Below are 60,948 nucleotides of genomic sequence, written 5' to 3'. Positions count from 1 at the left end.
TCGTTGCTTACAAAAATTCTGAGAAGGTTATGGGATTTAAACTGAAGACTACTGTTGGCAAAATGCTTGCCAAAAATTAAATATTGCACAGTGAAAATTCAGGAATGATCCGGAAACTTGCAACCTACTCCTGCAGTAGGTATTATCACAAATATTAGTAAAAATGTAGACTGACAATGATCACACGTCTTGTACGGAATTTGACAAAAACAACTCTGGTGAACCTATTCGAAACCACCCTCACCTTCCACTTCGAAGTCCTAAATTCGTATTCATGATGAAGCCATGTATTGACTTGACAGCCTCTCCTTAGATTTAATGTACGCTACACCGTACAGCACACCGACAGTGCGACATAGCGATTAATTACGTTCACGTGATATTAATTAATAAAACATGAAATGAATAAAATAATTTTCAGTGGCTTAGGGAGATTACATTTCCAATACAAGGATGCCATTCGAACGGCAATATTCCAACATGATAATAGGCAACAGTTGGAGGGAAGGTTATAATGTACTTAACGTGAAAAACTGTTTTGTCTTTACAGATCCGCAAAATTTCTTTGACCGGTAATCTTTCCAATTTTAAGTCACATAACGCATCACACATCGTTAATTGCCGTTACAAAAAAACCCCTTCTCGTCCAACGCCACCTAGTGTTGTTTCCTCGTACACAGATGAGAAAATAGTGCAGCAGTGCAAAATAAATACTAGATATCAGATAAAAAATAAAATAATGAAGTAACCTGGGAAATTCTGTTCGATACATGAAATAATTGAAAAAAATAGTGCCAAGAGATTTATATATCTGAGAATCCATTACGTAGACAGGTGAATATTCTTCCGCTCATTCGAAAAGCGTTGCCGCCTATGCGCAATAAACACCTCGTCTGTTCTGCGCATCGTAAACGCCACGAAGCTGCATTCATTTCAGTGTTGAGATGCCCACTTTCGTTCACCACTTTTATTAAATTCTGTACCTAGGATCATGAACAAGCACAACAAAGATGCAACATACCTTGGTAAGTCTGTAGCAAACTTTTACAGACATTGTTCAGTGGATAAATATGTACGACTGAAAAAGTAGAAACGAATCTCGATCGTCTTGTGTTTATGACGCATTAAGAAAGGTTCTCTTTTGTTAACAAGTGAAAGAGAGGAATTATATCCATCGTAATGTAAATTATTCATTGTAATCATCATGAAGAAATAAATCGTCCTCCGTATTGTTGCAGGGAGAGCTATCGGTTGTCTCCCCACACGTTGATGTCTTTTACCTTGCTCTACCAAAATGGTGCATTGTATGCACAAAATGGCGTGTGTCTTTTGTTTCATAATATCATCTTTTCACCGAAAATTAAATCGTAAACAATAAAGCAGAGAAATAAGATCTTCATTTATCATATTAATGCATTTGAAACCTTAAGTTAATCATCGTAATTATGTATGCAGTCGTAAAATGTTGTACTCATATATGCTATCGCATTAATGGATACTAAATTTCAAATACAGCAAGACTCGGAATGGCTTAGATTGAGGCTAGAAGGCATACTGAATTGCTTTCTCCAGTTTCGATACATCTATTGTTAAGCACGTCCTAATGCATTTGAATTACATTATTCTCTTTTAAATGGCCGATTTAGTGATGTTAATTTTTCTTCGGGTGTTTTGGCCAATTTCCTTGTCATAGGCGTTCTGTAATGGTCGGATTAAGGGCAGTATTCTCGCGTAATGGTTTTAATGAAGTCATAGATACTGGTTAGTGTGTTTACTATTGAACAGTGGTAAAGCAGCCTAACAGCCTTATAATTTTTTAGCTACAAATTTAATAGAATTCCTGTAGCCTTGTACATTGGAAAATGATCCCGTTCTTTTCTTTACTGCCGCCGAACCTCCACATGGGTGTTTGGCATAATGACTTACTGAAGTTCTATTTAAAAACTCCGTGCAGGATGGATCTATAATATTAGTATCATGTGTTGCTGTTATAATCATATTTATATAATTTTTAATTACATTACTGCCTGTGCTTTGGAACATATCTCTCGTAACTATTAAACATAAAAGCAATAACTGGCCAGTTACACGCTGGTGAGCAATCCATAGGGATTAGAGAGGAAATGCAGCAGAGGAGTGACATAATTAGGAAGGGAATTTGATTGATAATGTGCCTTTTAATGAGAATAATTATCTAAGTTCTCTTGGAGAGCCAGTGTAATTTTTGGTGGGCACCTCCTACTGTATATCATCGTGCAAACCCAAATGCGAAATTAAATCGAAACTATATTTTTTTATAAATGTAGAAATATTCAGTGTTAACAAGAATGTGAGAGCTCAATTTAATACCTTTCCTCTTGTTAGACCCAAATTGCTGGGTAAAGCCATCATCAACAACCTTTCTACTTAATTTTGGTGCGATTAGGAATTATTATTATTAGGTAGTATACCAGGATAGGTTTCGGATAGACACACTGAACATCATCATAGTTATTATTCTTCCCCAACAAGGCAACCTGACACCTTGCATTGCAATAAACCCTTCTTTGATCCTGCATACATTCTACCTGCCTTTTATTCGAAATGAGTAATGCGAGGCTCAGAAAAAATGATGGGAATGAACTAGGAAAAATGAAGTTTTGTGCAGCTTATCTTAGGCTTCGGAACTGGCATTGGCCTATATGAGCAGGAAGCAATGTTGCACAAACAGTTAAATACGTGTGGCAGGATGGAAGCCTTGAATTGCTCAATAACGATTTTAAATAAATTGTTAATTCTTAAATGAAATAAAAATTAGCTTAAGGTTAAATTATTGTTTAAGGTGTAACTCATGATCATTCTAATAATTTCTAAGTCAAATTGTTACTAAACTATGTATATTTTCATGGCAAAGTTATTTAATATCCCCCCCCTTTCAAAACTCTGTCCCCCCAACCCCTTCTTCACCATGTCTCTTTCTACTTCCCTGTTATGTCCCTCACCCTCTCCTCCAAAAGTTGGTGTAAATATTTCCCAGCCATGTTCAAAGTTTTTATGCCGCATCATTTTGCCTATTCATCAAAAATGTTTGTATAGAAAGCAATTTACTGTGAAAATATACAGTTCACCGTATCCTTGATTCAATGGCCATAAATTTGTGAAAACTCAAAGTCTTTGAGCATTAAATTAATATATAAATAATAATCAATAAATAAAAACTAGGGTAACTTGTCCAGGAATGATAGCTTGGTAACAGATGTGAAACTGGCACAGGGTATCTCTCAAGACATGTTTGTCTTATTTCAATTTTTTAAGGATGTTCCAGTTCACTTGATATATTTTAAATTCTATCTCTATCCATTCATTCCCTTTTGGGTAAACTGTGGTTATTTTCCTTTTCTGGGAATTGTTTCGTCATTTTGAGGTATGGGTTTCATTATAGTGTTTGATTTTTGAGTTTGCTAACTTGAAAAAAATAAACATTAATTAACCTTTGGATGATCTGATTTTCAGTTGGTGCAAACATCCAAAGAGCCAATAATGAAGCAGATAGTGGGGGTGAATCAGATCCAGATGAAATGGAAGGTATTCGACGGGAAGTTGAATATCTTAATAAAGCACATGAAGTTCAAAGACTGAATACTGAATTGTTGAAACAGGCTGAAGACAAATTATCTGGTTACATGAACAAGTCTCAGCAACCCAGGAGAATAACAATGCAGACTGCTATGATAAGAAACGTTGGGTACGGATATTATTCCTCAAAGCAACATGCTGCACTAATGCATGCTACTCCTTTGAGTCCTCCCCTAAAGTTGGTTTTATGGTATTCATAAATTTATATCCAATGCTTATGCCTGTACAGGAATTAGTATTTAATCTCATAATAATTACGTTTATCACATTTATAGCATTTTGGATAGTCACCATTTTTAATCCGGTCCGGTCCGTGACCAATTCTTATGTATGTAAAACCAAATATGTATTTCAGTTCAATTGTGAAAATGGTTATTTAAATGGTCATAGTCAAGTATGTCAGCTAAAAATGTGTTATTTTGGTGTTAACAACACCCTTTACCTATTCAAATTGTGGAAGCATATGCTTTTTGCCAAAATTGAATACATTTTTCAAATAGTCCTATGAAGCATCCTACATCAAGCCCAATTTATGCTTGATGTCATGGGAAAACATTTTTAAAGTTACACTGCCTAAAAAAATGCAACACTTAATCTACCCAGCTCCAAAAGATGGTTGTGATTGTTGAAGGTGGAAGTAGATGTTTTGCTGGTTTTCCTAATTTGGTGGTGGTATGATTCTGAATACCCCTCAACTGACCTAAATTTATGCAATTTATACGAATGCTGGGTAGGATGAGCTTCATGTGGAACTTCATTCAAGTGATGGTTCTCTGTTGAAATACGTCCACTCTGCTCTTCATTTCGGTTTAAGCCCTAGCCACAGTATGTAGGATAAACATATTGATTGGCCCATACCCATGGCTCTGAGTCCCTAAAAGAAGCATTTTAGCTCTTCATAATGAAGGAAGTGATGGTATGCCATCAGAACAACACGTTTGGAAGACGAGGGTATCATGAACAATTCTATTCATCTGTGTATGTATGTGCAGAGATATGAACTGAAACCAAACCAGTAAGATTAAATTAGACCATAATGGCTTCAGTCCATGGAAATGAAGCTTATTTAACCAATATCCTGTGCTGAGTGCATATGTTTTGAGAAAATTTTCAGAGAAAGATGGAACAAACTAATTTTTACAAAGGCTTAACTATTTCGTTCTACTGCATCTATTTTGCAACAATGTAGTCCTCCTAACCTTTAATTTCTGCTTCCACCATATTAAACTTAATTTATTCTTTATACTAATTTTATAATTTATGTTCTATTTCATGGTGAAAAATTGAGTTCATAATATAAAATATGGCTTAACAAAACTGATATGAAAAAGGTTTTTAATTGACTCCTATCACAGCACTCATACTTAGGCCCTCCCCACTGTACAGTAACTTGTTTTGGCCTGTTAATATTATTAGTCCTGACATGTATGATACCGCCTCACTCTCCTCCTCCTTTCTGGTCATCTCTTCTAATCCCTCAAAAATATACCTCAGCTTCCATTCCCTCTTCACCCCATAGTTTCCCCTGCCTCAAATGCATTGGCATAGAACCACCCGGAATCATCATTTGGACCAAGCAACCAGAAAGACCATAATGTTTCCTTCCACTCCCCATTGTAGTCCCCTCATGCCATCTTTTGATGGCCTTGGCTGCCTTTGCTCATGATGAGAGCTCTGCCCCAAAGAACTCCTTACTTTTTGAAGGATACTCCATGGATCCTGTCCATTCCTAGCCCTCTGTCTCCCTCTATGGCAGCATTCTTCCTGGATTCTGGTAATTCTCTGGATGGTGTAGGGTACCATAATTGAGAGTGATTTTTGTATACCTTCAACTGCCCTCTCCTTTTTCTTTTTTGTTTGCCAAGTGCTCACAGCAAGGTGGCTTCGCCTCTTCCTCTTACATCTTCCCTGGACCTCCCCCCCCCCCCTCATTCCAAATAACCTCCTCTTCCCCCCTTTTTTCTGATGACATACAAGGGGAAATTATAAACATTTAATTATCACTGGTAGAGTTATAGAAACTTAATTTTTATGTGCTATTCGTAAGACTTCTCTGATTTACTCAAAATGAATTGTATTGCTGGAACTGGCAGTTTTTAAAGTAACATTGCATTGCATTTATGTGAAATATTAATCTCTATGTATTTATCTGTAGTGGTCAGACTGTGATTGTGAAAAAAGAACACTTATCAGATGAAGAAGAGATGCTCGAGGATGAAGGGGGAGCTGTAGTTCTTGAAGAAGAATTCATGGCGGATGCCACTCCAGAAAGTGAAGTTGTGCTGGAAAGTGTTGGTGGGGATGGAGCTGCAGGTTCCTCCTCTTCCCATATAATCTCTCAAACCATGGTTTCAGCACCGGAATTGGTGGAAGAGGTCATCCAAGTAAGCGTTGAAGACTGTTTTAATTTGATATTTTTATCATTTTATTAGGGGCACTCGGTAGTCTAGGGGCAGAAGGCCCGGGCAAGTCTCTCTGAGCACCCTCAGCTCCACACAAGATGTGTGATTTTTTGGGTACCAGATCTTCCAGGGAAACCATAACCTGCACAGAAAAAGGAACTGGCCTCCCTACCCTGCTAATGTGTGAATTTCACATGCTGTATAGGGCTTAGTACTGGGTGAACTCTACCATCACCTACCAAACCGACCTTGGGGTTGATTATAGTTTTTATGTTATCGTATTTTAAGCCTTGGGGTGACCTTTGTGTCAGGCCTAAACTGGCTTGAAGTGAAATTAAGCGTCTATTATCTCTAATATTTCGCATTCCCATAGAACCTACCTGTATCCCTAGACATGAGGTTAAATATTATAAAATATCGGCTATTTTTTGGCAACTGTCACTTGTCCTGGCTCTGAGTTTGTAGAATATTCTGCCAATTTTACTCAAGCATGATATGTTATATCCTCTGGGAGCCACCGCTAATTGTCCTCATTTGTTGGAATAAATTGTTGGAGATGCTCACATATATTTCAGGTAACCATCATCTCTAGAGTTCAAGGTAAAGGATAGGATAGGATAGTACGGATAGTAATATAATAGTAAGATAGTAAGGATAGTATAGGAGAAAGTACAGGATATTGTCTATAGAGTCCCGCTATCTGCATGTGGATTGGCCTGAAATGTTAGAGCTTAACTATGAGTTGTTATTTTTAAATTTTTATTATAAAGCAAGTGGAAGGAAAGGGTAAAATCACTCATTCATTTTATATATAAAATAAGATATTGCATTTATTTAAATATAAGTGTCATATCAATAAAAAATTGGAATCAGGGTGGATTATTTAGGTATGATGAAAACAATGCAAGACCACTTTTTAGATTACCAAAGTATTGATTGTAACATTTAAGAAATAGAAAACCTGGAGAATTAGAAAGCTTGCCACAAGTATGTGACCGTAATGTTTAATGTTCTAGTGTCTATGCTTGAGTCCTTATTGTAAAGTTAACCCCTGTTAATTCAGGGGATATACCAACTTTGGAAACTTGTGGCAATGATTTATTAATTAAATTGGCCTAATGTTTTCATTATTTTGGAAAATGTATTTAGCCAACCTGAGCATGAAAATATATAGTCACATACTTTAAACTTTTTTTAAAATTTGCATTGATTTAACATATAAATAAAACTGAAACCATATAAATAAAAGTGAAACTTTTTATGTTTCCATATTTGTTCTTAATAGACTCCTATACTACCCTGTCCAATAAATATGCAAACTGAGACCATAAATACTTTATTTTGCAAAATTTAGTCTACATCAATTTTGTCCCCCCTCCATTCGTTGCTATGCACTTCTTACATCTTCTTATCCACTCTTTAAAGCACCCTTGGAAGTCCTTGACAGTCATGCTTTTTAGTTGTCTTGTCATTCATTGTCATTTAGTTGTCGTGCTTCATTGTGTCCACTTCTTCCCATTGATGCCGCCTTATCACATTTCTGCATTTTGGGATTTGGAAAAAGTTGTATGGGGCGAGAGATCTGGTGAATGAGGAGAATGATCAAGGATCAAGGTGATTGAATTCTTCGCCAGAAATGGGCGAACAATCAACGCTGAATGTGCAGGTGCATTGTCATGGTGATGGATCCATCCGTCATGTTCGGTTACAATACCAGTGATGTGCATGGTTGATTTTCCTAAATTCAGTTCATCAGCTATCATTCGGACAGTTTTTCGACGATCTGTAAGGACCCGCGCAGGTGGTTGAAGGTCGTCCCGGCCTTGCATCATCCGTGCCATCTTTAAAATGCTTAATCAACTCACAGTTTACGGTGAGCAGGTCACCGTAAACTGCTTCAGTAATTTTTTGATGACTTTCCCGTACCTCACCAAAAAACTTGATGTTGATTCGTTGCTCCGTGATTTCGTCAATTTCCATTTTTGACAATCAGTAGAAACAGGACAAGAGAAACTAACATAACTGGCCCCATACGCACAGATTGATGGTCTGCCAAGCGCTGACGCCTCATTGGGTCTCAGGCAACCAGCATCACTAGTGGGTGGGACTATAGTCCTCGTCATGGCCACCAGATTGGACAATTGGCATATTTATTGTCCAGACTACGTATAGCTTAATTGATCTGGACCAAATTTGTTATACCTATCCTTCTCGATCGAACTCTTTTTCAGGCCACTTGAGTAATGACTTGAAATGCTAATGGGTTTGAAATAAAAATTTCTATCCCTTTCAGAGACGAGGTTCCATGTCATTGTTAACTTTCAAACTGTTTCAAATTGGTAGGCTTTTGAAGTTAAATTGTTCCTTTATCTAAAGATTTTTTATTTTTGCTCTTATGATGAACCCCTTTATCAAGTCCCTATCTCCTTGGTCCCGCTTAAAGCCCACCCCTTAGACAGCTCCGGTGCAAGTTTTCGAATATCAATTTTAGAAAGTGTGTGTTACTAAGCCCAAATTGTTACCATCAATACTGTTTATAACAAGTAATTAGCAACTGTCTGTATTTAAGAAAGAAGAGCTTGATAAGTTTTAATTAAAGTCGCTTGATGTCCATAAAACATGATGAGATATCGATGCGTCTAGAAGTCTTTAGAACCTAAATTTGTTTCCGTGTGATAGCCAATGGGAGAAATGAAAATTTTCACCGCGAGGTAAGCTGTAAGTGTGAATGCTGGTGAAAACATTGCAAGAGCAGGTTAAACACCTACCTTTTCTGTAGGATTTTGATATTGTCGTAAGTCTTGGGAAAAATGGAAATGGAGTAAAGTGGTATGGTATAGAAGGGAATGTTAGAATTGAGCAAATGTGACACAAATCAAAATTAAATCATAGATAAAAAGAGGCAGAAATGTGCAAAGTGGTTTGTATTAATGCATAGCAAATCCATGGGTTGAAGGAGAGATTTACTGGAAGATAGAAAAGAGATGAGAAAAGAGGATGAGAATTATCAGATAGCTAAGTAAGGCACTGAGGTAATAAACCATTTGGGCAATTAAATTTGCATTGGTAGAGAAATGTATTAAGGAAAGTGTGGACTTCCTGTTTAAAATTGAATAATGGTTCAAAGGATTAAATGGGAAAATGAATATTGTTTGTTTGAGATTGAACAAGAATTAAGTAATGGAAACAAGAATAAGGAACATGTAGAGCAAATGGGGAACCTGAAGCCATTGTGCTAACATATGAATTTACATAGGGTAGGAGGCAAACTAAAAGAATATTTTGTGGCCTTATTACTGAATATTTGAAGATGATCAAATGAAAGTTTTTCTCCACTACATGAACATAATATGTTTTAAAAAAAATTAGTTGCATTAATATTAAGTTCTAATTATGACCATCAGTCATTATTCATTACTATAATGCCAATACATGGAATTTCAATGAGATGTATGTTAGTTTATGCTTATCAATGAGTCACTATTTTGAAATAGTCATTTGATATTTAATATCGTCCTGTGTGTTTGAGCATCAATATAATGATGATGTCGTCTTGTTTAGGGAAATGAAGAAGATGAGGAAGAGGAAGAAATGATGGATGAATCAGGTGAGCCAATTGGGGGATTATCCAGATCTGGAAACCAAGCAAAAATTTTACGCACAGCCCCAGCATTATCTCAGCATCAGTATAAATTAGCTTCCGGAGGAGTGTTTCAGTCACCACGAGGCAGGAAGCCAAATATGAAATATAAGGTTTGTTTGGATAAATTACCATATGAAGTGTGTTATAATTTTCATGCATTCTGTTAACCATACTATTGAAACATTGTTTGTTGGTGATTAAGCATCGCTATCATGCTGTACCTTGATTTTTTTAGTTATCAGTATCTAAAGGTTGTTCCAATAAACGTGATAGATGCTTGAGAGTTTGATTCTATCACAAAGAGTGGGGAATTCCACCCGGCTATTTTAATCAGTCAGTTCTTGATTCTTTTCTTAATATGCAAAAGAGTTTGATTTTGAATGCCGTCATAAAAATTTGAAATGGAAACATATTTTCACAGATTTATTTTCTTGATCACACCTGTTTAAACATTAAAAACTGATAAAGAAACAATTTGAAATATTGAAAACCACTATCATTTGATGATAATTTTCATTACATCAAACTTAAACACCGATATTACTAAAATGCATTAATTGAGGAGTACAATCCATCGAGTTAATTGGTGTTGCTGGTGGAAAACTGTACCCAAGCATTCTAGTGTTAAATTAACTGGAAATTAAACAATGACATTAAGGGTTAAATTGTTTCATCATAATTCATTTGTATCTATTTATTTACTGGTGGTCTGTTGTACTTCGGCCACATATTAATTAACGAGAAAAGAGGCATTTGTTTTTGTTATATTCAGTGTCACTCTATTCTTCTTCACTTTCAGCAAGTTTTAGACATAGATGATTCTTTGCAGCAAAGAGCTAATGATCCAGCCCGTCAAAAGGTGGATAAAAATGACTTAAGAAGTCGTTTACATTTTGTGAAATATATGAAGAGAGATGGAAAAACTTTAAAAATATGGGAATGTGGGATATGTAAGTAATTGCAAGTAATTTGTATGTGAGAAATGATATAATCACTAATTTATTAGTATGGCCCTACCTTTGGACTAATATTAAAGATTCAAAGCTCCCATGTGTGCCCACAACGATAAATTAAAGCAGGAGAGTGTTGCCTCTTGAAAATTATTGGTGGTTGTCATGCATCACATTCTTTGAAAATGCAAGCTGGCATGTAAATATGTACTTGTATATATGAGTATAAATAGCTCAAAAGTACCATGCATGAAGTGAAAGTCAAATATATTTAGGTAGTGATCATTTGCTTGATTCCATGTAGGTTTTCATGCCATGTTAGTTTTAATCCCTTTTTGTAAATTGTTAATTATTGTCAGATTCTTTTAAATTTGGAATCAATGTGTTTGTCTGCATTGAAAATTTTTCACATTTTTGTTTATATTATTGCTCTTAATTCATTTTAGGTGCAAAAGAGTTTCGTCATCAGTACACTTTGATGCGTCACTTACCTACACATACAGATGAAAGGAATTTTAAATGTGAAACTTGCGGAAAAGCTTTCAGACAAGTAAGTTTTAGTAATTCAGTTTTTGTGTTTATTTTTCATTAAATTTAGCTTTCTGAAGCCATAAAGTTGAATGAATGAGTTTAGGTGAATGTGTGTACATCAAATGTCCAGTGTCTGATAAAATATGTTTATTATTCTGCTGTTATTCTTAGATATCTCTCTTTGTGTTGCAGATGAGTACCTTATCTCAGCACAGAGCTATTCACAGTGATGCCCGACCATATGTCTGTGAATTCTGTAAAAAAACTTTTAATCGAGTCTCTACTTTAATATCTCATCGAAAGACGCATTCTGAAAATAAGCCACATAAATGCCAGATGTGTGGGAAAGGTTTTCATCAGAAAGGTTTGTTGTCTAAACAATTTTTTTGACCTCTTCAGTGTGGGTGTGCAAGAGCAAATTCTTGAGTTAACCTCATAAATTTGTGGTATCATTACAATTGATTTAGTTTATGAAACTTCTACAGACTGTATTTCAAATGACAAGTGGACCATTGACCCGGGTTTCAATGTATTCGCGACATCATCAGGAAAGATATGGCAGCAAAAAATCATATCAAGTAACCAAGAGGGGTGGAAGGAAAGGGGAAATGAAGAGAGGAAGCATATTACATGAATACTGATAATTTTGGGTTAAAGGAAGGCTACAAATATTTATATGCAAAGGTCTTGAATTCTTTTTTAAATGTCCAATTATTCTATGTAGAGTAAAATTGCTCATTAGTTTTAGTGTTGAACAATTAACTTTGAAGCAGTTTTGCCAACTACATTAAAAGCTCAGATCATCCTCGTGATTTCAATGTAAGGATTTTTTATTCTGAACATAACCAATGAGAGCTTTGCACTGGTCATTTCAACTGTGGTCTGTCAAATGCCCACTGATGAATCATGAGTACATGAACTGCACTATGCACATGCAGCACAATCACAATTGCATTTTTTTTGGAAGGAATTCTCGATGCCCAATATCTTTGGACTTTATATATAAGTTTGCTAGGTTCAGTAAACTAATGTACTAATCTGCAATTAGGTACTTTGGTTTCAGTTGGAAGGTTTATTATTCACTTTTGTTTGTTTCTTTTTGTGCCCTGTCCTATCTCTCTATACTCAGCCCCCTCTCCCAGCTCTCATCAATATTAAATAAATTGTGAAGGCCTTGAAGTCATTGTTCATTTATACTACTTCTGTTCTCATTTATTCACTTCATCACCTTATGTCAGTTCTGAAACTTTCCTATTCTTATATTAATCCCACTCTACCTCAAGATTCTCCAAAACCCATTTTGCGTGCAATTTTTTGATTTGCTCAGAACATTGAGGCAATTCGTCCACATTTTCAACCATCATTTGAAAATAATTTAATTGCTTCCATTTTGTTACTGTTTTACTCTTAAATGCATTCAACCATGATTATCAACCCATAGTAATATATAGACTCATATTCACTTCGTTGCGTTGCACTACAAGGGTAATCCCAGAAGTACCCAACCCAAAATAATAGCAAACATTTTGGAAAAAAATGTATTTATTTCTCAGCATGTTCTTCTTTCAGCTCTATACACTTTTCTCGGCAATATTCAATAAGTTCAATACCCTTTTCATTATGAGAACTGTCTTGCTCCTCAAAATAGCCATCAACTGCCAACATAACTTCTTCACGGTTGGAAAATCTTTGACCGCCGAGCCATTTTTTCAAGTTTGCTGATGGAAAATAATCTGAGGGGACTAAATCTGGCAAATAGGGTGAATTAGGTAGCAATTCAAACTTAAATCCATGAGTTTTGGCCATTGCAACAACGGATTTGTGAGTTGGTGTATTATCTTGATGAAACAACACTTTCTTCTTAGCCTAATGCAGTGGCTTATGCTTGATTTCTTCGCTCAAATGGCACCATAAGCTTTCATAATACTCGCCATTGATAGTTTTTCCTTTTTCAAGATGGGCAATGAAAATTATCCCAAGCACATCCCAGAAAACTGAGGCCATGAACTTGCCTGTGATGAAACAGTCTTTGCCTTCTTAGGAGCCATTTCTCCCTTTTGAATCCATTGTTTTGATTGTTCTTTTGTCTCGGGTGTGAATTAATGGACCCATGTTTAATCCATGGTTATGATATGGCGCAAAAATTCTGCTTTGTTGCTATGAAACTTTGCTAAAAACACAATTGAAACATCTTCCCAATGCTGGTCTTTCGTGAGCAATTGCAGCACCCATCTTGCACACGTCCAAATTTTCAGTTAATATGCGATATACCATACTTTTTGAAGTGCCTCCTATGTCTGCTAGCTCTTGCACTCTTGCCGATCATCCAGCATCACTCTGTGGATTTTCTTCGCCGTTTCTGGAGGCGTCACCTCATTTGGTCAACCAATGCGATACTCGTCGTGACAGCTCGTACGGTCTCGTTTAAACTCTGCTACCCAATATTTTACAGTTTTAAACGAAAGAGCAGACTCACCCAGAGTAGAATCCAGTTCAGCTTTTATATTGGTTGGGCTGAGGCCTTTCAATTAAAAGTATTGTATCACATAACGATGACCACTTTTCTCCATTTAAACAAATTCACTGAAAACGTTCACTATTGTTGGCTGCCAAACAAATACTAAACAACGTGGCGTCTTCAAACTTGAAACATATGCTTTAAGACTGCGTGCTTTCTAATAGAGTGATTTTTCAAACAATTACTGCCATCCCTAGGTCAGGCTGGGTTCTTCTGGGCCTTCTCATGTATACAAATAGGGGAATAGAATGCATAATATACAAATAATGTTCCTGCCTTTAGTTTAATGAGGTGTATTTTGTGTGACCTACACTTCCTATTGCTAATCTGCATTTAAGAAAAGTACACATTGAGTGCATGTACATGTGCTTATTTAACCATCTGATTGGCTGATTAGCAAAGTTTTCTGGTGCAACTTGTTACTTTGGTTCTGGGTTTGTTGAGTCTAGTATATCATATTTTGAGACCAAAAATAAAATCCAAAGATCCATATAAATTCACCCTAAAAATCCAGGTCTGTGGAGGGTTTAAATTTCCAATCCCTGGTGCTTGAATTCACATTCAGTTGAATTTGTTGTTACAAATGTGGAAGAAATGTTCAATTTCCCTCGTTAATTATATTTTCCGTTACAGGAAATTTGAGGAATCATGTTTTCACTCACACCAATGAAAGGCCGTATAAATGTGAGCTCTGCGGGAAAGGATTCAATCAAATGTCAAACCTTATGTGCCACAAGGTTCAGGTTTGTATATCATTTCTGTTAATTTGCATTAAGTATACTGCAATCCGCACTCTTTATCACTAAATGAGGTACATAAATTTGGATCTTAATTTATGTTTCAATTTAATTTATTATAATTTTCTGCATGAGATTTAAGCGGATAGTATTGCAACATGACTACATAAAATGCAACAATTTCAAATTGTAAAAAATCATTCACCTTAACCAGGATATGACTGTGGTTCCCTCGATATCCGGCCAGGCTTTATGCCAATCAAGCCACCAAGGATACCTCTTATGTAACATTTACAATTAAACTACCCCTCACACTTTGAAATTTTTGGGGCATTAAAGGAACAAGATGTTATGACAGAATAATGTGCATACAATGTCACTAGTATTTGTAGCTGTGTGCCCTTTGCCACAGTCCATGAGATTAAAGCCAATGTTTAAACGCGGAGGTGTTTGTTTACCTTGACAAATTCAAAGAACTGCATGAGATGCCACAGGAGTAACTTTAATGGAGTCATCTGCTGATGCGCATTTAAGTTACTGTCATGGCATTTCATGAAGTTCTTTGAATGGTATTTAAGCTATCATAACAAAAATGGGAAAAATTACAATATGAATGGGAATATTTTAAATATTCACCCTAATTAAGTATGTGTATTCTATCTGGCTGAAGAGGAAGAATTATTCTTTTAACCCTTTGTACATGTCTGATGTCAGCCCCCATACAATATTCCATGTCGCCACATTTGGGTTAGTTGAAGGAAAAATGATGAGAGGCTCAGACCTGCATTACCTGAGCATATTGATTGCTTTGTAGCAGGAAACATAATGCACTGAAATTCTGGGGAGTATTACAAAGAAAGTGGGTGGCATAAAAAGCGTTGTAGGAGAAGGGGTTAAGGATCTGTGAGGGGGGGGGAGGAGGGCAATATTATTTAAAGGCACTGTTTGCCTCTGTCTGTGCCCATGGGAAGGGGTAATAGTTGAAATAGCTGCCAGCTTGGAGGAAAATATTTGGTAGGAGATGAAAGGATTGGAGAGGAACAGCCCTGCTCATTCTGTGTTAATTGAATGCAATAAGAATGAAAAATAAAAAATTCTGAAAACAAATTTAAAATATGGGGGGGAAATTAGTGAAGGGGTGGAAGGCAGGAGGTTGGAATAGAAGGGTGGTTTGGAAACTAGAGAGAGAAATATTTGTGAGACATTTTGGTCCTTGTGTAATGGTGGGAGTCAAAATTCTTTGCAAACCAATTCTCAAAAAGAAGAAGATACTTATTTTCAAAGATTATGCTAATCGCAAACTTAAAATGCCTATCTAAATTATGAGCGCAAAGAGTTAAAATAGTATAATATTATGTTAAAACTCGAAACCACCAAGTTGAGTAAGTAGTGAAAACAGACAAAATGGAGTGTAGTGACTGTAGCCCTGAATATAGTGTGAAAAATGTTTTTAAGAATAAATCATCTACAATTCTCACATTGTAGATAATTATTTATGATATTGATAATCCCTGAATTTTAATTTTCTGTATTATTTATTTTTCAATATGTTACAATATGGTATTGCAATGATTTGGGTAAAATGGGTTTATTATTTTTTTATTTTTAAAATTGATCTTATATCTTTTTGTTTTTATTATATTTAAAACTAGGTTGGCATGAATACAACAAATTGAATTTTCTTAAGAACATTGAACAAATGTAATGTAAAATTAACTTAAATTAGTTCTTTATGTAGGCTTAAAGGCCTAAGACTTTGTACCTATTGTTTTTTATAAATAGAATATATGAGGTTAAAGAAATTAATAATAGTTATTGTTTGTTGTAGGCTCATGCTCACTCAGATAAGTCAGTGTATGAATGTAATATTTGTCACAAGGAGTTCCCAAGACGGTTTGCCCTTCGTACACATGAAGAGTACAAGCATGGAATCAAATATCGAGCTGGGGGTGAAAGGCGCCAAGAGTATGATCCACTTACATTCCGAGAAATTGTTAACCGTAAACAGAGGAGAAGGGATGAGTATGTTTATTGATATAGTTTCTGCTTCTCATTGGATGAAATTAATGTTGAAACATTTATTTTCACTAAAGATGTATTGCATTAATGTCATGAAGCGATTTTTGATGAAATATAAGCCATGTGGTTAAGCAATTTGAGGCATCACTGTTTTAAATTTCCAAAAAAATTATTAGAAAAGGCTCACTCTGTTGATCTCACTTAAAAATGAATTTCTTGCACACATGATCAGTCTCGATGACTGGCATGTATTATTGCAATGGAAAACAGTCAATGTTGAAAATTAAAACTTGGGTGTAATATCACGTATGAAATATGGTCTATCAGTAAAATACTTCTCAGTGGAATTGATGAAGTATGTATACAATCATGGTTCTTTTGAATGTTAAAATTAAATAATTTTCCCATTGTGACTATTTCATTTATTTTAGTTTTTTGTTTTGGAGTGATTTTTTTGTCCTGGTATAGCTTGATATTAATGAAAGTTGTTTTTTTTTACACAGGAAAAACCTTAGAATTATTCATTTGCCAAATGGTGATCGGACATTAGCTGACGTTAGAGAAATCGTTAAAGGGAATTTAGCCGGAAATACTACAACAAATATTAGTCCAGTTGCAAATAGTTCTGGTGGATCTCATACTTCAGCTGCTTCTCAATTTCAACGAGTAAAAGTATCTAAAGTGTTTGAGCAGGATGGAATATACCCAGAAAAGGTATTATTTTTTGTTTAATGTTTAAAAGATGAAAATGATCGCATAGGTATTCTAATAATATTATAATTGTATATGTATAATTAAATACTGAGTATGGACCATTGGTGCTGTGCATCATATTTGTATGACATTGAAATTCCATATCAATATACAAAAGTACTTATGTGATCATCGTTACATAACTGTAAAACTTTCAAATGTCATATTTATGCAATTCTAATTGTAGTAACTGTTCATGTGATTTCAAATTGGTGAAGTGATTTTTCAAGTTGTTTGTTGCGTATAGTTATTTTCGGAAATTGGTGAAAAATAGTAAGATTTCGATTAATAAATAATGGTGCTGCCGTTTAAAGATACTGCTAGAATATATGAAATGCGCCTGAGAGATAACTTTCCCCTTAGTTGTGGTGTGTATATTTTAAAAACAAAACATTAGGGTACAATTAATGGTAAATGCTCAATTGATTTGGCTAGTCTGCAATTCTATTTTTAATGGTGTCATCCAGAAAAATATGAGACTTGTCGCATTTATTTTGCATGTCTCCCTATTGTTATCAAATTATCCCTTTGCTTTGATGACTTGCCCTTCTAAATGTAATATGCAAAGAAAAATAATCAGCAAGAAAAAATAACCAACTTTGAAGGAAGTTGGGACAGTAAAAATTTGCTCTATAAAATATTCTGTTTATTCAAATTGCACTGGAGTGCTTTGTTGCTGTCATAAAGAAAAACAAAGGATCAGGGCGTGTGTTCTAGTAGCCACAGTGGAAACATTGCTAAACAAGCACCTCACGTAATGAGTACCGTAGTTTCCCATTGACATCGCTTGCGTGATCTATACAAAAATGTTCAGATGAACGAAAAAATGACTATGCGTGGTATATAATAAAATTTGAAAAAATCAAAGCATTTGCATACCAATGTTCACAGTAATTTATTGAAGAGTTTCGCAAAAATAGATCAACCTGGAAGCATGCCTTTCTAATTGCATTCTATTTTATACAGAACTGCTACTGTTACAGTTATATCATCTCATTAATCCTTGAGAAAAAGAAGAAACACAACTTCTATACTTCATTTATTCTAATACGTAGTACTTATTTATTCTAATACATGGTACTTCACATATGCATAGAGTGCATCGTATTATATACATTTACGTATAAATATATGATAAGATAGGTAGATCACCTGGTTCACAATTAAATGAATTAGGTCCATTTTTTATTTTTTCAGGCACATGACCGAATTTACTCTCCGAAGTTAACTCTTCCTCTTCTTCTAGGATCCTCTGGCTTATTTCTTCATAAGACACTCTTTTAATCCTTCCTATTTCTGTGTAGTCTTTCATACCACATATCACGCACTTTCCCAACTAGAAGTTAACTTTGATTTAAAAGATTCATTAATGGAAAATCCTGGCAGCCCTGTGATTTCCTTTTTCTTTCGCAAAATTGATGACTTCTAGCTTAAACATCGCTGTATACGATTTTTTTCTCCATGGGTAATTTTCTTGAGAAAATTCTAAATTACAAAAGCTTAACTCAATTCAGTTTTGAAACATTCACCACCTAGACGGCTCTTTCATAGACCTTGGAGGGTGTCTAGGATAGCTGAGCGCCGATACTAGCAAAGCCAAGTAAAGCAAACAAAACAAGAAAATTCTATTCCATTCATTCTCTTATTTTTTTATATTTGATGTGGTGAAAGTTGCGTTACAAAGCAAATAAAAGGGTACACAAATGTATGTCTTGTTTTGACTTATGAATCATAGCGAAAAAGCAATCAGGCAGTATATTGCGTTGGCTGGTAAATAGTTTATTTTTTGATCCTTCTGTGGTTTGGAATTAATTTCAATCACCTGGCTCTAATCTTCTGTATACTTATGGTAGATATAGCCACAGGCAATTATGATTTCATGTATTCATTGGTTGTTACCATCTATTAGTATATGGATATAGACGTATTTTTACACACCATATATGTATATACACACCCAGGTGCACGGTATCTATACACATTCAAGATAACTACAAAACTCTGGGCGCACGGTATGTATACATATTCATGATAATTACAAAGTTCTGGGTGTGCATTATATATAAGGTTTGCATTATCGATGGGAATGTATGGTAATTCACTTTATAAGCAAAAATATTTTTTTTAAATTCTTTGGGTAACGATCAACTTTTCAAAGAACGGAAATGAAGCAACATGGATTGCATTCCTGGAATGACTGCATGCCTGTTGCTTCAGTTTGTGTTTAGCACTTGTTCCTTTAGGATCTTAGTGTTAATTAGTGATCATACATTTTTCCAAATTTGTGTTCAAACATATTATTAGTGATTTTTTTTGCAAAGTTGAATAATATTTTGTGCATAGTTTTAAAAATGTCCCCAAAGAAAACAAGAAGACAGCCTCAAGCTACTAAAAATAACTGTTGAAATGAAAAGTAAAATTATTGAAAAGTGAGATTGAAATGTGAGCGTGGCTGATCTAATTTGCACGTAAAAAGTCAGTGGACATCAATAATTTGCACAGCCCTCAAGAACAAGGGCAAACTGTAGGAGAGGCTTTTAAAGAAAGAAAGGAAGGTACAAACTTTTAAAGGGTGTGGCAAGAATATGTATGTAGCGGTTATGTATTCTCAAGGATGTTGAAAGGCTGAATCTCATATAAGTGAACAAATAGTAATTGCAAGGCTATGCTATTAATGAGAACATCAATTGTGAGAGTGTGAAATTGATTTTTGTTGACCTTGTTGAGAAGATACCAGGATCATTAATGGTGAAAGAAGTATTTAACGGAAGCCGTGAGTGGTTTTTTGTAGTTCAAAAGAATAGCCAGCATCCACAGTATTGTGAAGCATGATGAAGCAGAGAGCTCCAACTCAAAGCAGCAGAGAACTTCATTGGTGACTTCAAGAAGCTTGTAGATTCAGAGGTTTACCTGCCCCAACAGAGTTTTATTTTGAAATGATGGGTAGCTCAGGAGAATGCTTTTCCCAGACACAAGACAATGAAAGGCCATCTCATGCTGCTATTTTTTTCCAATGCAAGTGGTGATTTGAAATTTAAACCCTTGCTTGTTTACAACGCGGAAACTCCACAAGCCTTCAAGAAGTGTTAAGTTCAGAAGAGCAGGTTAAATGTGATATGTAGGTCATGGGAAACTTTCATCGTACAATGAAACAGATCACTGTGATAAGGCAGTGGCTATGTGCACTAAAAACTTATTGAATGATAATGCCATGTGAAATTTCCAAAAATTTAAAATGTCTGAAGACAGTTTTGCTTGTTTTCTATAAATCAAATTCACATTACAGGTTAGTAGGAAAGATGATTACCAATCTTAAACAATGTACATATAAATTTCTTAGAATAAGCCTAGTATATTATTAATTTTTTTCGGCATGGAATGCATTATCATATTTTACATTAATTTATATGGGAAAAATTGTTTTGCTGAACTAGTGTTTTGCATGGCAAGAAAGATTCTGGAATGAATTATCCTCATTGTGGGAGGTTCCACTGCAATTGTATTAATAGCTTTTAAGTCGTCATGCATATCAAATTGCAATCACAGGTACTCCATCTAACAGACGGGTAAATTTGAGATAGCGATCGAGTTTGTTAAGTGTGGCTAAGACGTGAAGTTTCAGATGAATTATTTAATAAAATTAGTGACCAAATAAGTTATTGCAGTGAAAAATGTTTCAAATTTCTCATTTCCTGTAATTTAATATTTGTATCTCACTCTCATCTGACCTTTTCCACAAAATGTTTTTAGCATTTATAACTTTCCATCTTATGTGTTGAAAATTGGAACATTTATGGCGCACTCAGTAGTTCTTGAATAATTTGAGAGCAGTGTTATATTTTGTTGTCATCATCCCTTTCAACCTTACATATTGTGGATAGTAACCTTAAAACCTCGTGAAGCAAGACCGATTTTTCTTGTCTTGAAAAGACAGTAAGGGTTAGTTGCCTAAATTTTGTATTATGTGCTTATTTTTATGTGGTGTTTAAAAAAAATATAGTTTCAAAGAAAATTTTTATTAATGATTAATGACTTCCATTTGGCATATGTTGTTCATATTCTAAAATTATTTTCTCATTGGCATGTATAGAGTTGTTCATCTGCCGGAGTTCTTATTGATCCAATAGAAACGAAAGCAATGGGAACAGCACGTCAAAATGGACAAACTCCTTTTGCATTGCTCAAGCCTGCCAAAGGTATTCCCGTTCTAGTCAAAGTTATGCCAGCTCCAAACAATAAGCAGGTAAGCTGAAATATGATTTTTAAAGTCAAAGTTTAGTTTTTTCTATTTTTATAATGTGATCAGGTTATTATTTTTGATGTTCAAAATATTATGCACAATGCCAGTTAGTATACTTGAACCTCAAGGTAAATATACTCTTTTGATTAACATCTTCAATTTTAAAACAGGGAAGTAAGAGTATTTAGATATTAATATATGTTGCTTTTTTCTTCTAAACATTTTGAAAAATGAAATTGCATGCAAAATTATATCTTCCATTGATTTTGGAGTGTTGAAATATTAATTTAAGTGATTTTATGAACTTTATTTAAATGTAACAGGTATTGAATATGTTATACGATCCCAGGTAAAATTTATAGCAATTATTTCATTATCGAAAGACGTGATGGAATGGTTTTGAGCATACCAAAAAATATAGAAGGAATATTAAATTAGGTTAGTGCTTTTTCACTATGGAAGGAAGGACAGTTAATTGAAGGTTAGGTTGCATTTTCACTTGCATGAACAGCAACCCAATCCAATCCGAATCACTTCACCAGTATGGAAACAATAAAAAATTGTATTGTCTTGGCTGTGATTGGCAGTAATAGTGAAGCATTCTTTCATGTTATGTCCATTTGGACCTAACTTCATTGAAACCTTGTGCTACCATGAAATAATTGGAAAACATCAAATTTCACTTAAAAATTGAAAAGAGTACCTAAGGAAATAGTGCTTCTGAATGGATAATTGTTAGATGTCAGCACCAAAGATGGATGCTGTCCGATTTAATCAATGATAATGATAGACTGGTGAAAACGTACAATTCATTTTGTGAAATCTGGAAGAAGGTGAATTGATCCAAAATATTGAGTTTTAATCGCTAAGTTTCTCCTATGAATGATCAATGCCCTTGTATGCAGCTGTTGTGTGTTGAATTTTTTCTCTTTTCCCCGTATGAATAGCCTTGATGCTATTCTCCCTGAACTGAACTCAAGTTGAAGTGCTCAGTGCAAAATCTAGTCATCTAATTTGGTAAATGTGCTTTTACATGAGAAGCATCAGACCTGCAGTGTCCCTTGAAGTGCTTCTAGCCATTGTCATTTTTATTGCCGGTGTTCCATACCATACCCCTAGCCAACTTTGGTTTCAGAAGCTGAATATCTTACCCGTGACCTCTTCTTGGCCCATATGAGGTAAAATGTTGCTTTCAACTATATAAATCTAAATGTGCACCACTACTCTATCAGGCAGTTAAATGGCATTCATCATCCCTTGGTAACAACCTAGTTGACTTACCTGGCCCCAGGATGATAGGATTTATCCTGTTTGACTAAGTGAAGATGAATAAATGAAGCCAACAATGTACTTTGTCAGAAAAAAGTAAAACTGATTTCTCAGACCTGACTTTAATTCTGATAATAGGTTTCAAAACTCTTCAAATTTAAGTGTAAAGTGCCCACAATAGTTTTCCCTCATTTCTTGTTTATAGCATAAAGGATGCATATTTTGTGTCAAAGCATACAAGTAATGCTGTGTACAGGTGTCTTAACCTTACGTGTACTTGAAATGTCTTATTTCTCAGTATTGAGATCCTTAAGCAAAAAAGTATATAATTATAGTCATTAAAAACCTTGCTCTATTATGGATAACTCTTGGTATTAGGCCTTTATTGCCATCAGCATTATTATTATTACTTTTCATTCTCACAGAGCAGAAAAGAAATTATTCCTTTTGACATTTTTTAGACAGGTTGAAGAGTCATGTGTTGACAACAGAGTAGGTATATGACGACATTTACTTCCATATTGAAATAAAATGAAATTGACTTTGTAATTCCACCTACTTTTCTGCACAAACTGTGACCAATTAAAAGTCAATGATTTTTTCATTATGTTATGCAAATTCCATAAAGTTACACCAGAGACAACAAATTTTCTTCCATAATAGTCCCATTCCATCAGAATTATACTGCTGGCTTAGCTGAACATCCAAATTACATTATCTTAATATATGTTTAAGTGATTTTACACTCCCTTCATCTGGACTTGACAATTCTCCGTGTATATTTATATTTATGATACCTATTCTATCCATCCCATTAGAAATGCCACCACCAAACAGTGCTTGCATTAAAATTGTTCATATGCAAATGTTGTGTAAGTCCAGCAGTTTTGGCTTGAATCTTGATCCTTTGAATTTTTACTGCAAAATTGTTTTTTTTTTGAGTGCTACTTGCTGATTTGCTTCCTCCATGATTTCATCTTCAACGAGGTGATCAATCTTGAAGGAAGCATAATACAAATGTCTCCGCTGGTGTTAATGTAATAAGGACAACCATCAAAGCACCTAAGTGAGGGCTGTTTAATCAAGGTTTTACTGTACTACATTCATGAAGAACCTGTATCCTACCTTATGGAGGAAAATAAAATGGTGATTTTACTGTAGTAGATGTTCACAAAGCGTAACGCAATTGCCTTAAAAAGTGATTGACTCATTATTTACCCAATGTTTGAACATCATGTAGGTAATAACAGAGATGAAAACTCTGGTGGCAATTTTCCGCTTGATACTCTGTTACTATGGAAAAGTTCCACCGCATCACACCTGAATCTGTAATTTATCATATAGGTACTATGTAGTAGCTGATCTATCCAACTTAATATGTTATTTTCCTTGCATTTCCTTACAAAGTGTTTGGCTGAAACCTTACAAAAGGCCATATAATTATTCTGTAACATCCAGTGATACAATCATTGCAGATGCTGGTACCTGCAACTGCCGAGGATCTTAAATCTGCTGGGAAAATTACTGTTTCTCCTAACTTTGGTAATAATCCTCAGGGCAACTCAATCAAAGCAGTACAAATAAAAGTTCCTGTGGTTGCTACTGTGATCCAAAGGGTTGGGCCAGATGGACAGTTAACAATTCAGGTAATTATCCCTTTACTGTGTACTGATATAAGCAACTTACACTAAATAATTTCTGAAATTTTTAAAGCAAATTTGTTAATCTGTGAAACTTCATTATTTCAATAATAATTAATTTGAAATATTATGTGTCAATCAAAGCTCAGAGCAGTTCTTGGCCAAAAGGATAAAACTTAAATGGAATTGAGCCATGATATGATTGCATAACTTGCAAGCAAATTTTATATTCAAAAATGTTCCCCAAACATGCATGCCAATCAACGGTTACACATTTTAAAGTTTTCTGTACACGTGGAGGAGGCATCACATTTATGTTATTCATTTTTTTGCAAAAAAATGCTACAAATTCCCTTGTGTGCATCTTTTGGTAGGCCAATGGACAGTGTGAAAAAATGTCATGCATGTATGAGACAAGCAGATGTAGCATTTTAACCTTGAATTGCTAGCCCTATAGTGTGTTATAATCACCCATAAAGAGTAAACAATGAAAACTTTTCGATTTCAACTGTCCACACTGCTCTTTTGAGATCATAATATGTTTCCAAGTGTATTCTGAGATCATGTCTGCAATTTTTAAAATTAGGATTTCCCTAGTGTTTGCTTCTGAAGGTATGGAGGGGAAAAGGGCTCAGGAGATGATGGCTTTTGTCTCAATTTCATGTCTCATTTCATTCCTTATCTCAGATCTGACAAATGACTGATAAAACTTACATACCCTCATTTCAGAAAGTATGATAAATAGGTCTGTTTGTTTGAAAACACTTAATTCCTAATTCCTATGTTCACAACAAAGGGTGGAAATATTTAGGGTGCAAGTATGCACTTCTCTGCCCTTTAAAGGGAAACTGCCTAGGCCCTAAAATACACCCTACAGAGCCATCTTTGGCAATATTCTGTATCAAGAAAAAAACAGCATTGCTCCTTATTTTGGCTGCAAAAGAGAAATGTTAGTGGTTAAAGCTTGCATTATTATGTTGCTTTGCATTTAGAAAATTTCATCGTCTAATTTTATGCCGTAGTAATAATAATAATAATTTTATTTCCCCAATTGACGAGTACATAGTATGGTACTAAATATCATACAATTATGTAATCATATAGGGTACGTCAAGAAGTACAGTAAGTTGATTACTAGCCAGAGAAAAAAATAATAAAATTACACCTACATACATAATTTAGAATTTACACAATATAAAATTCACCCAGAAATCACCCAGAATTGAAGTAGTCATTCACACATTAAAAACATTTTTCATTCAAGTACATAAATAATTTATTTAAAAAAAAAGAGTAATTTCTCATTTTTTAAAGCCTGTTGAATATTTTGATGCATAGAGAACGAGGTCCCTTGGACATCATTGTCATACTAGCAGTCACTACACACAGATGATTTCTTGTCCTAGTCCCATAGGTGTGTGTGCCATTATTTGATGGGAATAGAGGCATGTTCTTTTTCACAAAAATTATCGAATTATAAATAAAAACACTAGGGGCAGTTAAGATGCCAAGGCTTTGAAAGAGAGGTCTGCAGTGGGCTCTATAGGGTTTATTGCACATGGACCTAAGCAATTTCTTTTGAATAATAAATATTTTATTTAACTTAGTTGATGACCCACTTCCCCAGATTTCGATGCTGTATGATACAAGAGGATAAAATAGACCCTAGTAGAGTGTTTTTAAAACATCCATACTAACAGTATGTTTCAGAAATGAAAAAAGATAGTACACAGAATTTAATTTTTTACTTAGATTTGTGATGTGCAGGTCCCATTTCAGGTATTTATCAAAATATATTCCCAAAAATTTACAGTCGTTAATAATTTTACAGTTATTTGACATAGGCTGAAAAGTACTTTTATCAAAATAGCAGGGTTTTGCAGAGAAAATCATGGCCTGAGTTTTTGTTTCATTGAGAATGAGGTTATTCCCTAAGCACCGCGTGCCCATGTCTTGAATAATGGTTTTACCTAGAGTCATCAAATCTTCAAAGGATTTCTGATACAGCGCAATGCTCACATCTTCTGCAAATAAGACACAGTTACCGAGAGAATTTACACCAAATGTTTTGGGTAGGTCATTTATATAAATGAGAAATAAAGTTGGACCCAACATTGACCCATGAGGAACACCTTTTTCAACACTTAATGGTGAAGAGAAGAAGGTATTCCCATTCTTCTGGACAGCTACCCTTTGTTGCCGATTTTTGAGGTATTTTCCCAATCACTGCTGTGCTGTGCCTCCAATACCCATTTGATCACATTTCAACAAGAGTTTATCATGCTCAACCATATCAAATGCTCTGGACAAGTCAAAGAATGCACCCATTACTTTCTGCTTGGAGTTAATTTGTTGTATTATGGTGTCAACTGCATTGAAAATTGCCCGCTCTGTTGACTTCCCTTTTCTGAATCCAAAAAAATTTGTTTAATAATATGCCATGCCATTTTTGTGTTATTGGTTGCATTCAAGATTAGTTTGTCATTATACTCTTTCTTTGATTTCTTTATCATAATACGGTACAGCTTTTTTAAGTTAGAATATTCATGGTGCAGTGTGTTATCTGCAGAGGACATATTACATTGTGATTTTATCCTTAATACCCTGGACAAATGCCCGAGTTCTGGAGTGACCCAGTTTTTTTGAATGGGTTTAGGGTGCTTAAATGGTACAAGGGGAAAGGCTGATTCAAAGTGAAACAAAAACGTTCTCTAGAACAGGTCGAAGCTACTGTTCATGGAGTTATTCTCATCCAACAACTTCCAATTCTCTTGACTCTAGAGAAGTTGAAAGTGGCTGACATTAGATTCACTAAATATCTCTCTTTAATATGGTAGGAGCAACAGCAGATTTGCTAATTTCAGACACATTGAAAACTGACATAATTGCCCTGTGATCAGACAGAGCTGGGTTAAAAACAACTGTTTTAACTTGGGAGTCTGGATAATCTGTGAAGATGTTATCCAACAGGGTTTTAGAACTAGCTGTAACTCTTGTAGGATTATTCACCAAGGGTTTTAAGTTATAGGAGGCTAGTCGAGACAGCAGTTCTCTTTGATTATTACCATCAGTGAGGAGGTTACAATTGAAGTCTCCAGTGAGAATTATTGTAGGCCTCTTAGAATAAGTTGTCATATTGTAGAGCAAATTATCCAATTTATCAACGAATTCCCCTAAAGGGTCCTACTGGAGATCGATACAGTGCAAATATAATTAGAATTTGCTCATTGACAGTGATTTTTACCACTGAGCATTCAAATAGCTCAGTGGTAAAAATAGTTCAGTGTTCAAGGACTGCAGATTTATCTTCGGTTTTTCATGCGCAATAGTGTTTTTTTACATAGATCACCACTCCACCATGGCGTTTCATTTTTCGACAATAACAGTCCCCTCTCACATATCCTGGAATTGTGACACCCAGTACACTCATCCAATGCTCACAATGCAGATTACGTCCGATTTGTCTGTTAAAGTTAAAGCTTCAAGGTCTTGTAACTTATTATATAGACACTGTATGTTGAGAACTAGTATCCTGATCTTACTCTCCCCACTGGAATGAGATTTATTGTCTTTGCCACTTCGTAGTAATTCAGTTCCACTGCAGTCCGGCGCTTGAATAAAAAACGCCTCACGGTCAGGTCACATGGCCACTTATCGCTGTACAGCACTTCATCAAGAGTACGAAAAGGCACTGCAATTTTAAAGCTGAGTTGAACTGAGTCAAAGTAGTAGGGACGTAAGGAGAAGAATTGTGCTATGCAAAGAAGCTTTCACAAGGAGGGAGTTGATGACGGGAACGTTGAGTAAGGATGTTAAGAAAAGACTCGTAAAAACTTTGATGTGGAACGTAGCTATGTACGGCGCGGAAACGTGGTCATTGAAGCAGGAGGATAGACGTAGATTGGAGGCTTTTGAAATGTGGGTGTGGAGAAGAATGGAGAAGGTGAAATGGACAGAGAAGAAAACAAATGAGGAAGTACTTGGCATGGTGGGCGAAGAGAGGGGTTTGTTGGGAGAAATCCTGTGGAGGCAGGAAAAATGGATGAAGGGGGTATTGACAGGCAGCGGGATGTTGAAGACTGTGATAGAGGGGAGAATGTGAGGCAAACGAGGAAAGGGAAGGAACAGGATTGGGATGTTGGACGGGATGAAGGGAGGAAGGAAGTACTCAGAGATGAAGAGGGGTCTGATGTAGAGTAGGATGCTGTGTTTTGCTAGGGGTCACAAATTATTTAATTAGTAATTATGTGCATCCAAAAACCTACCTTAACCGGTAGATTACCTAATAATAATAAATAATGGACTTCTGAAGACATTCTGGGCTTATTATCAGCCATAGTTTCTTTTATAATGTCTAATCATTATGCTTGTTCACTGAAGTAAGATAGCCAAAAGAAGCTGTAAGTATAGTTTATTCTGAATCTAAATATTTGTAATTCATCTTACCAAATCCTCTGATCTTGAAAGTTTTAGGATCTGAAGTCACTTGTTTAAATAGATAAATTTTACCATCATTTGTTACAAACAAGTTTTTGTATGCATATTGAGTTAACTGATCAGTAGCAAACATCTGGCTTCTATTTGTGCTAATTAGGCCTGCCTCTTGTTTTGTTGGGCTGAAATTGAGGTTTTAATTGATAAATATTTTTGCCATTAGGTTGAGCCTCCAGGTCCTGAGCAGGAGGAAGAGGCAAATGCATGTGAAGATAAGGAAGGTAATGCTGAAGAAGAGGTTGCGAAAAGTGAAGTTGAGGAGGTGCACCAACAGGAAGAGGTGGAAGTGGATGAGGAACCAACTGGTGGTGAGTAGCCTCAGATATCTATTCAGGGTGTCCACTAACCAAGAATACATTCTAAGTTTTTCTTTGGGTACTTCAAAGCTCTTATGTTGCGAAACAGATTGTCACATCAATGAGTACATTTGTGTGTGGCCTTAAAGTAAGCCCATATTTTAACACCATGCACTTCAATTCAAATGCAAAAGTGGTTGATGCACATCCCAATAGCCATAATTTCTTGAAAAAAAAAACATTTTTGATTTTTTACCTCTGCCCCTGTCAGTTCATGTAGCATTATAAATTTACTTCTTCATCATTATCATGTTTTACAATCACATTGATCAAGGAAGTACTTACTAGATAGGAAATAACATTTTATGCATACATCAGTATGTTTAACTATCAGTTACCTTTATGTTCATTTTACGTATGCTGTAAGATAACTTCGTTTTGAAGTTCAATACTTCACATGTATATTTTTTATATTGCTTCCAAAGTTCCTCTATTATTTCATGCATTTGAGCGATTCTATTTATTGATTATAATAATACCTTAATATGACACCACTGTTACTCCCCCAGCACAATCAATGTTAAATAAACCCGCAAATAGCATTGGGCAACAAAAATTAACTAAAAAACTTAAGAGAATTTATTAATTTTTGTTTGGTAAGCACCAGAAAAGGAAATCAGTTGTAAATGGTCTCCAAATGTCCTTTCGATTATGCTATAATATAGAGGTGGATCAGTTCCAATTTTTTTGTTCTGCTTTGAGTTTGGTTCCTAGCTTGGTTCTTGTTCTCATTTCTGCTCATCCTGGCGAATGAATAGTTTCTAAACATTTGCAATATTAAGCAAAAGTTGAATCAGTTTCAAAGAATTTATCAGCTTATTAGAAGTTAAACATACGGTTTAAGGAAAGTTTCATGCTATCACTTACAATCTTTGTTTTCATAGTTTCAAAACTGAAGGGTAATTGTGCATAATTTATGGATGCACACCTACTGCGTGATAAATTGTTTCATATATTTTATAGAAATGGTTAGGTAATGGTTGATTTTCTACATTTAAATTCACCTGTTATCATGAAAGGCAATTAAATAGATGAAATTTAGTTTTTGATATTTTTCAGATTGGTAATAAAGTGTTCGAGATATTACATGACTTAAACATTGATGAGTGAGAAACCGTTCATATCAGTTTGTGAAATGAGCAAGTTTTACCGATAGTAGATCCCTCTAATTTCATTTTTGAATTTATAGGCATTGTTCAAGAGTTAATTATTTCTATAATATTGCGTACATAAATATTCATTCATTAGAATAAGCCTAACAGCTTTTAAATAGTATTTCTTCATGTCATTAGAAGCCACTAATGTATAAGGAGAGACTTAGTATTCTTTTTCACTATAAATAAATTATTTTATTATTTCCGATTCCTTATGAACAATCGCAGAGCTTATAGCTGCAAAACATTTAGTTTGGAAACACTATGTGCCATAGATGCATATAGCAGACTCTCGATTATCCTACAAGAAAGTGAAATAATTATTGTGGATAAGGAAATCCTAGTTGATCCACTCTCCTCACAAACGATAAAGGTATTATGCTTTGCATTAAATAGTTCTTTGCAACCCATAGATTGTAATATATTTTTTGATTTAAGGTAGGGCACTATTTGCCTACAAAAAAATTGTGTTTTTTTGTTACCGTGTACATTTTGGATAGTTTAAAATTAATTAAACATCCATCTTGTGTATATTACATGAAGTATTACCTCTGGTTTCCTATATTGCATAAAACTTATTTTCTTGTAGCTATTTGGTGTAAAGTCTATTGAATGTGTACTTGGAAACTTTTCAGCATACAAACCAGCTCTGAATCCATCTATACTAAGTGCCTGTTTAAGATAGCATCTGTGCCAACATATTATGCAAAGAATAAATTGACAAACCAGATATGTACAGATTAGGTGACACTATGCCAGTATGACTGGCTTATGTGTATCGTTTTTCACTGGTCATCTTCTCAGTTCCAAATTATTTACGAGCAGCCTCTGAGACTTTTTTATGTATAAAGTATGGATAGTGCAAAACATAGTGCGTATTTCCATTACAAGTAGAAATGAAACTTAATCTGTATTGTTGGCTTTTGTGAAATGTTTACTAGGGGCCACCCTCTTAATTCCCAAATTGTGATGTAGTTATGCAAAATGAGCTATTTTTTGGGCATTGCTGTTTGTAGAGTCTACTATATTTATTAACAGAAACTTAAGCATAGTAATACTTTGATCCAAAAATAATTCATGGGATGTTGGATGTTACGATCACATGCAATGTTAATATTTTCCTGTGGTCAATTTACATGTGCTAAGTGCATTAATCATCTTATCACAGAGTTAATAGAGGAAAGTTCCATATTGGCCGTGGCTGATGGTGAAGATAGTCAAACCCAAGCTGAGAATGAGGAGGTGGACAACACTCCTCGTGTTCAGTATGTTAGAGAAGACGGCACCCTCATACCCGAGGAGGAACTGCAGGGTCTTGGACATTCTGCTGTTAATCTCCTTGCTGCAGCTGTGAATATGGTCCAATCCCAGGGGAACTCAACAACTACATCACAACAAGGTATTTATGATGATTAATCTTCTTAGACAAAAGTACAATTTGAGATACTAAGAATTTAAAATTGGTAACATGGTTTTGCAACAAACTTCCTTGTGCAGGAATTTTAATGATTTGCAACCCATCCATAGCTACATATTTACATGTACAAACTTCTTTCTATTCTGATATATCATGTTTGAATAATTTGAAGTCCCCAATCATTTTGAACCAGGCCTTTCATTGCATCCCATTACGTACTTTTTTGGGAAATAAAAAAAATTTCTTTGAATGGCAGTTTTTTCAGTTTTAACTTTCTCTAGCTGAGTGTTGAACCATGAATACTGTGATCAACCAGAAGGTCAGTTTGGTAGCTGTGGGTAGAGTTCACCCAATACGGTGTCCAATGGCAAGTGAAATCTAAGCATCAGGGTGGGGGGGCCAGATCCTCTCACTGTGCCACCACCTATGGTTTCCCAGGAAGGTCTGGCACTCGAAAAATCATGTAGCTCAGTTGAAGCCGAGGGTGTCCAGAGAAGTGTGCCTGGGAATCGAACCTGTGCTCTCTAATCAGTAGTCCAATGCTATACTCAACAGACAATAAGTGGTAGTCATAGGAGGGAGTGGGAAAGTAAGTCATATAATCTACTGATGTACAAATTTTTCTTGTTTATCAATAAAGTGAAAATTCTTGGGTAATATGGGGAAAACTACTCGAGTATGACTTCACTGTAATTATTCAGTGATTTTCAGATGTGTATCCAGGGAAAAATTGTATTTGAAATCACCGCCATTTTATACCACATGTAGTGGTCACCACTGGCACACGAATAAGCTTGTTGCATACTACCTTGATCAAAAAGTTCCCGGAATAACCACCGTGTGGCGCTCCCATCGTTCCGATTTGAGTTCTGTTTTTTTTGTTAAATTGGTACATCTGTTGTTGATATTCCCTTTAAATCTTAGTGTCATAACTTGACATTTGCAAAAGTTACGTAGCCAAGAGTACATCTATCTCTGTGTGTGTTGGCGATTTTTTACAATTGCAGAAATGGATTTAAATTTGCAACAACGAACTTGTATTAAATTTTGCGTAAAAAACGGATTTAGTGGCGCACGGACGTTGGAAATGTTGGAAAAGTGTTTCGGCAACGATTCTCTAAAAAAAACGGTCGTTTACCAGTGGCACGAGCGGTTCAGAAGTGGTCGTGAGTCAATCGAAGATGATGAACGCAGTGGCAGACCATCGACATCGAAAGTCGGTGAAAAAATTGATAAAGTAAAAGAAATGTTGGTCAATAACCGCAAATTAACCATCAGAGAAATAGCGGAGGACTTGAACATTGCCTATGGATCCGCCCAAGACATTGTGGTTAATGATTTGGGTTTCCGTCGTGTAGCAGCAAAATTGGTGCCAAAAGACCTCAATTTCATGCAAAAAAGAGACCGTGTTGACGTCGCAAAAGACATGATTTGCGAGGCTGAATCCGATCCCACATTCATCAAAAGGATCATTACTGGAGACGATACGTGGGTTTATGAGTACGACACGCAATCCAGACATCAGGCAAGTGAATGGCGTTCACCAAATGAGCCGAGACCAAAAAAACCACGTCGTTTTCAGTCAAAAAAGAAGGCAATGCTGACGGTTTTCATGGATTACAACGGTGTAGTGCATCATGAATTTTTGCCAGAAGGCCAGACAGTAAACAAAGAGTATTATTTGGGCGTTATGAGACGTTTGCGTGAAGCAATTCGCCGAAAGAGACCAGAAATGTGGGCAGAAAACTCGTGGATTTTGCACCATGATACCGCACCGTCGCACAGTGCTATCATTATTCGTAATTTTTTGACGAAAAATGCAACAAATACCATCCAACAGCCACCGAATTCACCTGATTTGGCTCCCTGTGACTTCTTTCTGTTCAATCGAGTTAAAAAACCATTACGGGGAACGCGTTTTAGCAGCCGAGAGGAAGTAATAGAAAAATCGCAGGAAGCACTGATGGACATACCGAAAACCGAATATAAAAAATGTTTCGAGGATTGGATCAAGCGCTGGCATAAGTGTGTTGCAGTCGATGGGGATTACTTTGAAGGGGACAATATAGATTTAGATGAATAAACTTGTATTTTTAATTTTCTGAATAAATTCCGGGAACTTTTTGATCAAGGTAGTATACTGAACAGTCATGGTCTCGAAACGGTTGCAATGGTGAGAATAAGTGTGGTGTAGAACCGAAGAGCCATAATTACTATTGAAAGTGCAAGCCATAATTACTATAAACACTATTGAAAGTGTATGCACTGGTTGCTCAATGACAGAAATTATTTGGTTCTTCAGGTACCTGAGATTGGTATATGATGTTGTCGCAAAGTATAATCAGTCGGAGAAGTCTGACAATGGTTTTGCAATACTGTTGAGGAAAACTCACTGCAAGGAGCGTGTTGCTAGGATGCCAAACGCCATCCAGTGAACTGGGGAGCTCATTTTTGAGGATCCAGGGCAATCGATCTGAAAATTGTTGTCATTGTAAGTGAAAATACTATGCATCAAATAATCGTGGAAGGCCTCCGATTCGAGTCTTATACCTTCAAATTAGACAGATGCTTCCCAAAGGTGCCAGGGCAAAGTGAGTTGGACGTTGCAACCTATTCTTTCTTGTGTTCCTTTAAAAACAATGCTGCTGGACTGATCAAATTTTTTCTGATGAACAATTTTTACTGTGGATCCTAAAACCATTCATAGGAATGACCCTTGGCTCGCCTATGACCTGGAAGAGGTCCCCGTTGTTTCCAGATCTAAATTTCTGGTGAATGTTCACATGTTAGGAGTTGTGTCCAGTGATGGTGCAATGTCATGCCATTGCATATCTTTAACAAATGGGAAAATATCAACAAAGGTTATTTGCATATTCTGACAAGTGTAGTGAAGCCATGGAGGGAAACATGTCGTCTGGAAGGCCATATATTTTCCAGCGGGACTTGTGCACCAGCCCATATGAGTCATTTGGTGCAAAATTGGTTGTTGTACCAAGTGGATATGTTTTGGCCCAAGGAATTCTGGCCTCACAACAGCCCAGATTTATATCCATTGAACTACTATGTGCGCAGCATGGTCAAAAGATTCACCAACAAGTCCATATATCCAAACATTCCATCATGGACAGCCATTATTGAAATGACATTCACGGATATGGACCATTGCTCATTAAATGGGCCTGCGAATGCCTCAGACCAAGAATGAAGGTCAACGTTGAACCTAGTGAGAGGTACATTTAATGCATTATTTGTTTATGATGGTGCAAACAATTTAGTGCAAAACATTTTGCAAATATTTTAATTTTTGTAATAAAAAAATGTTTAGTAAAATGGTTTAATTTGTTTGAATTTTTGTACCACACCCTGTATACCCTAAATTGTAATGGTATACCCACATATGGAAAGAGTACTTTGTAAAGAAATTAGACCATGAATACCTTCTTTTAATTATTCCAAATCATTTTATTGACAAATCAAAGCAGTATTAATAAAATTGAAATCCCCTGGGGAAAAATCAATGTTGCACTGGATGAATGGCAGTAACAGCACATGAAATGTATACCTCTTTTGATCATGACTTTGTTTTACCTTGGAACTGTAACTTCTCCTTGAAAAAAATACTTACATACTTTTTGCCTCGTAGCTCTGGTTATATTTACCTACATATTTATTGTATCCTGGAGAAGTTGTAGTGAAAATTATATCTACAATTCACCTATGATTACCTGATTAGTGAGACCTAGCCATAGGTAAGAGATGGAGGAGGGTAATCATTATCTTTTCTTTTAAATGATTCTTTACAACAGCATTGTACGTGGCCATTTTAATCTTGTCCCTGTTCATCAGATTAATAAGTCTTTGATTTTCACTATTAGTATTACTATCAATTACCATGAATTGATTATAAGAAACTGCCTAAAAATATGGAATTTTAGTACTTCACATTCACTGTTTGTATAGCTGTCCCATCTGCTTCTTGCCTCATGATAAAGTGTGTCCCTGACTGTCGGTTCATGTTTTCAAAAATCATAACACCTAACTACAATTTTGCTTGGGAATTGAAAAGTATTGTGCAGTTACAGGAAGTGGATAACAAATATGCATCCATTTGGAATTTGAATGGGCAGGAAGAGATAGGTGGTTGCTTTGCCCATCATGGAGATTTCTTCAGCAAGACTCAACATTCTATTTCTAGATAATGGGACAGTGATGTCTCAACCTCAACTATGTTCAAAGCCTACCCACAATATTGGTTAATATCATTTAGAACAAAAATAGCCATAGAAAATGCTTAAGAATTAATATGAATTTTCATTTAAAATTATTTATGTGTGTATGAATGCATGATTTGAATATCTCTTGTCTATATTTTGGAGCCCAAATTTTAGTATCTCCACAAATGTCACATCAGTTTTTAATGGTCTCAGTCAGTCTTGTAACAATGAAATTACGGTATAAGAAATCAGTTTCTCTGGTTCTGGAATATTATTATATCATGGTTTCAAAATTGTGCACAGTGTTTCAACCAAAATTTGTTGTTAAATTTTTGTATTTCTCTTATCTTTATTGGAGTGCCAGGTTTTGAATTATTTTAAAACCATAATTATTTTTTGTCCATACAGAGTTGCTGGATGACCTTGCTGGTGAGGAAGGCATACAGTTTGTTAGACCTACTGCCAATGGTGGTTATGAAGTATTAAGCCAAGAAGAAGCAGCTCGCATGATGCAACAACCTGGACAAACTATTGAAATACTTTCTGATGCCAGGCAATTACAGGTTTGTCATTTGCCTTGTGTGTGTGTGTATATAGGGATATATATGTATAGATATGTATGTGTATATATAAATATAATATATATATATATATATATATATATATATATATATATATATATATATATATATATATATATATAGATATGTATGTATATATATATACACACGAGGGTCATCCGGAAAGTAGTACCCGTTCGTGAAATAAAGACACAAAAGTAAATATTAAAGAACATAAAAAATTTTATTTGAAAGAGGATACTTTAAACTACTTCTCAACATAATCTCCAAGCAAATTAAGGCATTTGTCATAACGTGTGACAAGTTTCTGTATTCCTGCTGCATAGTCCTTCGCCGCCAGCTCATTGAGATACGCGAGGGACCCATCTTGCACAAATTTTTGCATAATGCAGATGGTGTTTAACAATTTCATGAACAATTGTTCGAGAAACATTGGGAAAATGTTCACAGATGTCATCAATTGTGACGCGCCGATCGTTCCTCACGAATTCGTCAACTGAGCTCACCAGTTGGTCTGTAATGACAGACGGTCTCCCCGAACGCTCATCGTCGTGTGTGTTCCCCCTCCCCATGTTGAAGTTGCGACACCACCGCCGAACAGACGACTCGTCCATTACATTGTCTCCATACACCTCCTTTAATTGGCGATGAATATCACATGGGCGAACGTTTCTTGCATTGAGGAATTTAATCACTGCCCTCACTTCACAACTGGCGGCGTTCTCAATTTTTTTAAACATTGTAAACAATCACAGAAACAACACAGGCAATGCTAGCGTCACGCAACTTGGCTCAGAGAAGGCAGACAAGCCACTGAAGATATCTGACCTCGTCCAGCGGCTACTCGCGTCGTCAGCACTTCATGCGGCACGAACGGGTACTACTTTCCGGATGACCCTCGTATATGTATATATATGTGTGTGTATAATTATATATATATATATATATATATATATATATATATATATATATACACATATATACATATATACATACATATATACATACATACATACATATATATATATATGTGTGTGTGTGTGTAATTATATATTTATATACACACACACACATATGTATAAAAATATGTTTTTATGTATGTGTATATATATATGTATATATGTGTGTGTGTGTGTATATATTTATATATTTTTTTTAAGGTAATCTACCGGTTAAGGTAGGTTTTTGGATGGACACAACTACCAAACAAACATTTTATTATTCCTAACAAAACAAAAAATCCATCATCCTACTCTATATCAGGTCCCTCTTCATCTCTGAGTACTTTCTTCCTCCCTTCATCCCGTCCAACATCCCTATCCTGTTCCTTCCCTTTCCTCGTTTACTTAACATTCTCCCCTCAATTACAGTCTTCAACATCCCGCTGCTGGTCAATACCCCCTTCAGCCACTTTTCCTGCCTCCATAGGATTGCTCCCAACAAACCCCTCTCTTCGCCCACCATACCAAGTACTTCCTCATTTGTTTTCTTCTCTGTCCATTTCACCTTCTCCATTCTTCTCCACACCCACATTTCAAAAGCCTCCAGTCTACGTCTATCCTCCTGCTTCAATGACCACGTTTCCGCGCCGTACATAGCTACGCTCCATATGTGAGGACTATAGAACAATAAGTTTGATATCTCACGCAGCTAAAGTTGTTCTTAGGATCATAAACAAAAGGATAGAGAGTAGGGCAAATGATTACTTAGGGGATGATCAGTTTGGGTTTAGGAAGGGGAGAGGTACGCGTGATGCCATTGCAGTAATGAGATTATTAATCGAGAGGAATATAGAATACAACCAGGAGGTATTTGCCTGTTTTGTAGATTTCGAAAAAGCGTTTGATAGAGTGAATTGGGAAAAACTAATGAGTATATTGCAGAAAATAGGAATAGATTGGAGGGAAAGAAGGCTAATCTGCAACCTGTACATGTCTCAGACTGCTCAGGTGCGAGTGGGGAACGAGGAGTCTGGTTGGGCAGTGTTTGGAAGAGGTGTAAGGCAGGGTTGCCCATTATCACCGTTGCTGTTCAACCTGTATGCAGAGGAAATGATTAAAGAGGCATGGGAAGAACTGGAGGTAGGAATGAAAGCGGGTGGGGAATTCTTAAAATCAGTTAGGTTTGCTGATGACCAGGCTTTAGTTTGTCAGTCAGCCAAGGGGCTGCAAGCATTGCTGAGTGAATTGGAAATTCAGTGCGACAGGTATGGGATGAGAATCAATATTAATAAAACAAATTTTATGCGATTCTCTAGAAAGAAAAAGGCTGAGCTTAACATTAAAATAGGAGGACAAAAACTAGAGCTGGTAGAACAGTTTATGTACCTCGGTAGTGTTTTGGACCAACACGGTCAAAGTGATAGGGAAGTAAGGCGAAGAATTGCACTAGGGAAAGAGGCTTCCACATGGAGGAGGGAGTTGATGATGGGGACGTTGAGTAAGGATGTTAAGAAAAGACTCATAAAAACTTTGATATGGAGCGTAGCTATGTACGGTGCGGAAGCGTGGTCATTGAAGCAGGAGGATAGACGTAGACTCGAGGCTTTTGAAATGTGGGTGTGGAGAAGAATGGAGAAGGTGAAATGGACAGAGAGGAAAACAAATGAGGAAGTACTTGGTATGGTGGGCGAAGAGAGGGGTTTGTTGGGAGAAATCCTATGGAGGCAGGAATAGTGAATGGAGGGGGTATTGACCGGCAGCGGGATGTTGAAGGCGGTAATTGAGGGGAGAATGTTATGCAAACGAGGAAAGGGAAAGAACAGGATAGGGATGTTGGACGGGATGAGGGGAGGAAGAAAGTACTCAGAGCTGAAGAGGGACCTGATGTAGAGTAGGATGTTATGTTTTTCTAGGGGTCACAAATTATTTAATTAGTAATTATGTCCATCCAAAAACTTACCTTAACCAGTAGATTACCTAATAATAATATCTGGCGTAACTATAGTATGGAGGATAGGAATTTTAAGAAAGAGTAAGCCTTAAAATATATTTAAGATAATTCTTCCAATTAAGAAAGATTTTGACATAATTAATGATGGAAAATAGGAGGAAGAAATTTCTATGATTTTTCGTTCATACATATAATTTTCCTCGTTGAGTAGATGCTTGAGGAAGGGGAGGAAGGAGCTGCTCCAGCCAATGATGTGGAGACTGAAGTCGTTGAGGAGACTGAAGATATGTCATTAGTTAATCACAGTAATTTGAGTGCACTTGTTGATGCCATCCGATCTGCAGGTTATCAGGTATGTAATGGTAAAATAGATCTTTCATATGTTCATAGTGATGACAATGATGTCATTTTATTTGCTAAAACTTTCATAACAATTACTCTTTGAGTTTTAATTTGAATTATTTTTAAAAAACTTATTCTAAGTCTGTTTATATTATTGATGGCAAAATGATGTCATTGAGCTGGACAGACACCACCAATGAAACGTTACATTTTGTACCATGAAGGGAAAATTAGTAGCCTGTAGCAATTTTAGATATTTTTACCATAGTATGACCATAAATATTCATTTTATTTTAATAATTCCAATAGCCGCATGTCCACTGGTCTGAAAAATCTTGGAAAAGTCAGAAAAATTTCTAGGAAGTTTTAGAATGCCCAAAAAATTGACACTACTCACAAAATAACACATTTTAACTTTAATGTTTGTGGCAAGGTTATACTTCAGTCATGTGATCAACTGATTGTGGTGACCGATTCATTTCAAAGACTTATTTATACAAGGGCAAGAAACAATCGGTGTTCCTTGTGATTTAGACAAACAAACCATGCACTGTGCCACCAGCCAAATGGCCAGAATGCAGCGGGGAGACAGCTGGAAGCCATCAGTGATGGCCAGCCAGTATGCATGCCATGGTAGACCAGTGAGCAACAGCAGCTCAAACTCTTTCAGCGGCAGCAAATTAAGGATATCAGCTCTGCCCTCAATTATTGATTATCTCCAATTTCCTCAATTTTTTATTGCAAGGCCGATACTCATGCATGGTAAAATAATCAATGCCTGGACAAATCATCGTTTATGGTCAAATGATAAACCTCTTAAATTGAGGATAATGATGGCACAGTGTGGATACATTGTTGATTGAGGTAAGGAACCATTCTTGCAAACTTCAGGAAACTGTACTCATAAAAGTGCCAGAAAAGAAATTTTATTTTATGCATATTTAATTACACTCGCACAGTAGTATATGGTGCTGCATGTACTAAGTTAGGGGCTTAAGCAAGTGGTAGACCTGGTGGTCTCAAGTATTTTCCCACTGTGGGCAAGATCATGCTATGAAACCTCCAATAATGGACAGTATTAATCTCTAATTTGGTTGCCCTGGATGACTGCTAAGTGTGCCCACGCCAAGAGCTGACCCCGATGAATGGAAGTGCTTTCGTACCCATGTGCACCCTCTTGCATCTGCCCAAGGGAATTAAACTGTGTTGGCCTAAAGAGGAAGATTTTGATACTCTGTTCCAAATATTGTTTTTATTCACTTAATACTGATTTATCTCAATAGGTTACTGAAGGGCAGAAGCAAATTATCATTACCGATGGAGGAGAACATGTCCTTGTTAATGAATCAGGAGAGCCAGTCCAGCAACAAATTGTTTATGGAGATGCTGACCAAGTAAGTATTTAATGACTCGGGAAGTAGGGGAGTGACTTGCTGTCTGCTTTTCCCAAAGTCACTGCAGTAAAATCTCAATTATCCAGACTAATGTATGCCTGATAAGCCATTGAAAATCAAAAAACTCCAAAAATATGACCGTGAAAAAAATGGAGACTCTCCTTCTTATGTTAATTTCCATTTATTAGCAAAGGAAAGTATTTTTTTCTGTTATTGTGACATTTTCATATTGGTGGAATTATAGTTTTTCAAGAACACAGAACTATCATCTAGTGTATGAAAATAATGTGGTGTAGATAGTTAATGACTTATATTATGCATTGTAAAACTCTGTGTTTGCTCACCGTTTAGGGGAATATGGAATTCTCAGGGTTAATGAATGAAAAGAAAGCAATCATGGGAAAGTATGAAAATGTTAAATTGCTATTGACAACTTTTGATTAAGTGACATTTTGAAATCCAAGGTATTTCAAAATTGTATTAAAAAAAGCATATAAAATTTTTAAAGCATTAAATTTTATTTATTATTATAATTTTATTAATATTTTGAGGTGCTGGGAAGAAAGAACAGAATTTATAATCCACAAAATGGATAATCTGATCATGAATAATCGCAAGTTAATTGTATTTTTTACCACAAGCTAAGGGGAAAAAGGGTGGGAATAAGCATAATTTAAATAATGTAGATCACAACACTAAAAAAATTAAATACAAAAGCCAACACTGTGAGAGACTGTTAATGTATACATTACACATTTTTTCCCCTTCTGAATTCTCACTTCACTATTTCATAAGTTTTTAAACTCCACCTACTTGAATGTTATGCATTGTCTCCTCTTGTACTCCCCTTGTTAGATTGTTCATGTTTCAGTCACTTCTATAACTTCTACCCTTGCATATTAGCCCTTTGCTTAAGAATCTGCCCCCCTTTGATAGTAACTTGTTATTGAAGTACATCAGCATCCCTCTTATCCACAACTGCTATGACTAGCCAATAGTTTTCCCCTCTCCATATGATGGGACATATTTAATAAATAGTTGCAGTGGACTATCTGCAATTTACAGCTAAATGGCAGTAGGCTACTGTGATGGTAATTAATGTCGTTATTTTTGTCCATGGTAATTTATTATATGTGTGTATATGTGTATATATATATATATATATATATATATATATATATATATATATATATATGTATATATGTGTATGTATATGTATGTATATATGTGTATGTATATGTATGTATATATGTGTATATATATGTGTATATATATGTGTATATATATGTGTGTATATATATATATATATATATATATATATATATATATATATATATATATATATATATATATATATATATATATATATATACACACACACACATATACATATACACATAAATTCTACCTAATTTTGCACATATTTTCACACATAGCACAATAAAATGTGTTCTATTTTCAGTTTTAATCATAATAAGAGATTTTAAAGGAGCTCAGAAATTAAAAGATAAATGTTCCATTGAGTTTCAATATTTTCTGAGTATAAATATATGCTGTAAACATATTATTTAATGTTTTCAAAACTTAATGCACTAAATAATGAATTATCATATCATATTTACCCAGTAGAATTTGGACAGTTAATCCACAAATCTATCTTTTTCACCGAACTAGTTCCAAGACCTCACAAAACATTTTGCAATGTACTTATTTATCTGAAAATAAATTAAAACACTATGCCCCTCCAAATAATCTTCATAGAGGTACTTCTTTGTCATTTATAAATTGGCCACGCCATATCCACTTGAAAAACAACACACTAACGCCTAGGGTTAATGCAAATAAATGGGTCTCATTTTTTGTCCTCCGATATGAGGCCTTGAGACTTGGCAGATAAATTCACCACAAGCCAGCCAAAACTGAGTTAATTTTGGGACCTTCAAATTATGGAAGCATCCCTCCTGAGTGAGATCAGTTATAATTTCGATGCTGAAGTATTATCTAACAAGTAAATAATGTATATTTCATTTTAATATTATCATGACAATCAATAGTGGTATCAAATACTAAATTGTGAAGGTGGAAGAAAAATGGGGATGGTGTGGAATGAAAGAGACTAGAACAGCAACAATAACCTTGAAGGAACCATCACATCCAAACGAAACTGTTGATTTAAAATGGACAAAACTAATTTCCATAATTGTCTGGTGATATTCTTCTCTTTCAATCACTTCGGCAATAGTCTCATGCAAGAGGACACTTGCCTATCACTCGTAATAGTTGAGCCAAGACTGCATTCAGAAAGTGATTATTTGTTATGGATTTGTGATCATTTCGTTTATTGTTAGCGTGTATAGAGTGGAATTAAAAGCCAAAATTATATCTTGTTAGTGAGGCATGTGAATCTAGATCCTTTTGGTGCCTTGGGAAAACTCGCAATTAAAGGTCATCGGCTCTATTGACAGAAATATATTATTCTGTTTTCTTGCTATTTCTTGGACACATCTTCATATATTGTTCATGTCTTTATTAATTACAGGTTTTTGTGACAGAGGAGGGTGAGCGATTAGAAATGGTTCTTGAGGAGGGTGGACCAGTTGTGCAATACGTCATACAAGATAATGGAGGTGAAGGAGTTCTTCCTGTGGAAGCCGTGTTAGGTTCTGGTGATGTGGAATCTGAACAAAAACTAATGAATGTGGTCAAGGTGGAACCAATGTAGGACCTCTCACGTTGACTGTTTTTTAATGTTAAGGCATGATTTTCCTTTATTAATGAAAATATTTTTGTTGCTGTTTAGCTGCATGACACTGAAGTGTTGGAAAGATTTCTGGAGTCAGTTTTTTACTGACACTGAGGTATTAGATGGGCTCTCTGATGTATGTTCTGGTGAAATTTTTTATGACAAAGACTTATGTAATAAATCTGAAGATGTCTTTCATTTCAGCATTGGCACGTGTAATTATATTTCCACTCAGGTTTAACAGTGTGAATGTTTATCATGCCATGATAATTTTTTCACCTCCGTGAAAGCAATTAGGAATTGTAATAATAATTTCATGTAAAAGAGCTGTTTATCTGTCCTAGTCATTTTGAAAACTGCTATAACTCTAATTTACAGTTTCATTGCTTTTCATGTTTTTCAAGGGAAATATTGTGATACATGCGCACATAAAGTTGTATCTTCAAACTTACTAGTATGCCGAGAATTTAAAGCTCGAGAAAAAATTCAGATGTGTAGATGGTTCACCTGATGTGATGCTGTAATGTGGTACATCCTCGAGGAGTGTGGTGGACATGTATTATATGTTTCAGGTTGAACCCTTAAAATGGTGTGTGTCATACAAACGGTCAAAAGGTTATGACTTATTAATCATTTGCTCATGGACCAAATATTTTCATCAATGTGTTGTCCTCATATGTGTTTTCATTTTGATCATTAAAATGTCTTTGGGCATTGTGCCAGCCTTTTATGTTAAACTTAAATATTATTTCCAAATTTTTGTTTTCCTGAAGATCTACTTAAGTGACTTGTAGCTATAGATTGTATAGTTTCCGGAATTGTTTGTAAGGTGTAAAGTTAGTTGTACAGTTAACTTAGAAATGTTTAATTTCCTTGAATTCCCTGTAAAAGAAATTGTAGATGCATTGTCTACAATGGAAACTTACTTGGTTGAAATAAATATTTTTCCGAATATTTTCTTGTTTTTTCACATGCTGTTATTCCTGAATTACTTGACTAGGATATTTAATTGGCTTGAAGCATACCTAACTTAACAATGAGAACTTTCGTTCTATTTGTTATTTAGGATGTACATGGTAAACCAACCTTCCCACGGACTACAAACTTGACCTGGTGGAAGGGCTTGTGCATTCCAATGTTCCCTAGAGCTGTGCTTGCGGGAGTAATGATAATTGCTCCTGATAGGGTCACCCATGCCAGATAGGTCAAAGATTAGGAGCCAGGCGAAAGGTAGTCCACGCAGCGTCTGTTCCGCGGCTGCAATGGCATCTGACCCCAGTAGGGCGGCCAGTAAGTGATGGTGTCACGTTAAAAACACTATTAAGGAAGTCAACGGGAAACCACCTCAATTATCATTCCCTAGATTTAAATGATGTACAAAACAGAGATTTTGAGCCCTGGGAACTACGGGGCTCGGCCCAATCGGCCGTGTGTTGTGCCCGGCAGCGGGGGAGGCAAGGCTTCCGCGGTCGTCATCCCACGAAACCCTTGCAAGGGAAAACCAGCAGCAGCAGGACAGAAGACGCAGGAGAAGAAGACCACATTAGTTAGAATAGGAACGTGGAATTTTAGGGCAATGATGAGGACAGGAAAATTAGAGAAAATTAAGCGAGAGATGGAAAGGGGAAAAATAGATATTTTAGGTCTATGCGAGGTGAGATGGAAGGATAGAGGGGATTACTGGAGTGATAGTTGTAGAATAATATACAGTGGCAGGGATGAGAGCCAACGAGGGGTTGCAATAGTATTAAAGAAAGAGGTAGAAAGAATCGTAGGAAAGCAGAACCGACGAACTTGGTTATTATTCATGTATACATGCCACCGAGCAACCCCACGGAGGAAGAAGTCGATAGGATATATGATCAGTTAAGAGGACATAATTGCGTGTGCTCCTGCAGGTAAACATTTGATAGTGATGGGAGATTGGAATGCAACGGTAGGCGAAGGAAGAGATGGTGATGAGTTGTAGGACTACAGTTTAGCCACGAGGAATGACCAGGCAGAGAAGGCAATTCTACAATTTGCAGAGTTCTGCAGGAGACGGGTTACTCATCACCAGCGCTTGGGTTAGACACCACAAAAGGCATAGGTATACATGGAAAATACCAGCTGACTGAGAAATGTATCAGTTAGATTATATTCTGGTTAGGCACAGGTTTAGGAAGTGTGATCAATTTGCACAACTTAGTGGAAGCGGACTCTGACCGCAATTTAGTTGTTATGAAATGTAGGGTCCATTTCAAAAAGCTAATGCAGGGGTGGTGTTTTAGGAATACTATTGAGTACTATCAAAGAAAATGGAAGAATGTAAACACAATGTTAGGCAAAATGAAGTACAAAGAATTAAATGATAAATTGAGATGGGTATCAAATAAAGCAAAAGAAGCATGGTGGAAGACGCAGTGTGAGGATATGGAACATTTGTAGAGGAAGGATGAAATTGGTGCGTTATACAGCCAGGTTAAATCACTATTGGGAAGTAAGAGGAGAAGATGTGTTAACAGTCAGAGATAAGTTGGGTAAGATAACAGTTGACACAGAAAAGATCCAAGAAGGAATATATAGAAGAACTTTGACCTACAAAGTTAGAAATTGAAAAAGAATATGACGTAGAGGAAGATAGCTTAGGTCCAGACATACTAGACAATGAGATAGAAAGGGTATTAAGGGAGCTGAAACTAAATAAGGCCGTGGAGGTGGACAACATTCCTGCGGCACTGGTAAAATGTTTAGGAAAATATGGGAGGAAGACTGTATGGACTGATTTGTAGTACCTATGAGGAAGGAATCTGGCAGGATAACTTTGAGTTCAGTGTTAGTTCCTATTCTAAAAAATATAAAGGCTACATCATATGAGGACTACAGAAAAATAAGTTTGATATCCCATGCAGCTAAAGTTGTTCTCAGCATCATAAACAAAAGGATAGAGAGTAGGGCAAATGATTACTTAGGGGATGATCAGTTTGGGTTTCGGAAGGGGAGATGTACGCGTGATGCCATTGCAGTAATGAGATTATTAATCGAGAGGAATATAGAATACAATCGGAACGTATTTGTCTGTTTCGTAGATTTCGAAAAAGCGTTTGATAGAGTGAATTGGGAAAAACTAATGGGTATTCTGCAGAAATTAGGAATAGATTGGAGGGAAAGGAGGCCAACCCGCAACCTGTACATGTCTCAGACTGCTCCGGTGCGAGTGGGGAACGGGGAGTCCGGATGGGCAGTGTTAGGAAGAGGTGTAAGGCAGGGTTGTCCACTGTCACCAGTGTTATTCAACGTGTATGTGAGGATATGATGCCAGAGGCATGGGAAGAACTGAAGGTAGGAATGAAAGTTGGCAGTTTGTAAAATCAGTTAGGTTTACTGATTACCAAGCCATAGTTTGTCAGTCAGCTACGGGAGTGCAAGTATTGCTGAATGAATTTGAAGCTCAGAGCAATAGATATGGGATGAGAATTGATATAAATAAAACTAAGGTTATGCGATTTTCCTGAAAGGAAAAGGCTAAGGTCAACATTAAAATAGGAGGGCAAAAACCAGAGCAGGGGGAATAGTTTACATACCTCAGAAGTGTTTTGGACTAACACTGTCAAATTAGAAAAAAAATTTGGGCTGGGAAAAGTCAGGGTTTCACAAGGAAGAGGAAGTTGATGACCAGGACGTTTGGTAAGGATATAAAGAAATGACACATAAAAAGTTTTATATGGAGCAATACTATGCACGGCTCATAAACGTGGTCACTGAAGGAGGAGGGTAGAAGTAGATTGGAGACTTTTGAAATGTGGGTGTGAAGAAGAATGGAAAAGGTGAAATGGACTGAAAGGAAAATAAATGAGGAAGTACTACGTATGGTGTGCAAGAAGAGGGGTTTGTCGGGAGAAATCCTAAGGAGGTAAGAAAAATGGATGAAGTGCATATTGATCGGCAGTGGGATGCTGAAAACTGTAATAGAGGGGAGAATGTTAGGCCAACGAAGAAATGGCAGGAACAGGACGGGATGTTGGCTGGGGTGAAGGGAGGTAGGAAGTACGCAGAGATGAAGAAGGACTTGTATTAGAGTAGGTTGCTAGATTGTGTTTATTTAGGAGTCACAAAATATTTATTTGGCAGTTGTGTCCATACAAAACCTACCTTAGCCAGTAGATTACCTTATAATTATAATAGTAAACCAGGAGCACGTAAGCTAAATGAGGGTGAAAATAACAAATTTTGATCGTTAAACTTAAGAAAGCAACAGCTAATTATATATTTATATTAAAACTAGACAACCTCTAGGTATGTTAGGCAAATTTTAGAAGTGTATGATAAATGAATTCTTTATGATTCAGATTTTTCATGTGGACCCAGAGCAGAAAAAGGAGGGAGGTACTATTGGATAGAAAAATTTCTCTGCTGAGTAATTATTCCTTCATGCTCATGCTAGCAGTATTACGAGTATTTAACTAATAAACTTGTGGTATAATATTATTGGTTATTACAGTGATAAAGGTAATTAAAAAATAAATGGTTAAACAGTGGAATTCATTGTTTTAACCAGTGGGAGCAGCCTGCTTTTTCTCACAAAACAGTATTTGCTCTAATATTGTAAGTAACGAGTGTACCATTTATTCTCTTCCACATTATGCATTCTATTTCAATCCTATGTCATACCTTTTCTACCCAAACTTCCTCTCATTTTCAAAAATCATTCCAGAAATAGAATGGCCCTCACACAGGTCCATTCTATAAATCAGTTAAAATCATGTAAAAGCCTTTAATGAACAACTAAATTTTTTGAAAGTACTAATTCTGGGGAACATCTGAAAATGTTATGAGATATGATTTCCATAACTCTCTTAGAACTTGAAAATTAATCCCTTAATATTTCTTTAATCAATTAAGTCTTTTGGTGGCAGACTTAATCTGGTGGAAACTAAAGAGAAAATTTAATAATTTCTTTAGCAGACAAAGAGAGTTGTATTGTGATTATACCTGAACACAACAATCATTAAACATGTCAGGATTCCATTAACCATTATGAATTGGGTATATTGCCACAAGATCCAACAAAAACCTTCCAGATGGCTGCTAAATCAAAAATAACAGTTCCAATAGATTATTTAATCTCCAGAAAAAATGCATATGATAACAATAAACCTGATTCCACCATGATAGTAGAGTATAATCAAAACTGAAAAAGCAGATATGCCAATACACTAAGTATTTCTTCAGCAATATATATACTCATCTCAGGCATAGCCAAAGCCAAGTATAGCCAAATCATCTGAGAGTATGCACACTTTGCAAATAATAACATGAAAAATTCAATAGTTTTGGTAGGTAAACCAAAATAATTTTTATGCCACCAGCTGTGAATAAAATTGGAGAAGATCAATGATAATTTCTCCTGGTATGGCCTCCCATGACCAATAAGTATTAGCCAGCTGAATGGTAGTCTGTAAAGGATGGTGTTCATGCAACTTTTCCCTTATTGTCATTCTAGAAAGTATTTCACTTGGTTTTATATCCTTGGTGATGAGAAATATGATGACACAGCACTGCTCTTCTAAGGTGCAATCATCTAGTGGACTTGCCATAGTGAACTGAAGAGTTTAAGATTATGCTAATGTAAAACATCAAACAGCAGATCATAGCTCATCCCAAGGTTTCCAACTGACACCCCTGAAAAAATGGTTAAAATTCATCGAATAGTTTGAAAATGAAAGAATTTGTCTCAGTACTAGTTGAATGACTCTCAAATTACTATATAACTAAGCATTCCTAGAATTAAGTATTTACTAATCAAATGACTATAGAACCTGGAGGGTAAATCTGAAGCTGCTGTGCTCTACATGTGATGGATGTGCACTTATCCATTGTGTGTGGGAATATCCATGCCTGAATATTGGGAGAAATTTGGATATTAATTGTGCATAACATGTCTGTCCAGTTGGACCTATCCATGGCGGACCTACAATGGATGTGCTTCTGCTGTGAGGGGAGTGAGGCAGCTGTAAGGCGAATGATCCCCGTTTAGTGTGGTCACAATAAAAATACTGTTGAGGAAGGAATTGGGAAAATACCTTCATTTATAAATATATCTATATGTGGGTCGCGGTAGTCCCGGGGGTAGAGTGTTGGACTGCCGACCGGAGGCCCGGGTTCGATTCCCGGGCAAGGCACTCTGGGCACCTGCAGCTCCACCCAAGCTATGTGATTTTTTGGGTACCAGGTCTTCCTGGGAAACCATAACCGGTACAGGGAAAGGCACTGGCCCCCATACCCTGATGTGTGAATTTCACATGCCGTATAGGGCTTGGTACTGGGTGAACTCTACCATCACCTACCAAACCGACCTCCGGGTTGATTACTGTGTTTATGGTTTATATATATATATATATGTGTGTGTGTATATAGAAATATATATATATATACTCATTTATAAAGAAATATAAATGAGTATTTGTTCGCTGTTTGCCGAGATTTCGTGTTTGAATGTATATATATACACACACACCAGGTATTCATTTACAGAATAGAACATATTATTTTTTAATAGGTTGAACAGAATTTTCTTGAAAATAGATACTTTTATTTCATATTTGATTTAATGGGGAAGTTTATTGAATAACTGCATAGAAACATGTCTAGGGAGGAACACATTTTCAAATTATGTCGAGAGTTAAGCTCCCTATGCTTCCTCATTAGAAATATTAGATATTCTGTAAATTTAGAGGTCCTTCTATCCATTTACTACCGTGAATGTTATTCTGGTGTTACTTTTAGTACCCTCTTCTGGGGTTCCTCCCCCATTTGGGTATAATCTTCACAGTCCAAAAGAGGATTATACGTATTATGAGCAAGGCTCCTTGCGATGCACCTCTCTTCAAAAGACTTGGTTTATTACCAGTACCTTGCATACATATATTTAATGTTATCTTACAGGCAAAGGGTAATATTTCCCAGTACAATTGCAACCACAATTACCATAGTCATTATACAAGGACCTGCACCAACCATTTGAATATATATATATATATATATATATATATATATATATATATACCAATACAATAGCATAATTATATATTGATTGGTTAGGCCAGAATTGATGCATAGCGACAATTCCAGGTATTCATTCATCCCGAGATGTTTCTATGCATGATAACTCCCAGGAATTGGGTACTGGAATTTTGGGGAATGCTCACACCTTCTACATCTACTGAGAGTGCAGTGGAAACTTTGTTTTTATTAGTAAAATAAATCAGGCTGAACTAATTTATATTGGGTTTCAGGAAGTTAAGAAGACACCATTCATTGAAAATCTGAGCTACTTCAGCTGCTCTTTCTGTCAAACTGTCTACTGAGGAGGCTGACACAATGATATTCGTATCATCAGCATACAGTGTTAGGTCTATTCCCTTAATGAACTTAAGGTTATCTGGTAGATTATTGATATTAATTACAAATAAAATAAAGCCAAGTACAGAACCCTGGGGGACACCTAGTGTTACTTCTCTACCTGGAGAAACAAATTTGGAGCCATTTCTTGAGAGCACCACATTCTGATGCTGTTCACTTAATAAGATTCAATCCATTTGTAGGGTGTGCCTCTTACACCGTAGCGATTCAGTTTATACAAGAGTAACTGATGACTGACGAAGTCAAAAGCTTTAGTGAAATCAAAAAATTATCCTAAAGTTTCAGTTCTATCATCTAATCCTAAAAGTATTTGATTCACCATGTGATATGTGGCTGTTTCATTGGACCTTGTATTTCTAAATCCATGTTGAGATGTGGGTGATAGGTTTCAAGACATGATACTAGACAATGATAGAAAATTATTTCGAGTATTTTCCCTAACTGGTTCAACAGGGATATTGGTCTCTAAGAATTCATTGCCATTTTGCAACCTTTTCCTTTGTATATTGGCACGATTTTTTAAATTTAAGAGGGCTTGGGAAAATTAGAGTTTTTTAGGGATTCATTAATTAAGAACAGCAGCTGATCTTACGACAGATATATACGTAATATCAACACAGAGGGGAATTTGGCGTAGGCATGTTAGGTGTATTTGAAGCTAGATGGAAGGGCGATAGTTATTAACGAAGCGATACGTGAAGTGTAGTTTTAGTGAATAGTGTGGATCAATGAAGAGTAATTACAGTGCTGGACAGGAACCTGAAGATTAGAAAAGTAGGCACGTGTTATTGATGTAAATAAAAGTAGACTCAACCAATCGGTAGTCCAGGTATATACAAACAATTAGATTTTTTGTGTTATCAATTGGAAGAAATAATTGACAATATTCCAGGAAGGAAATACTAAATTGGGACTGGGGGTTGGAGAGCAGTCGTACGGGAAGGAAGAAACGGGGGAGGCAGGCAAGCATGGTTTTGAAGGGAATGCTTATGAACATAATCAAATGAAATTTTATAGGAGTTAAATATTAACTACCGATAGAAAGAAAATATAAGCGAAGACTGATGTGGAAGGCAGCACTGTTGGTGTACGATATTGATCTTGTTAACCAGTAAATTTCCTCGGAAACTAAGCACGGGGAGCCTCGTCCATTCGTTAAATTAACACCCCTTTCCATAGCAACAGACCACGGTTAAATAATTGTTTACACAGCTTCATTGCCTAATGGTACGCAGTCAAACATTATACCTCGGAAATGAATTCTTTCGGTTTCGCCCAGCGTTTAGTATTAATAAAATTAACTCTGCCGTTGGATATATTGTTTAGAAGATTTACACAGTATCAATGAACGATTACACACGGTTTAAAAAATATCGTATTGGTACAACCTTCTGTATGCTTTATCTCTTGCCTGGGTTTCCTAGAAAATGAACCATATACATCCGATTACTTTCTCATCTACGTTCTTGCTGCAGCAGTATGAACAATTTATTTTGGCTCTATTTCGCTTCACAGGTATTTCCTTTATGGACTGCATTCGATTTATGGATGCAAAAAAATAGATCATTAATAACACTTCAATTCTTTGCCGACGATGGTATCATGCTCTCTGCATCAATTTTTTTCTTTCATCCTTTTTCGCAGGACTATTATTACGTTATATAGACCAGGAATTGAGTAATTGCAATCGTTTACACACACTATTTACAAAGAGTATGGGTAGTTTCGCTTAAAAATTGTAACCATACAGCAGACCCAAATGAAATAATTACAGAGGCTGTATTTTTTGACTAAACATCACATACTAAATTTGCACAAACATCGCCAAAAATTTATTGCCGGGGGCTCGTGCAGTGGGAGGGGCAACTAATTTTCTCCCGCACTTCGGTTACGTTTCCGGTCCAGTTCTTTAACATCTTGTAAAAAAATACAGAATGTTGAACGTGAAAGAAAAATTCAAAACACAATGTAGCATCGTAACAGTTTCTTCACTGACTAAACCGAGCCACCGAATCTGTCAAGCGGATAACAGTGTATATACAACAATATTTGTTGATTAAATCGAAACCATGCCGGGCGTGGCGGAAAGGTGGGAAACCTTGAAAAACAAAAGCTTGCGTAAAGCGTAGGAGAGCAGTAGCGGATCGCCCGTGAGGGGGAATTACTTGGAAATGTGTGTGTATTGTTCGGCGAAAACTTAATGTAATGGTATTAGCTCAATTGGTATCAACATGGATAGCTTCATCGCTTTTTTCCTTTAAAAGTAATGTGTAATATTTAAGTGATGGGAAAGTTATTCGTTCCGTAGTAGAGTTAGATATCTCACTAATAACAGGTAAGTTGTAGTTGTTTACAAATAACGCGGTATTATGCGAGGCTTTGTCCGCTGTATTGTGCTATTATTGGTGACTTTTAATTTTTTCTTATGATTATGGAAGGTGATATTTGTGCTTTACTGTACAGATTGAATTGTATGTGTTGAAAAAGTTTAGAGATGTAATAAATAGTTTTTTTTTACCGCTATATGCATAAATGTTGTGTCAACTGAAAGTGAAGTCAACACAGTAAGATATAGTTTGAAATGTAGTTTTGAGTTTCTTGTGCCAACTCATCCCATCGTATGTTAGTTGGAAATGCTGTTTTTATGTAAACGGAAATATGAAGGGGAATGAGTAAAAAGCATTGCGGCAAATATTCATTTGAATTTGAACTTGAGTGCAGCTGGATAAAGTCCCACTTTGTTTTCGTGTCAAGCCGTTGATAATTTTCTGTATGCCGGCGGTTCCTACACTTTTATATCTGTTCGGTTTTTGAGTTCCTATGGTAAGATTGCTTTCAATTCACTTGAGTTTGCCTTAATAAGCTGTTTATAATTGTCTATCGCTGGTTCTTTTTTATTTTCATTGAGGTTAACAACCTTAAGAGGAAATCTTTGTAATTGCTTGCACGAATTATTTTCCAGATGAACTTGTTAATTCACATCCTCGACGTTAAAGACTGATAGAAATTTGAGACTGTGAAAATGGCTCCTCCACCTCCTACATCTACCGGGGGAAGTGATCCCATGACTCAAATGAATACTTACAGATCTTATGTGACTATGCTGGCTGATCCAGGAGCCAAAGACGAAATAAAACTAAAAGCTGCGCAAGAATTAAGCGAAAATTTCGAAGTAAGTACACCGTTTTGGAGCCAGTAGATCAAACGCATGATTCAGTCACCGACCCTTCTAGCTGTAGCAGATGCCCATGGTTATCATTAGGGCATGGTTGGCCTCCATAAGCTGAAATTTTCTGAACACGTTTCCTGCGGGCATTGTAGAGTGATGACGGGCATTGAAAAGATTCTCTTGCATGTGTACTCCAATGTGAGCATTCTTACAATTATTGGAAAGTAAATATGCTACTTTAAAGCACTGTAAAGGAACACGAACAAAAGGATCAACAAAGGAGTAAATTTACGTAAATGATTGCAAAGACATTATAAACCAGTAAATATTGTTTCTCTCTACTAGTTGTTAAGTTTATCCAGTATTGTTGATTTTTATGCTAAAAAATTTTAGTAAGTCTGCTTGGCTCAACATTTAATCATGGATTGCTGTGAGGTCCACCAAATATTCTTGCAGAGTTAAGCATGTTTTCTTTGAATCAACTATTTCCAATTGTTTCACCTCAGAAAGCAGCTGAAATATGGTTCACAGTTTCAGGTTTGTATTGGTCGGAAGATTCCTGGCAAGAAAAAATTATTTGAGTTGAAATTACAGTACATATTTTAATTCATTTTTAATGATAATGTTGTAGAGGCACTTTTGACTATGTCAGTAATAATAAAGTGTTTGGGGTTATTTTATTTTTCTATAGGACACTTAGGATGTATGTTATGGCAGCATTCATTTTACCAAAATATATCGTCCCATTTGAGTCATTATTCTTTGAGAAACTAAGGAAATTCATTCAAAACATTTAAAGCATGCTGGTTATGATACCTCACAGAAAAGTAAAACATCCTAGGCATCAACTGAATTCATCTAATTCTCGCCATCAATCTGCTTTGAGGATTGGATTAAAAATTTGTAGATTTCATGAAATCTTTCGTACAGAACAACCAGTTTCAATTCATTCTACATATTCCAATTCTGCCATTCATCATAATTATTCCAAAAACTATTCAAAGAGCCTCCTGTGAGTTGCTGTTCTCTGCCATTGCATAATTATTTATCCACAGATAATAATGGGATCATCGCAATATCCAGCATTTTTGGACCATTCAATGAAAATATTTCTAAAAATACTCCAAGATGGTGAGCCCCACTTCATAGCCGAGTACAACATTCAGGTGTGTATGCTTAATAAAACAGCAGAGGCATAGCAATGCAATATGATCACCAACATTGATTTGAAATAATTTGGCTATTTATAAGTGCATCAACAAATTTCATGTCATCTTTTCTTTCCATCTTTATCTTGCAGCAAGTTCGAAAATTGATTCTTGAGATGATTCATCGATTACCCACAAATGAACATCTTCGTCCTTTTGTGAAGCAGATATTGTCTTTGATGCTTCATCTTCTGGAAACTGAAAATGAGGAAAATGTCCTTGTATGCCTGCACATCATTATTGAATTGCATAAGCAGTATCGACCTACCTTCAATACCGATGTAAGAGTATAATGAGATTCTGCTCTTTCCTCAAAGTATATGATAATGTTTTTTGTGAGGAAGTTAGTAATTTAATTAGTGGCAACCAGTAAGCTTTGGATAGTAATTTATTTCTCAATATTAATTTTATTTTTGCATCATAGTGCTAGTATTTATGAAGTATTAGTTTCATTATGCGTCATTCTCCGATGTGATGCGAATGACCAATGGAGTCCAGCAGTCAGTACTCTTGAGGTTGCTGAAATTGTGTGTTCAGAAGTTAGCTGTTAATGTTATAAATATCAAGGACTCTGCTGTGGAAAAATTGCTGTCCACAGCTGACTCTTATGGTGATTGGTGTTAATCCTTTTAAGTTTGTATTTAAATTGTATGATAATTGACTCTCCCCTAAGTGTTAACTATATTGTGTACACAGGTACTTTAAAACCATGGTTTAGGTTATGTGAACCTCTCTTTACGTAGTAGATTCCGCTGCACTATCTCTATTTTACATTCTGTGCCTGAATTATTCTTTAGTATCCTCCCAATAAGTGTCAGACTGGCAGAAACATCTCTGCATCTGTATGCTATGGCATGAGCTGCCTTACAGGGATGAACATCACATAGGATTATATGTCATGTGTGAATTACTTTTATTCTCATCATTTGCGATTTGGTTGTATTTTTAATTAAATATTGAATTAAAGTTTTGGTTTTTGGTGTCAGTTTGTTCAGAGGTTATCAGTTATAGAATTTTCTAGTAGAGGACATGAAATCAATTTGAAACTAAATCCATTATGTTTAGTGGCTTTTCCATGAATCTCATCTTGTTACAGTTTAGCCATGAAGAAACCTAATTATGAGAATGAGCATTCATGGTGATGGGAAGGTTATGGAGTGATGATGCATTAGAATACCTTCAGAAAGTGGACTGGTGCCCTTGTGTTTAGTACAAAGTAGAAAGAAGTGGCTGTCAACTGGTAGTTCTTTCTCAAGAAAAATGTAGAACATTAGACTTCCTTGGTTAATTTGAAATTATCACCGAATTCTATTAATGAGTACATACTAAATTCACCTAATTATATTTATTATCCAACCGTCGGTACTCATAGTGACTAATCCTTTCGTTCATTTTTCATATTGATTATATCTGTAAAATTTCTCTAGATATTTTGTCTCTTCACTGTATACATTGGCATTGTTGACAGCAGTCTTGCCAGTGATCTGACCCATGCCTTCAGTTTGAAGGCGCCAGATTGAAGTTTTGGCCATCTTTATGTGCAGTAAACAGCAAGCCATCTGCTTCATTATTGGCTCTTTCTCAAAGAACTCTCTTCCAATCTCTGTGAAGAGGGTATCTGTCTTCTCTATTCATGTTTTTGGGTATTTTTATGATTTCAATGGCTTCCTGGGACAGTGTCTTACACTCCGTGTTCTGCAATGGCAAAAAGGTGAAGCTTTTTTAATTCATGGCCCTCAGGTATTCCTTCAGATGGGACTTTTATAGCTGAATAGAAGTTTCTCCCCTGTATGCTTTTCAACATGAACAATGTAACTTGTATACTCCTTGGCGAACTCCAGAGAGCCACGAATAAAAATCAATTTTAACTTTCGGCCATTGCGGAACACACCTGGAGAAAATCTAGCCTCAGCATTCTCTTTTGGCAAAGCAAACATCTTTGCCCAAGAAAAAATATATTATCCCAGGTTGATACCGGAAACCATTGAAATCACAAAGATGCCAACAAACAATACAGAAGGCAGGTACTCTCTCCGTACAGCTTGGAAGAGAGTTTTTTGTGAAAGAGCCAAATAGGAAGCAGCTAAATCCCAGTACACCTTATATAAAGATGGCCAAAACTTAAATCTGATACCCTTGAACCTGAAGATGCCATTTGGAACACCTGTGAAACTGTGGTCAGCAATGTCAGCATACAAAGTGGACCCAAGAAAGTGAGAGAAATTCTACTGATAAATGCTGGGGAAACCTTGATTTTGTTGTTTACTTGTATTATCAACATCCGTGCCCCCTCCTTTTACTTTAATTCTCCGTTTACTTGCCTTCCTCAACATATCTCATGTTTTTAACGAGCACTTCTCTGATAAATCCAGGGTTAGTATTCATGATGAAATGACAGCCCATAGGCGCATCTAGGTTGTGAAGGCAATCATGTTTTGGTGAGTGTGGGGGAGGAGGTTATAAGTGAAATTGATGGAAAGGAAAGCAATTGAAATTCTGATTCTAGGCTATGGCTTAACCCATGGGATGTCATGTGTAATTGCTCCATCTGGTGGGAAAATTGCCTGGCTGTTTCACTAAGAAAGGCAGAATGTATGAAAAATGTATGTAACGGCATGATGTTGATCGTATTTTGCTGAAAAAAGTTCAATTGCATTATATGGTGAGATACAAAAGAAGAAAATGAAAAGGTTTGAAAGTGGGAGGGTGAAAGGTTGCTTTCTGGCTACTCAAGAGAACTTCTGCTTCCCACATTCTACTTGTGTTTGCTATGAGGCAACACTTGTATGGAAGGTTTATTTTAAATGATTTTGAAATCTCTACTAACAGTGATACTGTAATTCAAAGCAGGAGTGGTGGTAATATGGTGAATGTGAATCAATTTGTGGAGTTATTTCAGAGAATTGATGTATAACATTTGAACAATCTTTTAGTTCTAGTAATCTGAATTTTTTTTCATTCCAGATATTACACTTTCTTCAGTTTGTAAAGTGTATATACAGAGAGCTTCCAAATCACCTCAATAAAATATTTGAACCTCGACCTCCGATACGTGTGAAAGACCTTTCGGAAGTAAATATCGAGGCTTTACTTTCTGAAACATTTACCCTCACTGCAATACAGAGTGAGAAGAAAACTCCAGATGGAACTGTTATATCTGTAAGTTACTCATTCTAATTTTCCATGTCCGAAAATTTTACCCTTTCAAAAATATCTACTATCTTATAAATGATTTTGAAATTCTGATACTATATGAAAATTTTGAAATTACAAAATCATATCCCACTAGTACGATAAGCAAGCATTTTAAAGCTATCTATTTTTGATATCTTAGTTAATGTTCAGACAGGGTACTACTGTTTTCATAATTGCTGTCAGGACTTTATCAAATTTTGCTGAAATTCAATGCTTAAATAATGAAAGCGAGTGCAGGTAATCATTATGAAAAGAAATGTAATTATTGAATTTGTAATTCTGCACACTTAATTTAAAAAAATTACCCAGGCTTTGGCATTGAACAGGTGATGATGACGTTCAACGTCAAAACCTGGGTCGTTTTTTCTTAAATAAAGTGTGCGGAATTACAAAGTGCATAATTTCATTTCAATATGTAATAAAAATTCCATTAAGTTACGCCGGAGACAACAAATTTTACGGTAAATCATTGCTAATATGAACTATTACTTAAAACGAGGTTCATCCAATAACTAGGCCAGGCAACTGGTGCATTCAGGCAATCATGCAGTGGACTATGAGGGTGGTCCCATAAGTACCCGGCCTGGCCTAGGGATGGTGGTGGTTGCTTGAAAAAGATCACTGTATTAGAAAGTATGCAATCTAGAAAGCATAGTTTACAATTTTGAAGACTCAGCATTGTTTAGTATTTGTTTGGTGGCCATCAATAGTTAACGTATTCAGTAAATATGTGAAAACTGAGAAAATTGGTCATAGTTATGTGGTACAATACTTATATTTGAAAAACCTCAGCCCAACCAGTATGAAAACTGAACTGGATTCTTCTCTGGGTGAGTCTGCTCCTTCGTTTACAATAGTAAAATATTGGGTAGCAGAGTTTAAACAAGGCCATATGAGCTGTCAAGACGAGCATCACATTGGTCGACTCCAGAAATGGTGAAGAAAATCCACAAAGTGATACTGGATGATCGGCGGATGAAAGTGCGCGAGCTAGCAGACATAGTTGGTATTTCAAAAAGTGTGGTACATCGGATATTAACTGAACATTTGGACATGAGAAAGCTGTGTGCAAGATGGATGCCGCATTTGCTCACATTCGAGTAAAACCAGTGTAAGACGTTTCAATTGAGGGTGTAGCCAAGTTTCACAGCAATAAAGCAGAATTTTTACGCCGTTTCATAACCATGGATGAAACATTGGTCTATTGCTTCACACCCGGGACAAAAGAACAATCAAAACAATGGATTCAAAAGGGAGAGCTGGCTCCTAAGAAGGCAAAGACCATTTCATCTGCAGGCAAGGTCATGCTGTTGGTTTTTTGGGATGTGCATGGGATAATCTTCATTGACTATCTTGAAAAAGGAAAAACTATCAATGAGGATTATCATGCGAACATATTGCAACATATGAGCGATGAATTCTGGTGAAAGCGGCCACATTTGGCTGAGAAGAAAGTGTTGGTTCATCAAGACAATGCACCAGGTCACAAATACATTATTTCAATGGTCAAAATTCATGAATTAAAGTTTGAATTGCTACCTCATGCACCCTATTTGCCTGATTTAGCCCCTTCAGATTATAACCTGTTCACAAACTTGAAAAAATGGCTCGTTGGTCAAAGAGTTTCCAACTGTGAAGAAGTAACGTCAACATTTAATTGCTCTTTCGAGGAGCAGGAAAGTTCTTATTATAAAAAGGGTATGGAACTTATTGAGCATCACTGGGAACAGTGTATAGAGCCTTAAGGAGATCATGGTGAAAAATAAATACTTTTTTTCCAAAATGTTTGTGTGTTCTTTGTTGGGTCTGGTACTTTTGGGACAACCCTCGTGCAGCCCCACCTGCTAGCGGTGCTATTTAGTTGCCCGAGACCCAATGAGCCGTCTGTGCTCGGTGGATCGTCAAGCTATGCGTATGGTGCCAGTTATGTTAGTTCCTATTGCCCCTGTTTTTACTGTTTGTCAAAAATTGAAATTGAAGAAATCACGGAGCGAAGAAACAATGTCAAGTTTTTTGGTGAAGTGCAGTGAAAGTTATGAAGAAAATCCTGAAATGTTGTCGACAGCTGATT

General features: G+C 36.0%; 2 protein-coding genes across 3 annotated transcripts in view; both read left to right on the top strand.

The window, feature by feature from the left end:
* The first annotated feature begins 912 nt into the window (after positions 1-912).
* Positions 913-44,859, top strand: LOC139700263 (uncharacterized). 2 transcript variants are annotated; one of them, XM_071598888.1, is made up of 18 exons: positions 913-1,025; positions 3,493-3,724; positions 5,771-5,999; positions 9,579-9,770; positions 10,460-10,610; positions 11,057-11,160; positions 11,334-11,505; positions 14,293-14,402; positions 16,225-16,418; positions 16,919-17,129; positions 21,259-21,411; positions 24,153-24,323; positions 28,975-29,119; positions 31,490-31,720; positions 36,361-36,515; positions 39,637-39,777; positions 41,051-41,161; positions 43,701-44,859. In XM_071598888.1, the coding sequence occupies exons 1-18, from the start codon at positions 992-994 to the stop codon at positions 43,881-43,883; spliced, it is 2,919 nt and encodes a 972-aa protein (XP_071454989.1). In that variant the 5' UTR covers positions 913-991; the 3' UTR covers positions 43,884-44,859. The 2 variants fall into 2 exon arrangements, with proteins under 2 accessions (XP_071454989.1, XP_071454990.1); XM_071598889.1 differs by lacking the exon at positions 913-1,025 and adding an exon at positions 1,431-3,403.
* Positions 44,860-54,023: 9,164 nt separating this feature from the next.
* The window catches only part of Nipped-A (Transcription-associated protein Nipped-A), a 132,535-nt gene continuing 125,610 nt past the window's right edge, over positions 54,024-60,948 (top strand). Inside the window, exons 1-5 of the mRNA XM_071598887.1 lie at positions 54,024-54,128; positions 54,268-54,477; positions 55,530-55,640; positions 55,775-55,963; positions 58,647-58,841. Coding sequence (XP_071454988.1) covers positions 54,328-54,477; positions 55,530-55,640; positions 55,775-55,963; positions 58,647-58,841 — 645 coding nt within the window. The 5' untranslated portion in view covers positions 54,024-54,128; positions 54,268-54,327. The remainder of the gene's footprint in view (positions 54,129-54,267; positions 54,478-55,529; positions 55,641-55,774; positions 55,964-58,646; positions 58,842-60,948) is intronic.

Source organism: Hetaerina americana, unplaced genomic scaffold (assembly GCF_022747635.1).
Source record: "Hetaerina americana unplaced genomic scaffold, ioHetAmer1.1.p SCAF_10, whole genome shotgun sequence".
Classification (NCBI taxonomy): domain Eukaryota; kingdom Metazoa; phylum Arthropoda; class Insecta; order Odonata; family Calopterygidae; genus Hetaerina; species Hetaerina americana.
The sequence above is the reverse complement of the archived record's forward strand: the minus strand, read 5'-3'. Positions and strand labels throughout refer to the sequence as shown.

Coding starts and splice junctions, on each gene's coding strand:
- LOC139700263 (XM_071598888.1), top strand. CDS start 992: ATGAACAAGCACAACAAAGATGCAACATACCTTG. Junction 6,000..9,578: donor TGGTGGAAGAGGTCATCCAA/GTAAGCGTTGAA, acceptor CGTCTTGTTTAG/GGAAATGAAGAAGATGAGGA. Junction 9,771..10,459: donor AGCCAAATATGAAATATAAG/GTTTGTTTGGAT, acceptor CTTCACTTTCAG/CAAGTTTTAGACATAGATGA.